The sequence below is a fragment of the Cynocephalus volans genome, chromosome 10 (assembly GCF_027409185.1).
Source record: "Cynocephalus volans isolate mCynVol1 chromosome 10, mCynVol1.pri, whole genome shotgun sequence".
NCBI lineage: Eukaryota > Metazoa > Chordata > Mammalia > Dermoptera > Cynocephalidae > Cynocephalus > Cynocephalus volans.
Window position 1 is genome coordinate 90,428,885 of NC_084469.1, and position 68,570 is coordinate 90,497,454.

The 68,570-nt window shown below is 50.3% G+C and overlaps 5 protein-coding genes across 10 annotated transcripts in view; all 5 read left to right on the forward strand.

The window, feature by feature from the left end:
• Positions 1-5,171: 5,171 nt before the first annotated feature.
• Positions 5,172-20,365, forward strand: LSR (lipolysis stimulated lipoprotein receptor). 4 transcript variants are annotated; one of them, XM_063110787.1, is made up of 9 exons: positions 5,172-5,259; positions 7,252-7,596; positions 12,649-12,768; positions 16,222-16,368; positions 18,695-18,856; positions 18,995-19,054; positions 19,146-19,277; positions 19,506-20,134; positions 20,241-20,365. In XM_063110787.1, the coding sequence occupies exons 2-9, from the start codon at positions 7,341-7,343 to the stop codon at positions 20,274-20,276; spliced, it is 1,542 nt and encodes a 513-aa protein (XP_062966857.1). In that variant the 5' UTR covers positions 5,172-5,259; positions 7,252-7,340; the 3' UTR covers positions 20,277-20,365. The 4 variants fall into 4 exon arrangements, with proteins under 4 accessions (XP_062966857.1, XP_062966858.1, XP_062966859.1 ...); XM_063110788.1 differs by having other exon boundaries at positions 5,173-5,259; positions 7,314-7,596; XM_063110789.1 differs by lacking the exon at positions 5,172-5,259 and adding an exon at positions 5,930-6,053.
• A 625-nt stretch (positions 20,366-20,990) lies between these two features.
• USF2 (upstream transcription factor 2, c-fos interacting) lies at positions 20,991-31,436 on the forward strand. Of its 2 annotated transcripts, XM_063109847.1 has the most exons (10): positions 20,995-21,602; positions 21,873-21,919; positions 22,032-22,150; positions 22,268-22,468; positions 22,902-23,052; positions 23,173-23,260; positions 23,551-23,609; positions 30,290-30,384; positions 30,553-30,681; positions 30,778-31,436. In XM_063109847.1, exons 1-10 carry the CDS (start codon positions 21,541-21,543, stop codon positions 30,865-30,867), a joined length of 1,041 nt encoding a protein of 346 aa, XP_062965917.1. In that variant the 5' UTR covers positions 20,995-21,540; the 3' UTR covers positions 30,868-31,436. The 2 variants fall into 2 exon arrangements, with proteins under 2 accessions (XP_062965919.1, XP_062965917.1); XM_063109849.1 differs by lacking the exon at positions 23,173-23,260 and having other exon boundaries at positions 20,991-21,602.
• Positions 31,437-33,698: 2,262 nt separating this feature from the next.
• Positions 33,699-35,058, forward strand: HAMP (hepcidin antimicrobial peptide). Its single transcript, XM_063109042.1, has 3 exons — positions 33,699-33,790; positions 34,802-34,861; positions 34,954-35,058. Exons 1-3 carry the CDS (start codon positions 33,704-33,706, stop codon positions 35,056-35,058), a joined length of 252 nt encoding a protein of 83 aa, XP_062965112.1. The 5' UTR covers positions 33,699-33,703.
• Positions 35,059-42,324: 7,266 nt separating this feature from the next.
• MAG (myelin associated glycoprotein) lies at positions 42,325-53,909 on the forward strand. 2 transcript variants are annotated; one of them, XM_063112313.1, is made up of 9 exons: positions 42,325-42,373; positions 42,539-42,907; positions 44,837-45,133; positions 45,277-45,534; positions 46,669-46,929; positions 51,107-51,394; positions 51,759-51,855; positions 52,623-52,722; positions 53,745-53,909. In XM_063112313.1, exons 1-9 carry the CDS (start codon positions 42,328-42,330, stop codon positions 53,907-53,909), a joined length of 1,881 nt encoding a protein of 626 aa, XP_062968383.1. In that variant the 5' UTR covers positions 42,325-42,327. The 2 variants fall into 2 exon arrangements, with proteins under 2 accessions (XP_062968383.1, XP_062968382.1); XM_063112312.1 differs by lacking the exon at positions 53,745-53,909 and adding an exon at positions 52,992-53,024 and having other exon boundaries at positions 42,328-42,373.
• Positions 53,910-67,603: 13,694 nt separating this feature from the next.
• The window catches only part of CD22 (CD22 molecule), a 9,369-nt gene continuing 8,402 nt past the window's right edge, over positions 67,604-68,570 (forward strand). Inside the window, exons 1-2 of the mRNA XM_063109938.1 lie at positions 67,604-67,637; positions 67,911-68,282. Of these exons, the coding sequence (XP_062966008.1) occupies positions 67,604-67,637; positions 67,911-68,282 (406 nt within the window). The remainder of the gene's footprint in view (positions 67,638-67,910; positions 68,283-68,570) is intronic.

A 68,570-nucleotide genomic window follows, 5' to 3' on the forward strand; every position in this document is an offset into this window, starting at 1 on the left:
TATTATAACCTTAGGATATTATCTGTATTGTAATCCCCGTGGTAACCAAAAAGGAAAACATGATATGTAGAATATACACAATTGTAAATGAGAAGAGAATCAACACATTTTACTACAAAAAAAAATTTAACTAAACACAAAAGACGGCATTAAAGAATAAAATGAGAGACAAAAAGCTATAAGGCATATGAAAAACAAGTAGCAAAATAAGTCCAACCTTCTAGTAATTTCTTTAGATCAAAAAACAGAGATTGGCAGAAAAGATTTTTTAAAAAGATCCAACTTGTTATACACTGTATGCAAGAGTTTCACTTTAGATCCAAATAAACAAATAGGTTGAAAGTGAAAGTGACAGAAAAGGATATTTCCTGTAAATAGTAACAAAAAGAGAGCTGGACCTGGCTATGAAAATATCAGACAAAGAGAACTTTAAATCAAAAAAGTTTATAAGAGATGAAGAAGGATATTATATATTAATAAGAGTTCAATACAGCAAAAAGATGTAACAATTATAAACATTTACATACCTAATAACAGTTCTCAAAATATGAAGCAAAAATTGAAGATTCAAAAGGAGAAATAGACAGTTACGACATAATAGTTGGAGATTTCGATATTCCACTTCCAAAAAGGCATAGAACCCACAGACAGAAGATGAGTAAGGATATAAATGACTTGAAAAACATAATAAACCAACTAGAACTAATAGATACATACAGAACACTGCTCAACAACAAAAATAAAAATGCACATGGGGCATTCTCTAGGATAGGCCACATGTTAGGCCACAAATTAAGTCTCAATAGATTTAAAAAGATAGATATCATACAAGGTATCTTCTCTGACCACAACAAGATGAAGTTAGAATTCAAACAGAAAGAAAACTGGAAAATTAACCAATATGTGGAAATTAAACAATGCTCTTGTAAACAACCAATAGGTCAAAGAAGAAATCAAAAAAGAAATTAGAATATACTTAGAGACAAATGAAAGTGAAAACACAATATATCAAAACTTAATGGAATGCAGCAAATGCAGTACTCAGAGGGAAATTTATAGCTATTATGCCTATGGTTAAAAAGGAGAAATATCTCAAATTAATAATCTTAAGGAACTAGAAAAAATAGAGAAAACAAAACCCAAAGTTAGCAGAAAAAAGGCCACAACAGAGATAAGAGCAGAGACAAATGAAATAGAGAAAAAGGGGCTGGCGGGTTAGCTCAGTTGGTTAGAGCATGGTGCTGATAACACCAAGGTCAAGGGTTCAGATCCCTGTACTAAGTAGCTGCCAAAAATAAATAAATAAATAAATAAAATAATAAATAAATAAATAAATAGATAAACAGATAAATAGATAAATAAATGAGAAAAAGAATAGAAAAAAAAAAAAAGCCATAAAACCAAAAGTCAGTTTTTTGAAAAGATAAACAAAATCTTTTCAGATACAAACCTCTGGCAAGGCTAACAAAAAACAAAAGAGAGAAGACACAACTAAATTAGAAATGAAACTGGCAACATTACTACCCATGATACCAAAACAAACAGGGTTATAAGAGAATACAATGAGCAACCAAATAGCAACAAATCAGATAATATAGAATGGACAAATTCTTTAAACACATATTTACCTAAACTGACTCAAGAAGAAATAGAAAATCTCAACAGATCTACAATAAGTAAAGATATTGAATTGGTAATTTAAAATCTCCCAGCAAAGAAAAGTTCTGGACCAACATGGCTTCACAAGTCAGTTCAACCAAACATTTAAAGAAGTACTAACACAAATCCTTCTCAAACTCTTCCAAAGATTAAAGAGAAGGAAACACTTCCTAACTCATTCTGTGCAGCCAGCATTACCCTAATACCCAAACCAGATAAAGACATCACAAGAAAAGAAAATAACAGACTAGTGTCCCTTATGAATATAGAAACAAAAATCCTCAACAAAATATTAGCAAATAGAATCCAACAGCATATTAAAAGGATTATTTACCATGATTAAGAGGGATTTGTGCAGGAATGCAAGGGTGGTTCAACATAAAATCAATCAATGTAATACATACATTAATAGAATAAAGAGAAAAAAACCACATGTAATCATCTCAATTGATGCAGAAAAAGGCATTTGACAAAATCCAACAATCTTTTATGATTAAAAATCCTTAGAAAACTAAGAATAGAAAATTTCTCAACATGATAAAGGATGTTTACGAAAAACTCACAGCTAACATGGTACTCAATAGTGAAAGATTTTTTTTCTTTAGTCATTATTCTTTTGTGCTGTTGTTTGTATTTTTTTTCTTTCTCAATGGTGGAAGCTTTCCCTCTAAGATCAGGAATAAGACAAGGATGCCCACTTTCACCATTGCTACTCAACACTGTACTGAGAGTTCTACCCAGAGCTACCAGAGAAGAAAAGGAAGTAAAATTCATCCAGATTGGAAAGGAAGAGGTAAAACTATCTCTATTCACAGATGACATGGTCCTATATATAGAAAATCCAAAAGAATAGACAAGATACCAGAGTTAATAAATGAATTTAGCAAAGTTTCAAGGTACAAGATCAACACACAAAACTCAGTTGTGTTTCTATAAGCCAGCACTGAACAATCTGAAGAGGAAATTAAGAAAACAATCCCATTTACAATAACATCTAAAAGAATTAAATAATTAGGATTAAATCTAACCAAGGAGGTGGAAGACTTGTACACTGACAACTACAAAAGGTTGCTAAAAGAGGTTAAAGAATACCTGAATAAATGGAAAGACATTCTGTGTTCATGGATAGGACGACTTTACATTGTTAAGATGTCAGTACCACCTAAAATGATCTACAGATTTAACACAATGTATATCAAAATTCCAACATCATTTTTTGAAGAAATGGAAGCAGATCCTCAAATTCGCTTGGAATTGCAAGGGGCCCCCAACAGCCAAAACCATCTTGAAAAAGAAAAATAAATTTGGAGGACTTAAACTTTCCAACTTTGAATTTACTACAAAGCTATAGTAATTAAAACAGTATGGTACTGGCATAAGGGCAGACATATAGAACAATGAAATAGAATAGAGAACCCAGAAATAAACCCTCAAATATATAGTCAATTGATTTATGGCAAGGGAGCCAAGACCATTTAATGGGGAAGGGACAGTCTTTTCCACAAGTGGTGAAGGGAAAACAAGATATCCACATGGAAAAGAATAAAGTTGAACCCTTATCTTATACCATATACAAAAATTTAAATGGCTCAGAGATCTAAATTAAAAGCTAAAACTAAAACAGAAGAAAACATTGGGGGAAATCCTTATAACATTGGAATTGGTATCGATTGCATAGATATGACACCAAAAGCACAGACAATAACAACAAAATAGATAAATTGAACTTCACCAAATTAAGAACTTTTGTTCATCAAAGAACTATCAAGAAAGTGAAAAAACCTAGAGATAGAGAATGGGAGAAAACATTTGCAAATCATATATCTGACAATGAATTAATATTCAGAATATATAAAGAACTCCTACAACTTGATAACAAAAAACAAACAACCAAACTCAAAAATGGGCAAAGGACTTGAATAGACATTTCTTCAAAGAAGATATACAGGTGGACAATAAGTACATGAAAAGATGCTCACCATCATTAGTCATTAGAGAAATGCAAGTTAAAATCACAATGAGATGCAACTTCACACCAATTAGGATGGCTATAATCAAGAAAATAGATAATAATAAGTGTTGGTGGGGATGTGGAGAAATTGGAACCCTCATGCATTGCTGGTGGGAATGTAAAATAGTGCAGCCACTGTGGAAAACAGTTTGGCAGTTCCTTACATAATTAAAAATAGAACTACCTTATCACCTAGCAATTCCATTCCTAAGTACACATGTAAAAAAAAAATCGAAAGCAGATATCTGTACACCAATGTTCACAGCTGCACTATTTACAAAACCCAGAGGTGTAAACTACCCAAGTGTCTATCAACAGATGAATGAATAAATGTGGTATATACATTCAATGAAATACTACTCAGCCATAAAAAGGAACGAAATTTTGATTTTGATATATAGATGGACCTTGAACACATTATACTTAGTGAAATAAGCCAGACACAGAAAGACAAATGTTATATGATTCCACCTTATATGAGGCACCTAGAATGGGCATTCGATAGAGACGAAATCGAATGGAGGTTGCCAGGGACTGAGTCAGGGTGGTTTGGGGAGTTATTGTTTAATTGGTACACTTAATATTGGGGCTGATGAACAAGTTTTGGGTATAGATAGCAGTGATGGGTACATAGCACTGTGAATGTAATTAATGCCACTGAATTTTACACTTACAAATGGTTAAAACGATAAATATTATAGTGTGTATATTTTACCATAATAAAAAATATTTTAAGTGGGGAAAGGATGTAAACGGGTTGAAGTTTTATAAAAAGTGGTCAAGGAAGGTGTCAGTCCAAAAGTGACCTTTAAGTAAAACCCTAAAGGAGGTGGAGGGCCATGTGGGCATCTGCGGGAAGGGCGTTCTGGTAGAAGGAAGAGCACGGACAATGGCTCTACCAGGAGTGTGAGAGGCATATTCGGAAACAGGGAGGGGGCCAGTTGGCTGAAGCTGAGCAAGCCAGAGGGACTGGGAGGAGGTGAGGGAAGATCAGGCCATTGTAAGGACTTTGGTTTCTGCTGGGAGTAAGCAGGAGCCATAGGAGGGTTTTGAGCAGAAAGACGTGATCTGACTTGAGATTTAACAGGATCCAGTAGAACAAAGAATGCCTGGGTACCGAACTCACCAGCCAGATTGCAACCTAGAGGAGGAAGCCCCCGGGGTTACCCAGGATGCGCTTCCCCAGCCACCACCGGGGGGCAGCAGAGTCTAGCCGAGTAGGCTGCTTGGGGCGCCCCGCCCGGCCCCGCCCTCGGGCGCAGGTGGCTAGTCCCCAGGAATCCTTAGGCGGAAACTGGTCCCAGGCCCCGCGCCTCCGTTCGGCCCCTTTAAGAGCCAGTTTCCGGAGGCCTGACCTGGGGGGCTCCAAGGATGCCCAGGGGCCGAACCACAAGTTGGGAACGTAGAGGGGAGGTGGCGAAATCTTCCGACGTAGAATTCCAACATTTCTTGGGCCTGATACCCCTCGGGCGTCCCCAAAGGAGCAGAGCTTTTCTTCTAGGGACTTCACTTGGTTCTTTAAGTCGTCTAAGTAGCAGGCACAAGAGGACCGCAGCGCCTCCCTCCACCCAGACCAGAGGAACCCCAGTGTGAGTGGAAAAGCCAGGCCCTACCGACGAGCTTCTCCCAGCCAGGACCTTGCTGAGGGCTCGCCCCTCCCCGCAGGGAGCACCTAGGCGGGTCCACCGGCAGCCCGGAGGGGGGGGCCGGGAGGGAAAAGGTGACAGCAGGGCCCGCCCCCTCTCAACAGGTGAATCACCCCAAGTAGGTCTCTGTTCTCATGGATTTCGGTCCGCTCGGCTTGGCCGAGCACGAGGGGGCCGCACGGGACCCAGGGTTTGCGGGGGCCCTCCCGACGGGCCGGTCACTTGGTTCCAGCCCTGGGGGCCGGAACGCACCTGGGCCATCCCACTTCCGGGGAGGGAGGCGGAGGAGCCCCTCCCCGCAGCCCACCCCTAAGCCCAGCCCTCGGCTCCCACCCTTGTGTACCTGGGCCGATCCATTCCTCAGAGCGCACAGGGGGAGGAGTGGCTTGGAGAACCTCGGTGGGTCCAGCAAGTTTCTCCCCGAAAGCTGAAAGCGTGCACTTCATCCACGTTGTTTCCGTTCACTAAAACTCCTAGGACGCGGCAGGGTGGCCTTGGAATAGGGACAAGGAACGGAAGCGGGAAGGGGAGGAGCGTTCACCCCTCCCGGTCTTGGTGCGCGCCGCGCCCCCTACCCTCCTGGTACTTGGCAAAGGACGCGCGGGCTCGGCGCGCCCAGACGGCCGTGATGGCGCTGGTAGCCCGCGGCCTGTCCTGTGGGCTGGCTTCCCACCCGGCCGCCGCAGGCCGGGGCGCGGTAGTCTTCGTGTGGCTCTTGCTCAGCACCTGGTGCACAGGTAGGGGTGTGGGGCTCCTGGTGCTGCGGAACGGCGGGAAGGCACTCTAGAAGGGGCAAGGACAGAGTTGTACGCGACCGAGGAGGCGGTAGAGCGAGGGAGGGGGGCGCACCCAAACTGGGACCTCCCGATCCTCTGGGTCTTAGGAGATCGCTGTGTGCCGGAGTGAGGGGAATTCCCCATCCATGTCGGGGAGTGCTTCCCCCACCCTTGTATGGAGAATGCAGGAAGTGAAACTCCGGAGCGGCAGGGAGAAAGGGACCCTTTGTGGGGCAGGCGCGAAGGACCGCCAGATCACTGGGAAAGGCTGGGGTCTTGGGCGCACTCCGAGATTTCTAAGTGTTAGGGTAACGGGGAAAGGACACGCTAGGGAGGGCTGGATCAGACTCTTCCTGGAGGGAGAGATCAAGAAACAGTGCCCAGGCCTCCGGTGGGTGTGGAATTGGAGACACCTCACCCGCCTCCATCGGGCTCTGGAGTATCTGTACGTGAGAGTCTGGTAGGACGGACTTATGCAGTTGAAACCATCTTCTGCTGGCAAGCTTTTACCTGGAAGGGATGTTTGTTTGGGTGGGGGTGGGGGGCTCTATCTTTCAGCAAGCACTTTTGGCGCATTCATTTGAGGTGGCTTTGCGTAGAGGAGGTGGGAGGCTGATGGAGATATTGTGGGGACTTTGGGGACAACGTTGGCAAAGCAGTTCAGTCAGACAACTCCAACCCCCTCCCCCACCCACTTCACAAACCCCCGGGGAACTTGGAACCTTTAGAAATTTGTTTTGAAGTGGGGCCTTGCAGGGGTGGGGGGTGGGGAGACAGGGGGCATCGCTCTGGCCATTTGGGCTTGCCTGTACAAGCCACAGAGAGATGTCCCTTTCTGTGAGAGTGGCAAAGGGAAGAGGGGACTGGGATGGTTCAGAGGCCACCGTCTGGAAAGAAGGATGGAGAGGACATTCCAAAGAATCTGGCCATGTGACCTTATACCTGCCACTTCAGCCCCATGGGTCTATAAAATGGGCATGATTATCGTAGCTAGTAGCTACCTCACCCGTCCTGGGGATTAAGGAACAATGTGTGCCAGGCGTTCCGTGAAACCATACTCTTGTGAGCGTCAAGCTAGATGACAAGTGATGTTGCTCATTCCTGTTGAAGCACCTCCCTGACCTCACAGTGATATCTGCTGACTCTCCTTTTGCCTCAGCCCCTGCCAGCGCCATCCAGGTGACTGTGTCAAACCCCTACCACGTGGTGATCCTATTCCAGCCCGTGACCCTGCCCTGCACCTACCAGATGACCACGACCCCCACAGTACCCATTGTGATCTGGAAGTACAAGTCCTTCTGCCGGGACCGCATCGCTGATGCCTTCTCCCCAGCCAGTGTTGACAACCAGCTCAATGCCCAGCTGGCGGCTAGTAACCCAGGCTATAACCCCTATGTGGAGTGCCAGGACAGCGTACGCACCGTCAGGGTTGTGGCCACGAAGCAGGGCAATGCTGTGACCCTGGGAGACTATTATCAGGGCCGGAGGATCACCATCACAGGAGGTACGTTGGGCGGGACGGGGGAGGAGGCAGGGGGTGAGGCTGGGCTTGGATGGTGGGGCTGGCTTCCTCCTGCCCAACCTGGATTCCTCACCTGGAAGCTCTTGAGCGCCAGTATCTGAAAGGACCGATGAAAGAAAGGATCCTTCTATCCATCCATCCATTCCTTTAACAGCAAAATTTATCGAGCACCTAACATGTACTGTTCTAAGCCCTGGGAATGCAGCATTTGACAAAATCATCAAATCACTTCCCCCATGGAGCTCACACTGCAGTGAGAGAGACAAACACAACATATACTGTCAAGTGCTTGTAGATAAAACTGGGCGATGGAGAGAGATAGGCAGGGGGTTCTGTAATAATACTAATAATATCAGCAATCAGAAGTAAAATTTATATGTGACAATTTATAAAGGGCCCCGTGTTTGCCAGGCTCTAATCCAGGTTTACATGGATTAGCGCATTCAGACCACACAGTAATTTAATGAATATATTATATTACTGTCATTTTACAGAGGCCCAGAGAGAGGAAGTGACTTGCATAGGGGCACACAGCTAGTAACAGAGCTGGGATTCTAACTCAGCCACTGTGGGTCTAGTCTCCAAGCTCTTAACCCCTTTGCTTGCCCAGGATGGTCAGCAAAGGGCTTACAGAGGAGGTGGCATGAGTAAACTGGAGGGACAAGAGATTTCAGTGGAGAAAGCCTACAACTTGCCAGGCACTTTACACATTCTCCCATGGAGTCCTCTCTGCCACATTTTACACTCGCAACAGCCGAGGCACAGAAAGGTTAAGTAGCTCATCTAGGCACACAGGAAAGGGCTGGAGTTGGGATTGGAACACAGGCAGCCCTGACAGCCCTTGCTCTTAACGATAATGGTGTCTACTGGTAGGAAGTGCCTGTTGAGCCTAAGAAAGGAGCAGTGGGGAAGTCATTCATTCATTTATTCATCCATTCATTTGGTATTTATCGAGTATCTACTATGTGCCACGAGCTGTTATAGGTGCTGGGGATAGTGTGGTGATCAGGATGGTTGAGGTCCCTGCCCTCAAGGAGATGACATTCTAGTGGGGTGAGCCTGGCAGTTAACAGGCAAACAAAGAGAGAGGAAGAGAATTTCAGACAGTACTAAGTGCTACAAAGAAAATAGCACCAGGTGATGTGCTATGTGGAATGACTTAGACACACCCACCTTAAGACCTCTGCGAGTGTGATTTGAGGAGGGCCTGGGACTGGGCCCTAAAGGATGTGAAAGGCAGAGAGGAAGGCAAGGGGTCGCAGGGAAGAAGTCTCCCCCATTAATGGACATATTCTCTTACTGTCTTAAACAAGGATTAGAGTTTTAATCTTGGGCATGGACAGGGGCAGAGGGGGAAGGGAGTATCCCTTTGCAGACCCCTAGAGACCAGGCTATGGAGCACACTCCTTCTTTCACTTATAGACCGTGTATAAAAGGCAAGCTTCCAGGGACTGATCCTGCCAATCCTGTTTCAGAGCAGGAACCAGACTTGTCCTAAATTTTCATGGGCAGCTCAGATCTCAGCATCCTGCTGTTCTTGAGGTTGGAGGGCCTCTTGGGGGCTCAACCCATACAGGTCCCATCCCCTCTAACCCAGAGACAGCTCCAGCCTGGACCAGGCATGACTGCATATCCCCCATCAGGACAACCCAAGTACTGAGGCAGCCCTTGAAGGCTGGCTGGAATCATGCCTCCTCTGCTCAGCCTAGAACTCCAGAATGACCCTGATGCCATATGGGTGGGGGCGGGGTGGGGGGGTACTTCATGCTCCACAGCCCTCACAGGCCCAGTCTTTCAAGCCTCCTTGATCTGAGCCACTGTTTGCCATGATTGGTAAATACCCATTGTGTGTCTGTTCTTTCAGGAAACCTAGTAGCCATGAGCACTTCCTCCATTTCAGCTTTGAGGATGGGGAAAATGGACTTCCTGGGGTCTTCCTAGGTTCACCAACTGAACTGGTTTTAAAAGTGAAAGTAAGCTTGGGCAAACCAGAAGGTTGTTTGCCCTGGGTGTCCCTCAGCTCAAGATGGATCCTGCCCCCCACCATCCTTCCCTGTTTGGGTGATGTGGGGTGCCTGCATAGGAGGACTTGTTTCTACTTCCTCAGGCTGCTTGGGCCGCATGTGCCCCCCACTCTCTGCAGCACTAGGGCACAGAGCCCTTGGGACCTTGGAAATCATGAGGGCCACCTCTTATCATGTGTTGATAAGGAACAGAGGCCAGAAATGTGGAGGCAGCCCAGCTTCTGTTCCCATTGGAGACCTGGCATCTTCTCCCAGCATCTGAAACGATGAAGCAGTGCCCAGCCCATGTGATCCCAGGGCCAGATGGGGACCAGGAACTGGGTGCGCCTTGCAGGAAGGGGGTGGACTCATGCCTTAGGATTGATCAAAAGAAGCCGGAAAGCTGTATTTTTTGTAGGTTTTGAAAACATCACACAGGCCAAACAAAATGCATTGAGGCCTAGATCCGGCCCATGAGACCCCACATTTCAATTCCTGACCTATATAATCCTTTGCCGTGGCAGGGGGTTCCTGTCTACCTCTTTCGCTTTGGTCAGGGACCAGCTCTTGAGCTCCAGTGTTGGAGAGGCATGGTCACAGTCTGACTTAAAGATACAGGTGGAAAAATGATGGGCCAGGAAGGCACTGCAGAAAATCTAGAGGACTTGGGAGAATGTAGTTTAGAGTTTTATGAGGATTCAGTGAAAGAAGATATGCAAAGGGCCCAGCACATAGTAAGAGCTCAATAAACAGTGGCTAGACGCCTGACTGTGGAGGGGAGTCTTGTCCTCCACTCCCTCATGCCTTCTCTGAAGGTCACCTTATCTGAAGGTCTTCCCTGCCTCCTTACTTACAATTGCATAACCCCCACCTCCATGCCTGGTACTTCTGTCTGCCTTGCCTGACTAATTCTCCATACTGCTTATCATCATCTGATACACAATGTAGTTCAACTTTTTATTTGTCTCTCTTTCCCAGTTATAATATGAGCTCTATAAGGGCAAGGATTTATATCTGTTCTCTGTAGCAGTGGTTCTCAAACATTGTGGTCTTAGGGCCTCTTTACACTTTATTATTGAGGTCTTCAAAGAGCTTTTGTTTTTATAGCTGGCAAACTGAGAAGAGTTTAAAAGTATTTTAAATGATAATAAACTCATTATATGTTAACATAAATAACATACTTGTTATGAAAAAAATAACCATGTTGCTGAAACCAAACAAAAAAATTTTTAATGAGAAGAGTGACACTTTTATATTTTTGCAAATCTCTTTAAAGTCTGGCTGAATTGAAGAAGCTGGATTCTCAAATCTGCTTCAGTCTTTCGTGATATCTATCACACGTCGTGCAGCCTCTGGAAAACGCCATAGTACACTCATGAGAGATTAAGGGGAAAGAGCAAACAATGTCTTAGTATTATTATGAAAATAACTCTGACCTCATAGAGGCCCTGAAAAGGTCTTGGGGAATGCAGGGTCCATAGATATGCCTTGAGAACCACTGCTCTCTAGTATACCAGATGCCTCAAATACTGCTGGAACATAGGCTGCACTCAATAATTAATTTGTTGAATGAATGAATCAAGTGCCCACTTGAATATTGCCATGTGCCCAGGATGGTGGAACTAACAACAAAAGCTAAGAAAGGTCAGCACGAGGAGAGAGGGAATTCCTTTCTGCTCCTGGCCAGGCACTGGGGACGCAGCAGTGACTGGGACCACGTTCTCACAGGGGCCATGGATGGTCAGTTCCTAGGGTGGCGGATATAGTTCATCAGCTGGTCAGGAGAGCCAGGCGAGCTAGGATGGCCAGGGAACACTCCTCTAAGCCAAGGCTTGAGTAACAAGAAGGAACCAGCTCTGAGCATGTCTGAAAGAACACAGTGCTGGGAAGACAGAATAACACTGGCACAAGCCAGGCAGCCCAGCACAGGAGGGGACAGTGTAGAGGCCGGTGTGTCTTGAGGCTAGTGAGTGAAGGAGATGGAAGGGATGAGGGTGGTGTGGGAAGGGAACCAATGGCCAGATCATGCCAAGGGAAGGCCCATCATGTGGGCCCAGGGAAGTTGGAATGATTTAGACAGACATTGTTGAAAGGAGGGTCTTCCTGTGGATGTGCAGCCTCCCTTCTGAAGAAGGAAGAAGGCGTGGGTTCTTTCTTTCCTTAAGCAGTTGTTAGGTGATCCCAGTGGGTGCCACGTGCTGCTCCCACAGAGGGTAGCAGGTCTATGGCGCAAGGTGGTAGAGGTAGCCAGGTCTGTGGGAGCCGGAGTGGCTGGGAAGAAAGTGGCCAGAAGCCGAGGGGATTTCCTGGCTGGGGTGCCATCCTGTCCCGCACAGGCGAATGACTGAAGGGATTTCACTAATTAGGGCTTGCGGAGTAGAGAGGAAACCGGATGTGCCGAAAGACTTTGATTAGTGGCGTAATTATCAGGCTCCTTGCGTCCCCAAGCTCTGGGCCTGACCTGGAATGTGGGGATGGAAGGGTGGGGGATGGACTAGGGAACTGGGAAGGTCTCTTGCTCCCACATGTCCACACCTGCTCTCTATCAGTGCCTGGGCATCTCCTGACATCTGGAATCTGGCCTATTTATCTCTGCCTCCTTAACTCTGGGCCCATGCCCCTGGGTCCACACTGGGTCTGTGACAGTTCACATCAGAGGAGTTAGGATGATGGATCTAAGAGGTGGTCCAGAGGATGGTTAGAAGTTGAAGAGCACAGGCTCTGGAGTCAGACTGTCCTAGCTCCACCACTGATAGCTGTACACCTTTGTGCAGACTAGGTCATCTCCCCAGACCTTTTGTCTCATCTACAAAACAGGAATGATAGTGCTACCCACTGCACAGATGTCTTGAAATCTGTGTTGAGTGTCGAGAATAGTGCATAGAAGGAAGTGTGCCCTTGGTAAGAAGCATTTTCCACTTGACTTACTGGCAGCCCCTAACCTCTTGACCCCTCTCCTGAGGTGCTGGGCCTGCTGGGGTTGGGCGCCCCCTCTCCAGAGGTGCATTCACACCATCTCCTCCTGACCCAGATGCGGACCTGACCTTTGAGCAGACGGCGTGGGGGGACAGTGGTGTGTATTACTGCTCGGTGGTCTCAGCGCAGGACCTCCAGGGGAACAATGAGGCCTACGCAGAACTCATCGTCCTTGGTGAGTGGGGCTGAGCCCTGGGGGCCTGGTTAGGGGGGATGGGAAACAGCCCCTTCTGCTGTCCCCTTGTGTGTGTTCACCCTCCACCCTCTAGCTCACTCTCTGGCTTCTGTCGCCTGCTTTGCTCTCCCCTCGAGGCGCTGCCAGTCACTTGGGCTTATCTGTGCCCCACACCCCAGGCAGGGGCCCCTCCCCCAGCGATGTTTCAAATCAGCCAGAGCCAAACTAAGAGTGGAGAGAATTGGGGTCCCTATCTCTTCTCAGTCTCATTTTTTAAAAATACAGACAGGGGCAGGGTTGATTGGTAGTGACGGAGGAGGGCTGACTGTGTATATAATTGGAAGGAGGCTGGTCCACTTTCTGCCACACCCCCCAGGGCCACACCCCAGGTCCCTTGCTAAAGCCCAGGAACATTGCCCTGCTGGGTGGCACAGTGTGGCATAGACAGTGTGTGTAAGTTTGAGTGTGGCTAAAAGGAGGTCAATTCCAGGCACTGAAAAGTTTTATGTTGCTTATAACGGAATACCTGAAACTGGGCAATTTATAAGAAAATGAAATTTATTTCTTACAGTTTTGGAGGCTGGGAAGCCCAAGATAAAAGGGACACATCTGGTGAGGGCCTTCTTGGTGGGGACTTTCTAGAGTCCTGTGGCAACTCAGGGTATCACATAGTGAGGGCCAGGTGCCTTTCCACATTTTCTCTTCCTCTCCTTATAAAGCACCCTGATAACCCATTAAACCATTTATCCAAGCATGGATTAATCCATGCACAAGGGCATAGTCCTCATGATCCAATCACCTCTTAGAGGCCCCAGCTTTTAGATACCATACTCGGATTTCCCACCCTTTTAACACTGTTACAATGGGATAAAGCTTCACTGAGTTTTGGGGAGACTGAAACCACAGCAGTGGGGGATCCACCAGCACTCCTGTCTGGCTGTGAGGCCTCCCTTTCGTGTGGCATGTGCTGTATGTGAGAGACACTGCTGGGTTATCCATCGCCATCGTCACCCATGTGTGAACGAGCACATGATGGGGAGCACACTCCAGGACCTTGTGCCATGCACCCAAGTTCACATGTGGGTGATGGAACACATGCACTGGTAACCCAGCAACCTTCTTGTGTCGTTTGGTAAAACGTACAGTCTGCCCCAGTATTTCTCAGAATTTAGTCTCAAACCCGTTTACACTCTAAAAAATTATTGAGGATCTGGAAGAGTTTCTGTTTAAGTTTTTGGGGGTTCTACAAGGGTACTTGACAATGTTCTTGGAAATAGAATTAAAAGGTAATATGAATCTTTCCATGAAGTTTTCGAAGTATTCTCATATCTATAGTTGCTTAACATATAGAAATTAAAATTGGGAAATTTTTTTGGCAGCTGGTCAGTATAGGGATTGAACCCTGGACCTTGGTGTTATCAGCACCACGCTCTAACCAACTGAGCTAACCAGCTAGCCCCAAACTGGGAAACTTTAAAGCAAAGATGCACAAACACTGCTATGGGTCCAATGTGTCCCCCAAAAGTTCATATATTAGAAACTTAATTTGTACTATAACAGTGCTAAGAACGTGGGCAATCCAATTATGATATTTGAAAGGTGGGGCCTTTAAGAGGTGATCAGATTGTGAGGACTGTGTCCTTGTGAATGGATTGACGTCCATCCACGGAGTAATGGGTGCAGTTCTGATGGCTTTAAAAGGAGAGCAAGTGAGGAGGTGAGCTCTCTCACACTCACCCATTCTCACCACGTGGTACCCTGAGATGCTGTAGAAGGCGCTCACCAGATGCGTTCCTCGGACTTTGGACTTCCCAGCCTCTGAAACTGTAATAAATAAATTTCATTTCTTTATAAATTACCCAGTTTCAGGTATTCGAAGCAACAGAAACAGACTAATGCATGCACACAGGCCATTAGCCAGGACAATGATGTCACCATGCGTCACCAAGCCTCAGGAAAACTCCACTGTACACTCATGGGAGAATGAGAGTGAAAAAGGCAAATAACATTTTAGTTTTATTATGAAAGTGGTTTTGGCCTCGTGGATAAGACCACAGAGCTGCTGATTCACATGCTTATACCCCCTCATGAGGGCACATGAGGCCATGGGTGTGAGCTCTGGAGAGAGCTTCATTTGTGTGGAACTGTGTGTGTGCACGCAGGCCCCCAAGATATGCTTGTGGGGACAGAACTCTGGTGGCACCTGAGGTAAAGCAGAGAATGGGTATGGAAAGTGCACAAGTGACAGAATGCATGAACTGAGACTGAACTCTGTAGGTCACAGAACCAGGGCCACATGTGAGTTTTATGGCCGTAGGCACTTTTGCCTTCATGGGCCCCTTCCTCCATTTATAAAATTTATATTTGTGTTGTTATTAAAACAATTCATTATTATACATTCAGAGTTATATATTTTTTTCAGATTGTAAAATAAAATTAAAACGTTTATGAGGGCCCTTGGGAACTGGGCCTACTATGCCTAACGGAACAGAACCATCTCTATCACATGCGGTGGAACCCTCTGGAGTGATAGGACCCATGTATGAGGAAAAGATGGAGTGTCCAAGCTGCCATCGAACCTTCAGAACTCCATGGGATATGTGTTGGAACCCTCAGTGTCATGAGGGAGCGGGTGGATTTTGTGATGGAAGCCTTCTGGAAAACAGCACCCACATCTGGAAAGTGGTGGAGGGCAGGAGCCACCAGCCTCTCCCCCACTTTGGGGCATACCATCAACCTGACCAGCCTAGATCTGGGCATTAGGGGCAGGGGCGGCCTGGGCTGGCTCTGGCCAGCATAATCTGCTGTTTCTCTTTTGTCCCTCCAGGCAGGACCTCAGGGGTGGCTGAGCTCTTACCTGGTTTTCAGGCGGGGCCCATGGAAGGTACGGGGGGGTGGAGTGCTGAGCGGGGCTTCTCTCAGGAGTTCCCACACACCACTTACCGCTTCTGTCTCTGGTATTCTCTCCCCGACCCCACTAAACATCGCTCGCTGTGGACCCTCCACTAACCCCGCCTGACTCCGACTCTGTGGCATCTAGTGAACTGGCTCTGGGCTGGGGGTGAGGTGGGCTAGGCTGGCTGTGGAGGGGCCTGGGGTGTAGGCAGGGGCTCCTGTGACTGGCGCCTGCAGTGCTCCTCGGGTGGGGATCTGAGCTGCTGGCTCTCTCTCCCCTACCAGAGGCTTTAGTCTGTGTTGCTCTGGCTAGGTCGCCTCTTGTTTTCTGCCTTATCCATTTGAAACCAGGGGAGGTCCCTAATTTGGGACTGTCCTGGGTTTTAGAGGGATGGGCGGCCTTCTGCTGCTGCACCCCGGCTTCTGGCATGGAGAAGCCAGCAAGGGTTGCAGGTTCCCTGATGAACAGTGCAAATAGCTCTGTGCTGCTGCTGGGCCTGTCCGTCCCCACTCTCTCCCAGGCCCCCTAGCTCAGGGCCTGGTCCCATCTCTTTGCAGACTGGCTCTTCGTGGTCGTGGTCTGCCTGGCCGTCTTCCTTGTCTTCCTCCTCCTGAGCATCTGCTGGTGTCAGTGCTGCCCACATACCTGCTGCTGTTATGTCAGGTGCCCCTGCTGCCCGGACAAGTGCTGCTGCCCAGAGGCCCGTAAGTGCCCCTCGTGTGGCCACCCCCACTTGGTCTCTCTTGGGTCCGAGGGGAGGCGGTGGCCATCTGCCTGCCCCCCAGGACAGTGCCACTGGTCTGAAGGTTATGAGGGTAGCAGTTGGAGAGAAAGTAGGCCAAGGAGGATCTATTATTTTAGATGATCATTTATTTACATCAACATTTAATTTATTTTTAATTTTCATCTGAGTTTTTTCTTTTGAGAGTATAATCTATGCATATGGTAAAAAGAAAACGTCAAACAGTGGAAGATACTATTCACTGGAAAGTAAAGCTCCCTTTAAAAACAAAATCTTAAGTGAAAAAGGTAAGAAACCAAACAAGGTTGACAGCACCACATAATTTAAACAAATTTTGAAAAGCACACACCCACACAAAGACTACACATTTTACACAGATACTAGGTTTAAGGACATACCTAGCCCATCAGAGTAGGCACTGTGGAGGGTGGGAATGGGAGTGGGACCAGAGCTGAAGAGGGGAATGAAACAGACCAAGCAGGAGAAGGGAGAGAGGAGGAAGTGAGCTCCCTCCTGCTGCTGCACACATCCCCTTTTTAGGGATGGCTATTGACAGTTCCTCAGTTTCCTTCAGGAGAGTGTCTGGAGAGACCAGCACCTCTGCGGACGGTCCAAGGTGCATTAACAGTAAAATACTCGGCAGTTGTTGCAAGCATGGGCAGCCGGAGGTCTGAGGCCTGGCTCCAGACCTGACCTACTTGAGTCTTTCCCTCTCTGAGTCTCAGTTTCCTCCTCTGTAAAGTGGGGCTTATGGCAGAGCTCACTGTACAGGGTGAGTCTGGGCATTTGGTGAACTTGTGTGTACAGCAGTTAGCGTGGGGCCTATAGCGTTGGCCTATATAAAATGTTCCACACCCGCTAGCTGTTAGATATGGTCAGCCTCAGTAGGGACTGGAGGCCAGGGTGCAGATTAACCCTGTTGTTCTTACTAGGTGACCTCAGTCAGCGTTCCCTTTCTGAGCTGTGTTTCCTCCTCTGTAAGGTCCCAACCTCTTGGAGCATTGGGAGCATGAAGGGAAGGCTGTACCTAAGTGCCCAGGACTGGCCACAGCTCAATCCATGCTGGCCAATTTTATGGTCATTGAACTCAGGGGTGGGCAACCTGGTTCCTTGAAGCATTGCTCCCCTGATAAAGTTCCAGTGCTCTCTGGAGGCTTATGCTGGCCGTCCCATCCCCTCTGTCTTGTCATTTTTAGTTAAGAGCTTCTTGCTTATGCAGTGGGTTTTAGCCTGTTTCACACGTGGGGGAGGGAACCCCAAAGGCTGCAGCCAAGTTTGCAGTTAACTCACTAAGTATGCCTGGGGCTGATGCCAGCACAGCAAATGCTGGTCACAACACCCCATTTCCTCCAACCTGAGGCACTGTTGCTCCTGACGAAGGAAGGGAACAGCATCTCCCACTGCCAATTATAAAATGGGAGTCACCTGACTAATGAGGGTACTTCTCTAAGCAGGGTGCGCACTAGCCTTGTGCTTCCCAACCAATGTGGAGGTGAAGGGAGCCTTTCTGAGTCCCGGGGAGGATGCAACTTGCCTAGGACCCAGAGGCTTTGCCACAGAACCTCTTGCCTCTTTCTGCTGGGAGAAGGAAGAAGGGTTTGCCCTTGAACTGTCAATCCTAGAGCCAGGTGGGGGGTGGGGCAGGAGTGGGTGGGGCCCATGAATTAAAAACACTAGAGGAGATATTTTGCTGCTTGGCTGAGGCAGGCAAATTAACTCGAGGCTCCTGGCTCCTGCTTCAAACTGACAGCCATTGCATCTGGGTCTGGTAAGGGAGGACCCAGAAGGCGTGAGAGTGGAGTGGGCATGGGATGCCCCCAGGTGTGACTCATTTTTCTAGAGCAAGGGATCAGCCACCAAAGGGAATACTTGATTACATATAGCTTGTGGTGGACCCAGCATGTGGGCTTTAAAGCGACAGCTTTGCCACTGTCACCCTGTAAGCCCACAGGCCCAGGGTAGCCACATCTTCCAATAAGGTGGCTGGAGAGTTGGAAATTTATGCAAAACCTTTTGATTGTCAAATGTTGGCAAACCACCATACTATCTCAAAACATACTGAACTGCCAGATTGGGCCCATGGGCTACCAAGGTGTACCCCATATTCTAACCTGTAAGGAATCAACAGGAGGTCGGGACTCAGTGAAGCTGACGTCCCCTAGCCTCCGAGACACTGCAGAACGAGGAGGGGCAAGAACCCAAGTGCAGGCCCACAGCCCTCCATACCATAGTGTTGGGCAGTGCAGCCCCTGCCCACCTTCTCATGCCGACTGTGTGTGTCCTCGCAGTGTATGCTGCTGGCAAAGCAGCCACCTCAGGCGTCCCAAGCATCTATGCCCCCAGCACCTACGCCCACCTCTCCCCTGCCAAGACCCCACCCCCGCCAGCCATGATTCCCATGGGCCCTGTCTACAATGGGTACCCTGGAGACTTCGACAGAAATAGCTCAGGTGAGGCCTGGGGGACGCAGGAGCCGCTGGGGTGGGTTGGGTTGGGCATTTGGACACTAAGGGGGCTGGGGGGGGAAAGGGCTGGGAATGCGGGGCTTGGCTCCAGGTGGGCAGCCACTGACAGCCAATCTCCCCCAGTTGGCGGCCACAGCTCCCAGGTGCCCCTGCTTCGGGACACGGAGAGCAGCATGACCTCTGGTGAGAACCCATGATTCCCAGATTGGACCTGCCTGTAGGGGAGAGGGCAGTATCCATCCTCCCAAACTGACCACCTCCACCCCATCCCTAGAAGTCCGCAGTGGCTACAGGATTCAGGCCAGCCAGCAGGATGACTCCATGCGGGTCCTGTACTACATGGAGAAAGAGCTGGCCAACTTTGACCCTTCCCGACCTGGCCCCCCCAATGGCCGTGTGGAGCGTGGTGAGCAGCAGCTTTGGGGTCCAAGGGCTCCTTGAGGCGGGGAGAGGGAAGCACAACTCCCTAATACGTGTCCCAGGATGCCCACTGCAAATCCTGGACATAGACTCTCCTTCCCTACTATGGGCCCTAGAGAGTATATGAGCCAAGAGGGTGACACTGTTGGACCGCGGGCTCCTGACATTGTCCTGGCCTCCTCCCAGCAGTCAGTGACACTCCCCTTCCCTACAGCCATGAGTGAAGTCACCTCCCTCCATGAGGACGACTGGCGATCTCGACCTTCCAGGGGACCTGCCCTCACTCCAATCCGGGATGAGGAGTGGGATCGCTACTCCCCCCGGAGTCCCAGGAGATGGGAGCAGGACCCCCCTGCAGAGCAGGCAAGGGGTGGCTGGGGAGCCAGGCGGCCCCGGGCCCGCTCAGTGGATGCTCTGGATGACCTCACCCGGCCGGGCTCTGCTGAATCAGAGAGAAGGTCTCCCCCAAGTAGTGGGAGGAGAGGCCGGGCCTACGCACCCCCCCGAAGCCGCAGCCGTGATGATCTCTACAACCAAGACGACTCGAGGGACTTTCCACACTCCAAGGATCCCCACTACGATGACTTCAGGTCTAGGAACCGCCCTCATGCTGAACCCAGGTCCTACTACCACCGGTCCCGGGACCCTCAAGACAATGGCTCCAGGTCCGGGGACCCCCAATATGATGGGCGGCTACTAGAAGAGGCATTGAGGAAAAAGGGCCCAGGGGAGAGGAGGAGACCTTACAGAGAAGAAGAGGAAGAAGAGGCCTACTACCCTCTGGCGCCTCCCCCTTACTCTGAGACCGACTCCCAGGCATCACGTGAGCGGAGGCTTAAGAAGGTGAGAGAGCAGCCCCCCACCCTGACTTTCAGACCTTTCCCAGACCCCTCTCCTCCAGTCTCCCCCATTCCTCCAGTTCACACCCTTTTTTCTTTCTCCCTTGCAGAATTTGGCCCTGAGTCGGGAAAGTTTAGTCGTCTGATCTCACGTTTTGTATGTAGCTTTTGTACTTTTTTTAATTTGAAGGAATAATGATGAAGCAGTTCCCTAAGTCTAATAAAATTTGTAATCACAAGGCCTAAGTCTTCAGAAGAGTTTGTTTTGCTGTGCGAGGTGGCGGGCCGGGCGGCTGCCGTGTGCCTGGGTCTGCAAAACGCCTCGTCCCGTTTTCTCCCCGGGCTTTCGTCCTGGGTCAAGAACCCAACCCAGCCGGCCTTCGGCCTTCGGCCTTCTGCCTTCTCCCTTCTCCCTCTCCCCAATCCAAGAGTACGTGCCCCACGCAGCCTCCGCCCAGTCCCTGCGTGCGCGCCCCGGCCCCGCCCAGACGTGCGCATGCGCCCCGGGCCTCCACCTTCGCGCACGGCCGCCGGGAGCGCGCGCGCGCGCCCCTCTCCCCTTCCACTCCCTTTACCCCTCCCCCACGACCTACTTTACTGTCTCCAAACCCGGGCATCCTGCCTGGTCCCGGAGACCTGAGCCCCTTCTCCGGGTCTGCCGGTGTTCCATCAGGGTCCGCGTTCCACCCGGGCAGCGCGCGGCGGGCGCCGGCGGCCGCGAGAGACGGTAGCTGCGACCTCGCGCCCCGCCGAGACCCGAGCCCGCGCGCGCCCGCCACCATCGGAGACAGACCGCGCGCGCGCTCCCCGGGGGCTGCCCTCCCCCTGCGCGCGTCGGTCCGGGCTCGCGCCGTCGCCGTCGCGCGCGCGCAGCTCAAGTAAAGGAGGAAAAAAAAGGGGGGAAAATAGAAAGCGGCGGCGGCTGCAGCACGATCCGCCGCCGGACTGAGGCAGGCCGGGCGGCGGACGCGCGAGCCAGCGATCCAGGGGAGAGGCGGTGGCGGCCACCCAGAGCGGGCCGTGTTAAAAAAAAAAAGTCGCGGCGGCGGCGGCTGCTCAGGGAACGAGGGCCGCGTGCAGCGGGCGGGGGGCGGCCGCGCTGCGTCCTGGAGCTCAAGCCGCCGGGAGACGGCGGGCGGGCGGAGGCGGCAGCGGCAGGAGGAGGCGGCGGGTGCAGGAGCGGCGGCGGCTGCGGCGGCTGCGGCGGCGGCGGCATCTCCTCCTCACATGACCCCACTGTTTGTCCCCGTGATCAGCGCGAGCGGCTCCCGTGTCTCCTCCGTCCCCTCCTGCCGCGCGGCGTGAGCGCCGGGCTCGGGGCCCCCCCGGCCGCCCGCCCCCTCCCCTCCCCTCCCTCCCTCCCCTCCCCTCCCCCCCGGGCTACGCGCCCCCCCCACCCCCACCCCCCCCATGGACATGCTAGACCCGGGTCTGGATCCCGCTGCCTCGGCCACCGCTGCTGCCGCCTCCAGGTAAGAGCGCCCGGCCGGTCCGTGCCCCCGCGAGCCCCTACCCCGGCCTTTCGGCCTGGTGGCCGAGCCGCCATGATCCCGAGCGGCCGCCGGCCCAGCTCAAAATGGAGGCCGCGAGGGAGGGGGGACCCGGTGCCTAGTGCCCCCAGCTCCCGGCCCTAGCGGTGCCCCCAGCCCGGACCGGGCCAGGCGGGATGGGGGCCTGCACCTGGGCCAAGGGGCGGGGGTGCGAGCGGCTCTGACCCGCTCTTCTTCCTGTCCTCCTCGCAGCCACGACAAGGGACCTGAGGCAGAGGAGGGCGTCGAGCTGCAGGAAGGTGAGTGCTTGCGGGGACCACCGGGGCTGCGGCCCGCACCCGGGGAGGAAGCTGGGGGCGTCCTGGCCCGGCGCGACTGCTGACCATCCCCCCTACCCTCCTCCGACCGCAGGCGGGGACGGCCCTGGGGCGGAGGAGCAAACGGCGGTGGCCATCGCCAGCGTCCAGCAGGCGGCGTTCGGCGACCACAACATCCAGTACCAGTTCCGCACAGAGAATAATGGAGGACAGGTGAGGGAGCGAGTCCGGCATGTCAGCGGAGGGTTGAACGGAGGGTCGAGCGGGCGGGCTGGGAGAGGATCGGACCTGGCCCCAGCGCCGGTCTCGCCGCTCTGCCGCCCCCTGCAGGTGACATACCGCGTAGTCCAGGTGACTGATGGTCAGCTGGACGGCCAGGGCGACACGGCTGGCGCCGTCAGCGTCGTGTCTACAGCTGCCTTCGCGGGGGGGCAGCAGGCTGTGACCCAGGTGGGTGTGGACGGGGCAGCCCAGCGCCCGGGCCCCGCTGCTGCCTCTGTGCCCCCAGGTCCGGCAGCGCCCTTCCCGCTGGTAGGTGCCCAGCAACCCCTGGGGGGATGGAGAGGGGACACCGGTTTTGCTCTTGGGGAGCCCCGGGGGTGGAGCAGGTGGCACACAGATGGTGTCTTCAGGCCATCAGGCAGTATGGGATCAAATCTCTTGTGCACAGGAAAACCTTGGGTGAGATCTCTTGGAACACTTTTTTCTTTCTTTCTTTTCTTTTTTTTTTTTTTTTATAAAACGGGGATAATATCTCAAGAGGAAAGTCAGAGTTAGAGGTGGATTGGCTCAGAAAGTGATTGCAGAAAGTTCCTGAGCTGTTTGAGACACAGGACAGAATGCTACACATAGAGAGGTTCCTCACCCCCCACAGAGATGCAATAACGTCAAACATAGCCACAAGAGAATGGGATGGGGGGAACAGAGATGGCTAAGGGCGGACTCTGTGTCCTCCTACTCCCAGGCTGTAATCCAAAATCCCTTCAGCAATGGCGGCAGCCCGGCGGCCGAGGCTGTCAGTGGGGAGGCACGATTTGCCTATTTCCCAGCGTCCAGTGTGGGAGATACCACGGCTGTGTCAGTACAGACCACAGACCAGAGCTTGCAAGCAGGAGGTAAGAAGAGGAAGGGGCCAGGTGGAAGGCAGGAGCGGCAACAGGCCTAGCAGGGAGGGAAGCCCCCCAACCACTTCCGACTCTGCCCTGTTTTTGCATTGACCCCCACTTTCCCTGCAGGCCAGTTCTATGTTATGATGACACCCCAAGACGTGCTTCAGACAGGAACACAGAGGACAATTGCACCCCGGACACACCCCTACTCCCCGTACGTGCAGGAGACTTGGTCCCAGGAGCAGGGGACATGGGAGGGCCTGGTATTGGGGCCGAAGGAAAGTAGAGTTTTCTGGAATAGAAGCTGGGCAGTTCAGTACACAGTAGGCACTTGGTGTATTTTTTGGCTTGCTTCTGTTTCTCTAGTACAATTGAAGAAAGTACCATTTCCTCCCTTTTTCTGCACACGGATTTATCTTGCAAAGATAATTTTCCAGTCTGTTTAATGAGTATTTGGACAAATGGGCCTGAGATAACATGTGCCCATTTTTTTCCCTCCTCTAGGAAAATTGATGGAACCAGAACACCTAGAGATGAGAGAAGGAGAGCTCAGCACAATGAAGGTAAGGACAAGGTGGTACGTCTGGGCCAGCCTGGGCCACCATGGCCTCACAGGTTTAGCCAATCCTGGTGTTTGGAGTCACAGATGGGGAGGCTGCTCTAGCCCGTTATTGGGTATGCTTCAGGTGCTCAGGAGGTGTTGAATGCTGGAAAGGCAGAAACTGAAGAAGAGTACAGCATCAGGAACAGATAGGCAAGGGGCATGAACTGGAATCGGCCATGTGTTTTGTAGTGCCCGGCTAATGATTTTGAATTAATGGCCAGCTGAAGTAGCAGACTTCACATTCACATGTGTATTTCCTGCTCCTCTTGAAAACTTGGGTTGATCTGGCTGGCCTGGGTCAAACTTTCCACATGGCAGCTGTCACACTCACGTCTTTCATTTCCATGCCTACCTGTCCTCCAGAAGTAGTTCTGATCTGCTGGGGAGGCAACTGTAGGAAGCTGTGCCTCTGGCTATCTGAGGCTGTTTGCCCTTCCCAGAAACACCAAATCCCATCCAAAGGTCCTTTTGGCCCTTGATGCTGTCCCCTAGTCACACCGTCTCAATCAGTAGTCACCGTGGTGGACATAGCATCATGCAAGTGCTGGGGGAGCACTTACACCCAAACAACCATCACTCAACAAATATTTACTGACTGTGGATTCCCGGCTGAGCAGCATGGGCCCTGTGCCAGGTCTGGAGCCCGGGCTGGAGTGCCAGGGAGGCTCAGAGCAGAGAGAGCTCTTTGGGAGCTCCTGTCAGGGAGAAGGTAGCATAGGCTGGAGGGGGAGGCAGAGTGGGTCAGGTTGCTTTAGGGCATGCTGGTTTGGGAGTGGCAGAGGTTACATGTAGAGCACCTTGGGAGGGGAACTGGAAGGGCCCGGGAAGGCCTTGCATGTCAGGGTGAGACCCTGAGTCCTGAAGGTGTCTGATGGGGCTGGGGGATTGTGGCCTATGTAGTTGTGTTCTAAGCAGCTCACTGAATTCAGGCATTCATTCAACACATACACACTGTGTGCCAGCCCCTGTCTTAGGGCACATACAGCAGTACAGCAGATGATAGAACAGATGAGGTCTGAGCTCTCACAGAGTGGTCCCTCTGGTAGGAAAGAGAGAAATGACACATGGCTACAATAGGAAGTCAGATGGCATGAAAAGTCACATGAAGGAAAATAAAGCTGGGTAAGGAAATGGAGAGTGACGCTTGCGGTGTGCTCCAAAGGCCTCTCTGAGAGGTGACTTGTGAGCAGAGGCCTGAATGGACCTTAGGGAATGAGCCAGACAAGACTCTGGTGAAGAGTCCCAGGCAGAGGGAAGAGCAGGTGCAAACACCCGAGCTTGGAGCTGGAGCAGACTTGGCGCATTAGAAGAAGAGCAGAATTCGGGAAAGGAAAGAGGAAGTTGGTAGGGTTGATGTGGGGGTGCTTCCAGGGCCAGGTCACACAGGGCCTTAGAAGAAGCCCTCCCAAGGTGGATGTCCCTGCTTCTGGAGTTTTCAGTGTGATTGGAAGCCAGCAGAGGGGTTTGGGATGGGTTGCTGATGGTAATAGTGGTGGGAAACTAGAGGCTGGGCAAGCAGGAGGTGACTACAGGTGCTGGACCTGAAATACTGCAGGATGTGAAAGAGGGGAGTAGGGGAGAAGACTCCAGGGCTGAAGAACCACGGTGCATTAGCTTGTTTTCTCTTCCTAAGAACAGAATACCTGAAACTGGGTAATTTATGAGGAAATGAAATTAATTTCTTACAGTTTGGAGGCTGGAAAGTTCATGGTCAAGGGGGTACATCTGGTGAGGGCCTCCTTGATGGAACTCTCTGCAGTCCCTAGGAGATGCAGGTTATCAGATGGTGAGAATGGCAAGAGTGTTTTTTTACCTGCTTCCTTGTTCTCCTTATAAAACCACTAGTCTACTCCCGGCTACCCATTAAACTATTAACCCATTAATCCATGAGTGGATTAATCCATTCCTGAGGACAGAGTTCTCCCGATCTACTCACCTCTTAAAGGCCTCACCTTTCAAATACTGTGGTTGGCTTTCCGACCCTCTCACCGCTGTTGCAGTGGAGATCAAGCTCCAACATGAACTTGGGAGACATTCAAACCACAGCACAGGGTTTCATGCTGCAGTCCAGTGGCTTTGAAGGGCAAGGGTGAGTCTGAGCTTGGTTTCAGGGTGTGGTGAGTTTGAGGGGCCTGCAGTGGGGGCTACCCGGGTCGTCCTGGCTCGACCACTTTCCCGCCATATGGCTTCAGACTAGTTCTTCATCTCTGCCCTTGTGTCATCCTCTGTAAAATAGTGTTAACATGATTACCCCAAGTCTCCTAGTGAGGATTCAGCAAGTTGAGATGTGAGACGCCCCCCAGCAAAGTGCCACTCAGTAAGATTGAACTAAGTAACTCTTGCAAAGCCATCCGGCCACCTCCCCTCAGCCTCCCCTGCCTCTCCCTGGATTAATCCACCTCCACGCAGTCTTTCTCATCCTACAGAAAGCAGTCTTTCTAACCCTGCCCTTACACTCCAGCTCTATTCTACCCTCTCTCTCCTAACCTGCAAAATATTTGACCCCCATCTGCCCGTCCTCCCTGTACCCTTGGCAGTCTGGCTCATTTCTGTACCAAAACAGTTCCATTTAAGGTTACCCATGGTGACCTCATTGCCAAATCCACTGGCTTCCTTTCCTGTCAGAGTTCCAAGCATCTGACCCTGCCTATTCTCCTCCTTTTGGGAACGTTCCTTTCCGCTCTACGCTGTCTGGTTCTGTGCTCTGCTTCTCCTTCCCCACCTACTCCTGGAGCAAGGACCCCCTTCCCCCAAACTTTTACCGGGAAGCTTGTTAATTATCAACGTCTCCAGGGCTCTCCCAGGAGGTCCCAAGTGAATAGGTCAAGTTCCCCAGGTGATTTCCCACATTGGGCAAGTTTGGGAAACTGCTTTAGTTGATGGTGTTTCTTAAGGTATTGCCCTATCTTCCATTTGCCTCAAATATGACATGTGAGGCCCAAGGATGGCCCTTAGAAGCTCTCATTGGTCAGCATCCCCAAAACTCTATCCCCAGTTGTAGGTGTTCATCATTTCTCTATTCTCCGGAAACTTATGTAACTCACAAAAAGGTGAGAACTACTTTTTGCTGTCCTCCAGGGTTTCGCCACTACCTGGATCCTGGTAATGCTCAAAGCTGTGTTCTACTCTGTTCTTCTCTCTGAACTCAAGGCCCACATTTTGAACTGCCCATTCAAAATCTCCATCTCTGGATGTCCTTGAGGCACCTCAAACTCAACTTGTCCAAAGAGAACTTGCTGTCTCCCCTCCTCAAAGACTCCCATGCAGCATTTCTCTTTCATGAGCAGTGAAAAGCACACCTGTCAGTTACCCAAGCCAGAACCACTTTAGACTGCCCTCTTCTTCCTGCATGTCCATAAACCGTAAGATTCTGTATTGAAGTAGGATTCCAGTCAGCATCTTTTTCTCCTTTTTTCCTTTTTCCCGCCACTTCTTGGTACTGCAGGAACCCAGCCTGGAGTTACTAGCTCAAAATGCCTGCAGGGACCTGAGGGAGCGGTGTGTACTCGGTGTGTCAGAAAGGGGTGCCTTCCCCGTCTACCCCCAGCACTATGAACTGGGGCACCCCTTGCTCAGCACCAGCCCATTGCTGCTGGGTCAGAATTTTGGCCCACTTTTACCAGAACCTCTAAGAGGCCTGAAATCTAGATCTTTATATGAAATCTGATTTCAAAATGCTTGATTGAATTGCTTTTTCTATTTCATTGATCTCCAGTCTTAATGTTACTAATTCATGCCTTCTACTTACTTTGGGTTTAATTTGCTGGGTTTTGTTCTTTGTTTTTTATTCCCCCTGTAGCTTTTTGAGGTTACTTTAAACCTTTCTTTTTTCCTGATACAAGCCGTTACAGTTGCAAATTACACTCTAACACTGCTTTAGCTGCATTTGGATATATCATGTTTTTGTTATCTTTCAGTTCAAAATAGTTTCCAATTTTTCTTGTGATTTCTTCTTTGATCCTTGGGTTATGTAGAAGTATGTTGCTTAATGTACAAATATTTGTGGGTTTTTTGGATATCTTTTTGTTATTAAGTTTTAATTTAGTCTGTTGTGGTCAGAGAACATACTGTCTATAGTTTCAGTTCTTTGAAATGTATTGAGACTTATCTTATGGCCCTGAATATGGCCTAGCTTGGTGAAAATTCCAGGTGCAGTTGACAAGAAGGTATGTATATCTGTTGCTCTTGGATGAAGGGTTCTGTCGGTGTCCGTGAGGTCAAGTTGGTTGAGGGTGTTCAGGTTTTCAGATGGTTGATGCCTCCCACTGTATCTGTGGATTTGTTCATTTCTCAGATTTTGCTCCTAAATTGTGTTTTAAATGCCATGTGGGTGTAACTGAAGTGATTCTGTACTGTGGATGTGGCCTTGGTCTTAATGGGTCTTCTTCCATTTCAAATGTACTGTAATGGTCTTCCTAAGCCACAGGCCCAGCCGTGTCACCACCTGCTTAATGAAGGCCTTAGACTCAAGGGGCTAGACCTCTAGAGGAGGAGACAATGAGTTGCAGACCCATGAGCAGAACATTCAGGGCCTTGACAGCCTGTTTTTACAAACTTCTCCCCCTCCCCCATCCTTTCACTTCCCCCTCAATGTATTTTCATGTCACCATTTCTAGGATCTTGCCACCTGTCTGCCTGATGTTCCTTCTCTCAGGAACCAGCCCAAATGTTTCCTAAGTCTATCTCTGAGGGCTCATCCTACCCGCATCCCATGCAGAAACCATTGCGCCACCCCTGACATTCCCTAGGCTCTTTGTACAATCTTCAGTTGTGACACGTAGGTTGTGATGTCGGAATCACCTGTTCACATGCACTTCACAGTGGTGCCATGAGCACCAGCAGGACAGAGCCCGGGGTTGACTCCCCCGGACTCCTGCCTCATGGAGGACCCTGCACGTGATAGGGCAGGCAATAAGTTTTTAGGAATAAACGCAAACTTGAAAAGATGTGCCACGTCCTCCGTCCCTGCCCTGGTGTGGAAACCTTGTGAATGATGCATGCTGCCGAGGAGCACAGCAGGCAGTGCTGCCAGGCCTGGGCGGGACTCGCCTCTGCTGCTGCTTTTGGCCACAGAGTTCCCAAAGACTGAGATGTGGCTGTCCTTGGTGGCAGAGTTCAGCTCACCATCATGGTAATTGGGTTTTAAGCACTGGTGCTGGGCCCGGACAAACCTCAGTACCGGTCACCCTTCTTGTCATGGTACTGGGAAGGTTTCAGAAGCAAGGGTGGACAGCGAGAGAGGAAGAGGGGCCAGTGCATAGTGGTCGAAGAGGGAGGAGGAGAGTCCATGTCAGCGGGTCATGTCACTCAGGCCAAAGTGGGCGGCACTCGGAGGTGGAGAGGGGCTTGGTTTTGTCAGCAGTAATGGACAAAACCAAGGGAAGACAGTGGGGTTTGCCTGGTAGTGGGCAATGAGTGTTGTTTGAGGGGATGGCAGGGCCAGGGGAGGTAGTAATCTTGGGGTGTGAAGAGTAAGGGCCACACTCTTGCCCGCCCCTCCTTTCTCACTCTCCCCAGTACCCCCCTCCCACTTGCTGTCACCACAGTCTAACCCTTAGAAAATGTCCCCATGCCTTCCTTTCCTTCCACCTAGCTATAGGCCTAGTCTCCCTCCTCCACAAACACCACAGACATCTTGAGCTGTCCTGGCAGGGGGATGAGGGGATGTGAGGTAGGAGTTGGAGAGTAACTGGGCTTTCTTTTGTGTCCCCACAGCACCTAGTACTGTGCTTGGAAGGTAGTGAGAGCTGCCTTGGGAGAGCCTTGATTCAGTGGGCCTCCAACCAGGGCTCTCGGGGTTCGGTGCATAAAGACCCCAGGCTGGTGTCACAGGACATGATATGGCTAGAGAGAAGGCACATGCTCTTGTCCGCTGGGGGCAGCTGCCACTCAGCTGGCAGAGCTTATGTCAGATTGTGGAGTTTTCTGAAATAAAACCACAAATCTGGGTTTTTCAAGTGAAATCTTCCATTAGTTTGCCATCCCTGGCCTTCAAGGTAGGGTTCATGTTGCTCCTCAGTGAGCCGATGCCCTATGGGGCCAGGCACCTGAGCCACAAGTGCCAGTCTGGGCAGCTGGCACTTGCTGGCCGGGCCCCGGAGAAAGATTTTAAGCAGGGGAGACAGGATCAGACTTGGATTTTAAAGATGAGGAGAAAAAATGAAATCACAGGGCCCAGAGTCTCTGGGGGGCCAGGGGAATCAAATATAGGTGCTGTGGAGCTCGGGGAGATACTGAGTCCTATGTAGAAGGGCTCTGGCCTGTTCTTGTCTCACAAGAATATGTGCCCACTGTGGCCAGATTTCATTTTTCAAAAGAAGCCAAAGTTGCCAATTATGAGTGAAATTGCCTAATTTTTAAACGTTGACAAAATTTTAAAAATATACCAGGCAGGCCAACAAAACAAAGTCCCTAAGGGTGTGGGGCACCCGAGGGTCAGACTTTGTTCCTCTGGAGGAGCATTGTGACGGTGGTATGGGAGCTGGCTGCCTGGGTTCAAATGTGGCCCTGCACTTCCTAGCAGTGTGATCTTGGGTGGGGCCTGCACTGTGCCTCAGTTTCCTCAGGTCTAACAGCATCTGCCCCATGAGGTAAACTGCTTAGGCTGTAAACGTTGTTGTTGTTGCTATTGTCCTGCAGTGGAGCGGAGGCGAAGGGACAAGATCAACAACTGGATTGTCCAACTTTCAAAAATCATTCCAGACTGTAATGCAGACAATAGCAAGACGGGAGCGGTGAGTGTCCCCTGCCCCCTCTGGCCAGGAGGCCACCTGACCCTCAATTGCTGCAGTGGGCCAGTCCCCCAACCCCTTCCAAAAAGTCTGACTGATATTGGATACAGAAGTTGTCCTGGGGCAGGCCAGTGGGCAGTGCTCACTCCAATGCTTTTGCTCACCCCCCAGAGTAAAGGAGGGATCCTGTCAAAGGCCTGCGATTACATCCGGGAGCTACGCCAGACCAACCAGCGCATGCAGGAGACGTTCAAGGAGGCTGAGCGGTTGCAGATGGACAATGAGCTCCTCAGGCAACAGGTGGGTGCCAGGGCCTAGAGCTGGGTGGGGAGCCCAGGAACCCCAAGACATAAGGAGCCAGCCCCTGGCTCCCTTGTCCCCTGTCATGTCTGCCAGATCGAGGAGCTGAAGAATGAGAATGCCCTGCTTCGAGCCCAGCTGCAGCAGCACAACCTGGAGATGGTGGGCGAGAGCACCCGGCAGTGACGCCTGCCCCCACTGTGTAGCTGCCTCCGGCCTCTGCTGCCCCCTTCCCCAGCCCTTAGCACAGAGAGGGACACACGCCCCTCCCCCAGCTGCGTTTTTTATAGTAGATTTTTAACAAAAATGGGGAGAAATATTGCATTTCTGTGGATACAGCGCCCACCGCCCTCATCAACTTGGAAACGATATCCTCCTTCCCCATCTGTCTTTTTCCCTTCCCCTGGCCCTCATTTAGCCCCCGTACTTCTAGTGGTCTCACCAGGAGGCAAGAGGGAGGAGGACAGAAGCCCTCCCATGCTCCGCTGCCTCCTTGATCTCTAGAGGTACTGAGACAGGTGCTTATGGGAAGGAGGGGAGCCTTTGGGGGGGGGCAACCCCAGGGCCTGGACCTACGCAGGGAGGCCATGTCCCACCCACCCCTTGTTTCTGGATCCCTGCTCCCCTTTGGGGGTGTGTGTGTGTGTGTGTTTTAATTTTCTTTATGGAAAAATGGACAAAAAAAAAAAAAAATAGAGAGAGAGAGAGAGGTATTTAACTGCAATAAACTGGCCCCATGTGGCCCCCGCCTTGTCTGTTTGTGTCTGTTCATCTCAGGAGTAGGGATGGGTCCTGGGGTCTGTGCAGAACTCCATGAGGGCAGGCCTTCGGCTATTGTGTCAGTGGCTGTGTGCCAGTCCCTGCCACCCCACACCACCAGGTACCCAGTCTTTTGAGTGAATGGGTGGAGGAGTTAAGGAATCCATATCCTCTTCGAGGCCCTAGGCGTGTGGATGTGAGTTGGGGGGTGGTGGGAACTGGGGTCAAGGACACGTCCATGTTGGAAGAGAGGCTGGGGTCTTCCATGTCAGCAATTCCTGAAAACAGGACTGGCTCCTGGCCCTGCCCTTCTGGGCTGAAGCTGTCCCCTCTGCACCGGCCAATGGTGGGGCCTGGCCTTGAGCCCCCCACCCCCAGGGAGGGCAGATGGCCAGGAAGCTGGGCTTGGCCCGTCAGCCTGTCGCCTTGCACTGTGGCTCTGGCGCCTGTGCTGTGACCCCTGCCCCTGGCTGATGATGAAACCTTGGCCTGAGCTGAGATGCAGCGATCCCTGACAAGGCTGGGGGATGCTGCCGTACTCCGTGTGGGGGAACCTGCAGCCACTCACTGGACCGTGCCTCATCTGCAGCCTCTGCTCAGTCCCATCCACTTCCAGGGTCTAGGCCTGCCAGTCTGTCACTTTGCAGAGCTCTCTACCCTGCCCACATCCCAAATGCCCCAACTAGTCTTTTCCTTCTTGTCAAGGCCAACTTTGAGAGGAGCCTACCATGTGGAGTGAACGGGAGATAGGTAGTGGGGAGCAGTCCTCGCTCCCCACGGGCCTGTGCATTTGTGTAGTTTTGAGCAGGCCTTGACAGCGGTTCTGGAGCCAGGAGGCAGTGTTCACTCCTTGACAGTATCATCCCTAGGCTCTGGTGATAGGATTGACACCAGATGGCCCTGAAGTGAGTCAGGCAAAGTGGCATAACAACCAAGGGCACATCTCTAGAGTTAGGGTTTGTGGGCCCCCTAGGCTGTGTGCACCCCAAGGTGGTCCAGCCAGTGGCAAGGAATGAAGGCGCCCACAGTCAGATGGCCTTGGTTTATTCCCCTACTCTCATCCAGTGGTGTTTTGGAGAACCAGCTCCAGGAAAAAGAGAGCCCTTGTTTGCAGTGTTCGCCAATTTATGTGGTGTAAATACTCCCACCACTGCTTTCAAGGTACCGACACGGTGCCACTGAATGTGGAGTTGGGATTAGATGCAAACAGTCTGCTCTGTTGAGCCAGGTCTAGCACACCACTGCCCTGCTGTTTGGGGGTCAGGCAGGGAAGCCTGGTGATCATGATCACAGGCCTGGAGTTAGGCTGCCCAGGGCTGGAATCCCAGCTCTGACTGTGGCTGGGCAAGCTTGGGCAGTGCCCTAATCTCGGCCTTCAGTTTCTTTCCTGCAAAGGGAAGGAAACAAATCTCAGGGGCGGGGGAGACTCTAAGAGGGAGCAAGGTCTAGGAAGCCAGGCCCCTGGGGTTGGGTTGCTGAGAAGGCAGCGATGGCCCCTAAAGAGAGCGGAGCCCAGGATGGAGCAGGCAGGAGCTGCTTAGAGGGCAGTGGCACAGGCTGCTAACCCAAAAGTGAGTCAGTGCCGACGCTGGCATGTGAGATGCATTCATAGATGTTAGCTGTTAACTATTGTGCTATCTTTTATGGTCAAACATTCACTTGAACGTTCAGTTACCAGAGCACATCTCAAGGTTCTGACACTTGGAAAACACTACATGCATGTTGGGGGCTCATGCTGACACTTCCCATGCATCTAATGCACATGTGAAGACAACTAAATAATAGGACACCCCCAAACCACACCAGGCACTGCTGAGGACCCCAGTAAGTGATAGCCATGCTCCCTGTGAAAGCAGGCATCAGGGGAAGGGTGGGGAATGAGACAGGTACCTTGCTTCTGTTTACCAACCTGTCCAACTTCTGGGGCAAAATGGGGAATTTTTTCCGAGATCAACAGGGTGATGTCATGTTGGGGAAAGGGTTCCCCAGATGGCTGGCTAGAGGCGTCTGTGGCCCCGTCTGCCCCACCTCCTGGACACACCTCTGCTGGCCGAGGGTGACACAACCGTGTTCCCTGTCACTGTTCCCGCTTATCTCTCTCGCCTTTTCGGCGCCACCACCTTCTTGGAAATGAGTTAGGACAAAGGGGAGGGGGCTCAGACCACCACCTCCCCCACCAGGCCTCATAAAAGCAACCATAACTGGGTCCTGACATCAGAGCAAGTCCTACACCCAACAACAGGACAGCCAGCCGGACGGCACAATGGCACTGAACACTCAGATCCGGGCTGCCTGCCTCCTACTTCTCCTCCTCGCCAGCCTGACTGGTGGCTCCGTTTTACCGCAACAGGTGAGAACCCACAGGGCCTGCATCCTAGCAGGGCAGCAGGGATTGGAAAGCCAGACCCGTGGGCAGGGGCTGCTAAGAGCAGCTGGAGACCCCCTAGCACTGAGAGAGCTCAAGACAGCTCAGGAGGACTGGCAGCTGCTTAAAAGCACAGGGATGGAGTGGCAGGGACTGGGGGCCCCGATCTAATTACACAGGAACTTATTGAGACTCTGTCAATTCTCATTCTAGACAGTGGGGAGAAAGCAATGAACAAGGTAGAAGAGAGACAAGATTTTTGCTCTCATGGAGCTTACCTTCTGGTCAGTTAAGGAACAGTTAAAACATAAATAAATGTGTTTAGTAAATGCTATTCATGAATAACATAAGAAGCTGGTAGAGTGCCCATCAGGGCACTGTAGACAGGGTCAGTCCAGAGGGTTTGGTGAGGAAACAATGACCTGTGCTGTGGGGAAGAGACGGGGCAGCAAAGACCCTATGTTAAGGCAGGTGTGGTATACATACGAGGGTGCAGAGTTTAGAGGGTGCAGATTTTAATGAGTGCAGAGGGTGCTACTGGAGACGAGATTGACTGTGTGCAGGGTCCAGATCATGCAGTTTCATGAGCAAATGTAGAGATGCTGATTTTTCTTCTGAGTACAGGAGAACACTGCACCCTGTAAGTATTTACAACGGGGAAAGTCATCATCTGACGGGCAACAGCTAAAAGTCACTCCACTGTGTGGCGAACAGACAATGAGGGTCCAGATGCTGGGAGACTTGTTAGGAGGTTGGCACCGGCATCCAGGCAAGAGAGGGTGATGTCCCAAAGAAGAGAAGTAGCTGGCGAGAGAGGAGACAGATCTGGGATGTTTTGAGGAAAGAGAACTGCCCGTGGGAAGGTGAGAAAAAGCAAGAAAGTAAGGCCCCCTAGGAGTCCTATTGAGCAATGGGTGCCATCCCCTTCGGGAGAAGCAGGTTGGTAGGGCACGTCGGAGAGCTCTGCTTGCCTCAACACCCCTTCTGCTTTCACAGACAGGACAAGTTGCAGACCCCCAGCCACAGGACACAGCTGGAGCCAAGGCTGGCTTGACGGTGAGAACGCCTGGTACTCCCTCCCGGGCTACCCACACCTTCCTTCCCAAGCCCAGGCCCACTCCCTGCTCACTCTCCCTTCCTCCCCACAGCCCATGCTCCAGAGGCTAAGGAGGAGAGACGCCCACTTCCCCATCTGCATGTTCTGCTGTGGCTGCTGTCAGAAATCAAAGTGTGGGTTATGCTGCAAGACATAGAGCCTCCAGTCCTGCCCCCAGACTCCCCTCCCTTCCTTATTTATTCCTGTCACCTTCCAACACTGGTCTGGGAATAAAGTGACTGAGTCTATATTTTACTTTCCAAAACCGGAGTGTGTGTTGTCCTTTTTCCCTGCCGAGGAACTATGCTGGGGCTTGTTCTGGCCCCTGCCTTGCCAGGGCCAGTGATAGGTGGGACATGTGGTACAGGCTTGGTGTGTACGGGAGGTTGTCAGGAAGCCTGATGGAGCAAAGTTGTTTTCTATTCTTCACCTTCTTTCCCCACTTCAAAAGACCTGGAATTTATGTTGCAACAGCAGGGCATGAAAGTTAAATAAAATTTCTTCTCCTGAAATCTTTTTTTTTTTTTTTAAAGATGACCAGTAAAGGGTTCTTAAACCTTGATTTGGTGTTGTCAGCACCACACTCTCTGAAGTGAGCTAACCGGCCATCCCTATATAGGGATCCAAACCCGTGACCTTGGTGTTATCAGCACGACACTCTCCCAAGCGAGCCATGGGCCGGCCCTACTCAAAATCTTTTCTGTGACATGTGATAACATCATCGCCCTGATGGCTAATGGACTGTATCTTGTGTATTGGACTGTGCTTATGTATCTTGTGATTTAAATGTTCCCAGTTTCAATTCCTAACACATTGAGCAACTATAAACATAACCCACCAAAACTTAAACAAAAACTCTTTGAGTTCCTCAATAATTTTCAGAGTGAGGGCCGGCCCCGTGGCGCACTTGGGAGAGTGCAGTGCTGGGAGCGCAGCGCCGCTCCCACCGCAGGTTCGGATCCTATATAGGACTGGCCCGTGCCCTCACTGGCTGAGTGCGGTGCGAGCGACACCACACCAAGGGTTGCGATCCCCTTACTGGTCACGAAAAAGACAAAAAAATAATAATAATAATTTTCAGAGTGTAAAGGGGTCCTGAGACCAAAACGTCTGAGAACCACTGGCCATCAGGGACCAGACATGTACAGTAAATGGGTGAGGTGTGCTGGATTTGTTTTATGGGAGCATCTTGAGTTGTATTCTCTCAAAAAGGACAAACTTTGCACACAAAGCGTATAGGAATCCTGTTCACCCCCACAGGGAATTAAGTTCCCTCCCATTCTGATTGCCCCACTTTTGGTAGAAAAAGAGATACAAGATGTATTTCACTATCTTCTTTGCTCATGAAAAAACACCACCACCCACGTGATGATAAAGGGCATTGGCCTTTTGGCCTCAGTGTTGAGCATGGATAGGGACTGGGGAGGCCTGGGGGCCATCTGAAGAGGGCTCCAAGAGATGGCTGCCAGGCCCAGAGGCAGTCCAGTCATGGCTAGAGCTTCTGATTTTGTCAAGCTTAGATGGAATTCCTTATTTTTAGATAAAATTTCCTGATCATTAGAATATTGGCAGCTGATTAAACAAATTTGTTTTTTTAAACCAACATTCTGTGAGCCAAACTACAGCCAATTGGGAGCCAGGTCAGCCCTGCACACCACCAACTTTTGTCTTCAGCCTTAGAAGTCGGCAGAGGCTTGCGGTCTGGGAGTCTGGGAGGAGAGGTCTCCCGAAGGGACACTGAAAGGGAAGGGAGGGGATCGTGGGTGGAGAACCTGACCTCCTTTCATCTTGCCTGCATCTTCTCCTCATCTGAAACTCACCTCCTCATCTATAAAGGAGAGAAGCGCTTCCATAGTACTTTGTTCATCTGGCTCTTGAGCTTCTCCACCAACGAGAGGAGTGTGAAATTGTTTTGGAAACTTTCAAAGGCCCCCTAAATGTAAAGGATTAGTTGGGGTTTTTTTGTTTGTTTGTTTGTTTTCTGCAGCTAGCCAGTGCCAGAAAACCCCCATTTATTTATTATTTTTGGTGGCTGGCCAGTACGGGGATCCAAACCCGTGACCTTGGTGTCATAAGGCTGTGCTCTAACCAACTGAGCTAACCAGCCAGCCCAAGGATTAGTATTGACTCAGAGAGTGGAAGCCTCTCTGACCCTCTTGATATAAGTCTGGAAGAAGGGAAACCTGAAATTGCTAATTACATTTAAGGACTCCAGGTGCTCTTCTCCCATTTTAGCAAGAAGTTCCCCAGGGTAGTCCTAGAGATGTGAGAAGATGTGAAGCAAAGGTACTCAAATTGTAGTGTGCCTCAGACTCTCCTGGAGGGACTGTTTAAATGCAGATTGCTAAGCCTCACCGCCAGACTTCCTGATTCTGCAGGTGTGCTGTGGGGTCCTAGAACTTGCATTTCTAACAAGGTCCTAGGCGGTGCTGATGCTGCCAGCCCCGGGGGCCACACTTTGAGGACCAGTGGTGTGCAGCTGCCAACACTGACTGAGGGCAGCAAGTGCCTTTGGGAGGATCAAGCCCCAACTCCCACTCAAGACAGCTTGATTCTGCCTGGAGACGTGTTTTGTTTGGTTTGCATAACATTTTAGATAAAATTGGACTAATACCTAAAAATCAGGACAATTCACATAAAAATCTAAGTACCTGCTGTTATGGGTTGAACTGTGTTTACACCCAAATTCATATGTTGGAGTCCTAATCCCTGAGTACCTCAGAATGTGACCTTAGTTAAAGATAGAGACTTTACAGAAGTAATCAAGTTGAAATGAGGTCATTACATTGGGTCCTAATCCATTATGACTGGTGTCCTTATAAAAAGGGGAAATTTGGACAGAGACACATACAGGTAGAATGCCACGTGAAGATGGAGACAGCCACTTACAAGCCAAGGAGAGAGGTCTGGAACAGGTCCTTCCCTCACAGCCCTCAGAAGGACCAACTCTGCTGACACCTTGGTTTTTGGAATGCAAGCTCCTAGAACTGTGAGACAATAAACTATGATTTTTAAGCCACCCAGTGTGGTACTTTGTTATGGTATCCCTAGCAAACTAATACACCTGCTTTCTCCTGACCTGGCAGCACTGGCAGCTGGATCTGCATGGCGGCCGGCCCCTGTAGACAGGGCACCTGCCGTCCAGTTCCACTGTCCTCTCACCCAGCCCCTCACCACACCTGCCTCACCCTGTGGGCTGGAGACCGGAGATTGCAGGTTTCAGCAGTAGTTGCCAGTGCTCTCTGCAGGATGCACACGCCTGTGCATCCTTCTCCCAGGAACAGCCTTCAGTTCACACCCAGAGAGGAAATGGAGCCCCAAACTATACAGGCACACGACCCAATGGGGTTGGTGTTGACGCTGAAGGTTGTGACATATGAGCACCCCAGGATCTCAGTGTCCTCCCGCAAAGCCCAGGCACCAGGCCCCTCTCTTCTCCAGGACCAGGCATTCAAGCCCCACCCCACTCTCAATAGGCCTTTGTCCCTGACTGCGAAAGGCACAGACAGAGTCTGACATCACGAAGCCTGAGGTGGGGGTGGGACTCCTCCACCCACTCCAGCTTTCCCCTGCTCCTAGCTCCTGGTCTGAGGGATTTCCCTGGCCCTCACCCCTGGGTTCTCCCTTGGGAGAAAGGACCCTCCCTCCCCACTGCCGTGAAATGAAGGAGGACAGATGTCCCAGTGTGGTCAAACAGCTCATGGTCAAACCACTGCTACACTTAATCATAACACCTCCTCCAGCTCCCCCACCCCCTGCCCATGCCCACCTTGCAAAGATCATGACTAATGGGAGGGGCTGAGGTAGTATCAGGACCACCGTGGAAACTGCACCCGGAGGATCTGCACCCAAGCTAGAGTCAGCATGGCTCTGCGTGCACCAAGCACTGTTCTAGGGGACACAGGGCAACACAAGACAGACAGGGTTCTGCCAAAACCCTGCCCTTCAAGAGCTCCCGGACTAGCAGGGAAGCCAAGGACAAGGCAGCACATCGGGAGTGCAAATGGGCAAGTGTGCTGAGGGCTATGGAAGGAAAGGATGGCATTTAAATAGAGGGGCTGGGCTTGGCTTGGCAAGGGGGTAAGGAAGTGGCATCCAATCTGCTGAGCCTAAAGGACGAGCAGGCTGTGACCAGTGGTGCAGTGGGGAGTGGAACAGAGTAGGGACAGCTTTCCAGGAAGGAGCAGTAAGTGCAAAGGCCCTGAGTCTGAACACATGTAAACACCCATTCTATGTTTATTGAGCTTAACTCCATGCCAGGGGCTGGTCTATAAGTAGGGATAGATTGAGAATAACACTGACAGAGCCCTGCCTCACGGAGGTCACGTTCTTCAAGAGGAGACAGTTAACACATAAGGTCATTCTGGATGACAAGAAGAGCCAAGAAGAAAATAGACCAGGATGACCAAGGAGAAGTGACTCTAGAGAAGTTGGAGGTGACACCTGAAGATGGGGGTGGGAAAGAACTGTCTCCTCCTGCTGCCCGCACTGGACACTACTGGCCTCTCACGACTGAAATTACACCTAACATTGCCAAGCCAGATTACCTAAGGACAATGCCTTCTGTCCCTCAGCCTGGGACTTCCAGAGAGATTAGACCACACCCCCGCAGGGATCCAGAATCAGGGTGCACAGTGATAGACAAGGGGGAACAAATGAGGCAGCCACCTCCCCCCACCCCAATCCCTTCCAGGAAGGAGCTAGTAGAACCCAGGCGTCAGGCTGCCCAGTCTGAGCCCCGTGGTGACAAGGGCCCCTTTGTGCCCCCCTCCCCCAGGGGCAGGGAGGAGCTGGGCCCTGGAGGCAGGCGGCCCCTGGCACCCAGGGGGAGGGGAGGGGCCAGCAAGTGGGGACCTAGACCCTGGGAGGCCAGGGGACTGCGAGCTGGGCCGGTGGAGCAGAGAGTGCAGAAGCCAGAGCATCCAAGTGAGTATTGCAGCGAGAGGTCCAGCACATGGGGGAGAGGATGGGCAGCGGCACCCAGAGCATGTGCAAGGTGAAGCGCTCTGGGCGAGGGAGGGTCACTGTGAATGGCCACTAATTTAGTACGGGGGAGGGCATTGCTTGGCACTGCTTTGAGAATTGACTGGGCCCATGGTGGGAACAGAAACAGGGCTTTGGAAAGAAGCCACAGAGAGAAAAAACAACAGGCTCTCCTCGGCACCCCTTGTGGCTGGAGGTTATGTAGGAGCGGCTCCCCTGGACCTCCCAAGTTTGCAGCAGGTGGGGTGGAAGTGGTCCGGGGCTGGGTGAAGAGCGGAAGGATGCCCAGGTGATCAGACACCTGCATCCTGCAATCTGGGAGGAGATGGGGGCAGTGAGCTGTGAGCCAGCAAGTTCTAGCACCTGGCACACAACAGGTGCATGTGCGTGTGCATACATGCACACCCGTGCACCTCCCTTGTGTGTCTCAGCCTGCTTCAACGTTTCTCAACTTCTTTTCATTATGCCCCACTAAGGAAACTTTTTAGATACATTTTACCTAATCCCATTCCTCCCTTGAAATTTCAACTGTATGTTTATTTATTTTTTATTTATTTTTATTTATTTTTATTTTTATTTTTATTTTTTTTAAAGATGACCAGTAAGGGGATCTTAACCCTTGACTTGGTGTTGTCAGCACCACTCTCTCCCTAGTGAGCCATGGGCCGGCCCTGTATGTTTAATTTATTGTGTATATATGTTTATGTATTGTGGCCCTTTAGAGAACCATTGTAATAATTAACATTGTTTTGGCCCCTACTTCAAGAACCTGTTTCTGCCTGTTCGAAAGTTTTTTCTACATGCTTGTTTCACGTATCTGCCCAGGCCACATGGCTGGTCCTCACCTGTGTCTGTCTCCTGTACCTTCCCATGGCAGGTGCAAGGGTGGCATCTGCCATGCGTTCATTGGTGTGTACTGGGTCGACCTGTCTATAGTTACACCTCGGTGTGTGTGTTCAGGTCCTTGTGTTTTTGTGAGCATGGCATGCATGTAGGGCAACGTGTATGTGCCTGAATGCCATGTCCATGTCTGTCCAGGTGTGTGGTGGACAGGAGGGAGTGCAGCCCAGGCGTGCCTTTGCGACTGTGTGAGTGCCAGCACATCTCTGCGGGCACAGGGGTCCCAGTGTCTGTACATGTGCACAGGGCCCTGCCTGAGTCTCTATTGTGCGAGCCAGCTCCTTCTGGCTGGGTCTAGATCTGTCACATTTCACAGCAGCATTTGCATGTGTCTGTGTCTGTGGGAAGAGGGCAGCAAAGACTGGGAAAAGCAGCCACTTGGAAATCCTGGCTCCAACCCTGAGGCGACCCACAGAGCAGCTGGGTGCCAGGAGCTCACTAACCCCCAACCCCAGTCCTTCCTGGCCCCACTCAGAGCCCAGCCAAGACTGCATGAGTCCTCTCTCACTCCTCACCTACCCCAGAAGCCCCCCAGGGTGAGGCACCCTCTCCCTTGGGGAAACAGGGCTCTTTTGTACTGGGCACTGGCCTCTGGTGAGGGTGGGGACATGAGGGGCCGTCTGTGGGGTGGGAGAGGGCGGCAGGAATTCACACGGCATGCTGGGAATGCTGATGCCGTGAAACCCAGTCATTGATGGGCTGGGTCCCTGCCTGCCACCCCCAGGCCTCAGCCGTGGGACATCTGCTCCCTCACCCCACTTGCCACACCCCCTGCTCACCCCCTACCCTGACGCTCCCATTACCCCTTCCCTCTCTGAGTTCTCCCACATCTTGGCTAGGTTGGGGGGTTGCTTTGGATTAACTTTGAGGTTGTGTAGGAGGGTTCCAAGTATTCATAGACAACAGAGACCACATGAGCAGCCTTGAAACAGGCCACAGCCCAGAGTGTACACTGATAGAGGGGGGTGGGTGCTCAGGCCCCCTCCCCTTGCACCTGACTGTCATTCCAGGTAGGCTGGCTGGCAGCTGCAAGCGGGACAAGAAGACATTCCCAACTCAGGGAGACTGAGGTGAGGGGCAGGGCACTAGCTTCACTTCCTCTTGGCTTCCCACGTCCTGCTGCTCCGGCCTGGGCTCTGTCCTTACTTTTTGGAGATGCCCAGGGGCACAATGGTGATGAAGATAATTATTAGCACATCACTGTCACATAGACACAGGACAGCCTGGTGGTTAAGGCTGCAGACCAGTTGTGTGGCCTTGGGCAAGTTACTTAACCTCTCTGGACCTCAGCTATAAAATGAGGATAATAATTACACGTACCTCAAAGAGATTAAATGACTTCATATAGCAGAATAAAGCACTGAGGCCTGGCACATGGCCAATGCCATATAATGCCAGTTTGTAATTATGAATAACAGCAGCAGCTAATATCAGAACAGGTCCTTTCCTGAAGCTTTGACAGAAGCACTCCCCCAACCCCGTTCACTTCCTCTGGCCTTTAACCTTCTCTCCTTCTCCAGCTACGGCTCACTTGCTGTACAAAATGATATTCCTCACGGCACTGCCCCTGTTTTGGATTATGATTTCAGGTAATGGCTGGGAGGTGCTGGGGATCCTGGGGCCTTGGACCCTGAGCAGACTGGGGGCATTTCTGTGGGTGCCTGGACCCCCAAGCCAGTGGAAGGTGATAGGAGCGGAGGGGGTGAACCAGGTGGGACATATTCCTCAGCCTCAGTGGTCCTGCTCACCCACAGCCTCTCGAGGGGGTCACTGGGGTGCCTGGATGCCCTCGTCCATCTCAGCATTTGAGGGCACGTGTGTCTCCATCCCCTGCCGCTTTGACTTCCCCGATGAGCTGCGGCCCGCTGTCGTGCATGGTGTCTGGTACTTCAACAGCCCCTACCCCAAGAACTACCCCCCAGTGGTCTTCAAGTCACGCACACAAGTCGTCCATGAGAGCTTCCAGGGCCGTAGCCGCCTCCTGGGGGACCTGGGACTGCGCAACTGCACTCTCCTGCTCAGCAATGTCAGCCCCGAGCTGGGCGGCAAGTACTACTTCCGTGGAGACCTGGGTGGCTACAACCAGTACACCTTCTCAGAGCACAGCGTCCTGGACATCATCAGTGAGTCCCCAGAGGTTGTGCAGGCACCGAGGGGCTGGGGGCAGTGCTAGGGCAGACAGGGGTGCAGCAAGAAGTCCTCCCAGCCCCTTCCCCAGGAGGTCTGAAGGGCAGATCCGGGAGGTGTCAACTTGGCAGCAGGGTGCAAACCTCAATGCCCTGTGGACCGCGCAGATGACAGAAATGAACAAAGCAGGGCCCAAAATAGTCTTGCTGCCCTGGGAGGAAAACGGTTGCTCTTACTCTTCTAGAAACACCTGGTGAGAGACAGTGGGGCCCAGGAGTTAGGGGAAAGGCCTCTGGGTCCCTGCTTCAGCTAGGTGACCTTGGGCAAGTTACTTAACTTCCCTGGGCCTTGCTTTCCTCTTCCGTAAAATGGGGATAAGAACAGCACGTAAAGCCAACGAGTGAATAGCTGTTAAGTGCTCAGAGCAGTGCCCAGCACACAGTACATGGCACCCGGCTCCAGATAACAGGATGCAGAGTCGTTGCTGTCAGCATTCTGGACTTTTAAGAGAAACCAGAATTGTAGATTTTTCAGTGTAATCTCCTAATTCTAAAATATTAGCTGCTGATTCAGATATCTTTTAAGAAATTCTTTAGGTCAAATAAAATGCAGCTGTGGCCAGATCTGGCAATCAGAATAGGGCCCACTGCCTGATTTCAGGCATCCCCACTGCCCAGTTTCTGAGAGGCCCTACTGCTTGCAGCCCTGAGATTCATGCTCCCATCAGCACCAAGTCTACATGAGGAGCCAGATTCCAGCCCTGGTGTAGAAAGAGACAGCACAGGTGTGACGCACACACATATGCCACACACCCTACACACACACACCACACTACACACATACCACACACACACTACACCACACACACACACCACACTACACACATACCACACACACACTACACTACACACACCACACTATGCACATACCACACACACCACACTATACACACACACACACACACATACCCCCTACATACCCCCCCACACCACACTACACACACCACACATACACCACACTATACACATACCACACACACACCATGCTACACACACACACCACACACACACACACACAGACCACACTACACATACACCACACCACACACACCACACACCGTACATACACCCTACATATACCACACACATACCACACTACACACACACTATGCACTACACACACACCACACTACACACACACCACACTACACACATCACACTACACTCACACATATCACACACACACACACCACACTACACACACACTATGCACTACACACACACCACACTACACTGACACATACACACCACTCTACACACACACTCTGCACACCACCACACACCATACTACACACACACAACACACTACACACGACATACTACACACACACAAACTGCACACATACCACACACACCACACACACACCATACACATACTCACATACTCACACACACATAGACCACACACACGCTCACATACACAGTTAGAAGGGTAAAACCAAAGCAAAGATGCGGGAGGAGAGAGCTTCTTAAGGAATACAACGTAGTGTCATGAGCACAGAGGCTGAAGCCAGAGAGACAAGATTTGAAGCCCAGTTTTATCCCATACTTGCTATGGCTTCAGTTCCCTCATCTGAAAAATGAACAAAATAACAGCGCCCACCTTCTAGCTTTGCTGGAAGGACTGGGCAATTTCAGCACTGTACAGTGCTCAGAGCACTGTATTGGTATTTTCATTATTGTTACACTCTGGTTAGATCCGTAGAGGGCTTCTGGGTGAAGGATAACCAGGAGGAGGGAAGGCTGAAGGGAATTCTGTATCCAGGGACAGAGAAGGGGACATACTAGGAATGGAGCTGGACAAAGTGGAGGTGACACAGAGCCCAGCGTTGCTCCCTCAACCCTCCTTTTCCCCACATCACCTAGACACCCCCAACATCGTGGTTCCCCCGGAGGTGGTGGCGGGCACAGAAGTGGAGGTCAGCTGCATGGTGCCGGACAACTGCCCAGAGCTGCACCCAGAGCTCAGCTGGCTGGGCCACGAGGGGCTGGGGGCGCCGGCCGTGCTGGGCCGGCTGCGCGAGGACGAGGGGACCTGGGTGCAGGTGTCTCTGCTACACTTCGTGCCCTCTCGGGAGGCCAACGGCCACCGGCTGGGCTGCCAGGCCTCCTTCCCCAACACCACCCTGCAGTTCGAGGGCTATGCCAGCCTGGACGTCAAGTGTGAGCCCGGGTGTGGGCGGGGTGGGGGGTGGGGTGGGGGGCCCGGGGCGGGGACTGGGACGGGGGCGGGCCGGGGCCAGGGCCGGGGCAGACGCAGGGTCTGCGTCAAGTGCCCGCTGACCCCGCCATGTCGCGGGCCTCAGACCCCCCGGTGATTGTGGAGATGAACTCCTCGGTGGAGGCCATCGAGGGCTCCCACGTCAGCCTGCTCTGTGGGGCTGACAGCAACCCGCTGCCGCTGCTGACCTGGATGCGGGACGGGACGGTGCTCCGCGAGGCCGTGGCCGAGAGCCTGTACCTGGAGCTGGAAGAGGTGACCCCCGGGGAGGACGGCGTCTACGCCTGTCTGGCAGAGAACGCCTACGGCCAGGACAACCGCACCGTGGGGCTCAGCGTCATGTGTGAGTCCCCGCCCTGTGCGTCCACGCGCCTCCCGCGGGACCTGCGGCGGAGAGATCAGGGGAAAGGGCCTCACCCAGGGCGGCGCGGGCTGGGCCCTGCCCGAGAGGAGGGTTGCAGGTGCAAGTGTTCTTTTATTCTTTCCACAAATATCTGGTGAACACCTGCCCTGCACCCCTCTTATGCCGAGGCAAGACACAGATTCATCCCTGCTACCTAGGAAAGACTGTTAAATACCCTTTCTTGGGGCTGCCCCTGCCTGGTCTGGAAGTGATCTGGACCAGGCCCCAGGAATCTGCGTTTTAAAATGAGCCCCGCAGCAGCTCTAAGGGGAGGGTTGAGGGGACCCCAGGTGTTACCCAGCCACTACGTGTGTGCATGCGTCTCTTATGGGGCCTGAGAGGGGGCTGGTCAGAACAGGATTCTTAGTTAGGATCCAAGGAGAGGCCATTCATTCATTCATTCATTCACAAATATTTATTGAGGCAAAGTGCCCAGGGCTGGGGATAATAACAGTGACAACCACAGCCAACATTTACTCAGCAGTTCCAGAGTGCTTTACACAAATGCTCTTCCCCCAGGCATCCCCACGGCTGCATCCTGCCCAACTCCTAGTCTCATTGAAGCCTTCCCTCACCATCCAATTTAAAACTGTAACGACCCTGATTTCCCATCTCCCTCTGCACCCCCCCCTTTATTTTTCTCCACAGCACTTATCTTCATCTTAGAAAGTATGTATTTTATTTACTTATATAGCATTTCTCCACATGGGCCTTGTTCAAGCTAGAACAGTGCCTGTCACTCAGCAGGTTCTCAGTGAATGTTGGATGATTACCTCTATGAGACTGAAATTATTATTAAGCCCATTTTCCAGATGAGAAAAGTAAGTCCAGGAGAAGTTAAGAAATGGGTCCACACACAGCTGGGAAGGGGTAGAGCTGGGATCCAAAGACAAGCACTCTGGCTGCAGAGCCGCTGTTGTTGTAAGCAAGACAGCAAGGACTGGAGTTATCTGAGCCATCCTGAACTGGTGTGCTAGGATTGGGGTGACTGGGGTCACATTTGGAGGTGGGAGTTGACTGGCAGAAGAAGCATCTCCAGGTTTCTGACCATTAACTCCCAGTGTTGCCCTCCAGATGCACCCTGGAAGCCGACGGTGAATGGGACAGTGGTAGCTGTGGAGGGGGAGACGGTTTCCATCTTGTGCTCCACACAGAGCAACCCGGACCCTATTCTCACCATCTTCAAGGAGAAGCAGGTCCTGGCCACAGTCATCTACGAGAGTGAGCTTCAGCTGGAGCTGCCAGCAGTCACACCTGAGGATGACGGAGAGTACTGGTGCGTGGCTGAGAACCAGTATGGCCAGAGGGCCACCGCCTTCAACCTGTCCGTGGAGTGTGAGTACCCCCTGCTTTCACCCCCCATTCCTGACCTGATAGTGAGTGGTTCAGTGGGAGACACTGGGGTTACTGGGAGGTGCCCACGCATTCCAACCAGGGCCTGTCCTCACCAGCAGACAAGGATGGGGAGGGCAGGGAAGTTGAACCCACAGCAAGAAGATAAAAACCCCATCTGAGAATACTGAGTTCCCACATCCTGGGGTGGGCTTTTGACCAAGGAGATTTCTGGATTCTGTAGCCACTACCCCTCTGCATCAACTAAAACAATACTCATGATTCTAACCCTTGTGGAGTGTGACTGTGTACCAGACACTGTTGGAAGTACTGTTCAGGGACCCATTTCATCCTCATGACATCCTTATGAGGGAGGTCCTTTTGCTGTCCCCAGTTTACAGAGAAGGAAACTGAGGCCCAGAGAGGTTATGCCACTTGCCCAAGGTTACCCAGCAAGGAAATGGCAGAATTTGAGGTTCAAATCCAGGCGGTTTGGTTCCACTCTTCTTTACTGCCCAAAGCTGACCTCATATTATGTCATTACATCAGAATACATTGATCAAGCAGTTGTTATGTGCAAAGGGCTGTGTGGATCTGTGGGAGGTGGGGGTAGGACCAAGAGGACACCAAGCTTATTAACAGAAACAGTATTAGCTAGAGGGATGAGACGGATGCACATAAAAAGCTACTGTCTTGGTAGTGAAACTCATCATTCCACTGCAAACCAGTGCCTCTCCTGACCTCCTCTCTATGGACAGCACTGCCAGCACCCCCACCCCCACCCCTGGCCATCACTCTGGGTCGAAGCAGCCAAGTCACAGTTTTGACTCCTCTTCCTCAAATAACTCCATCTGGAATATCACCTGCTTCCCCCTCAGCTCTGGCCCAGCCTCTGACGCTAATCTCCAAACTTCACCTCGAGGGCCTCAATTACTCCACCTACAATGGCCCCACTATACAAGTTTGCCAGAAGGTTCAATGAGATTCAACGTGGAGAACATTCAGTAGTGTCTGCTACACAGTACATGCTCAATAAGTCTGTACATAGCAATAATCAGTGCATGGTAGATACAGATTGTTCCTCGAGTGCCACCTTCCACAGCAAAGCTATGGCCACCCACTCCTCTGCTGACCTTCAGGCATGTTCCTTCCCAGTCTCTGCTCTCTCGCAGCATTAATGTGATCCTGGCATGTGGTTGTATGGCTCCCTGCTTTCTCTATACGTGCCATCCTGGACCAGCTTCCTCCTTCCACTGCATCTTTCCCCCATACAACCCAAGTGGTTCTTAAGCTTAAGAGTCCGAGAACCCTCTGAGAATCTGCCAGAAGCACCTGAACATGTACACACCACCGCCTTACATACATTTTCAGGGGAGTCGCAGGACCCTCCTACCTAATTAGAGCAGCAGCAGCAAACATTCACAAAGGGCCTTCTCTGGACCAGGCATTGAATCCTTTACAAGCATGAGCTTGCTGAGCCCTGGGGTGCCCTGTGCAGCAGGTATGCATTATCATCCTCTTCCTTCACTGGGGAGAAAACTAAAGGTCAGAATTTCCTGAGGTCCTGCTGCTAGGAAGGTTGGTCAGGGCCAGGATTTTTCCAGACTCCTGCCTGGTCCAGCCCAGCACAGGGTATGCAGAAGGCGTTTTGTTTTCACAGCCACGTGACTGGGGAAAGGGGACTGATCTTCACCCCAGTTTAATAGAAGGAAACTGAAATTTTACTGACATCCAGTACCCAACAGGGCTGAATGCACCTGAGTCAGAATCCCAGCTCTGTCTCCATCATCTTGGGCAGGTGACTTCATCTTGGCTGATCCTCAGCTCCCTCCTCTGAAAAAGGGATTGATAACAGTTGCTTACCTCAGAGATGGCTGTGAGGACTAAGGGAATTATGCTGAGTGCCCACAGCACCTGACACGTCCTACATACCCTATAAATCTGAGATATCGTCATTGTCCCCACTGATCTTTCTGTTGGGCCCCAGGTTGGCTACTTGTCATGTGTTCTGCCACCAAGGCTTTGTTCACGTGATCCCCTTGCTGGAATGATTCTGCTGATTAACCTTAAGTACTGGGTGGGATGGTAAGCATTTACAGCACACTCAACGTGCCTATTTTTGGAGTCCTGTAGCCCCTTGAGAGTTAAGGACCATGACCCCCGTTTTGCAGATGAGAACTCCATCCTGAAGGCCCAGGGGCACTGAGTGGCCTCACCCAGCCAGTAGATGGCAGAGCTAGGATTCAAGCCAAAGCCCTCCCACCGCAAAATCCCCACTTGAGCTTTGTCTGGTGTTGCACAGGTTTTCTCAGGTCGCCCAGGTTGGCCGCGAGCCCACGCATGGGCAGGATGTCAGCATTCCCCCAGCATCCAGGGCAGACACTTTGTCACTGGAGCACCAGCAGTGCCATCTTGAGTGGAAGGGTTTTGAAAAAGTGTAATCTCTGTCAGTTCAGGTTTGTCGCTATTCATTTACTCTGTGCTGTGTTAATTGGTTAACACTACAGCAAGCATCACGCGTGTCTGCCTACACAGAATTTGGGGCCTATCATCTTTTACTTAGTAGACTTAGAGATGTACATGTTGTGGTTCCAGTTGGAATCTGCTCAGGTGACTGACTCCCTGGTCTGTCACTGTTGTAGGCACATTCTTTTTGGTGGGGTAGATGGGCCAAGGGTCTCTTGCTCGTGTGTAAGTAGGTTTTGGTCAGAACAAACTGAAAACCAGTGCTCAACCTAGAGCAAGCAGAGGACATGCTGGTCTCTCCAGGAGTGAACATTAATTGAAAAAGTAACATTCAATGTCCTAATATAATTTCATATTTTGGAAAATGAAAGAAAAAATTACCAGTACTGGTTTTGTAATCAATGGCAGCAACGCAAAATTCAACAAAATTATGTTGGGTGGCAGGTAATGTTTTGTGCTCCTGGCAATGGGGCGTCCTGTGAGAAGGGAGAGCCAGGATTCAGGGGGTTCAGGGGAGGCAGTGGGGGCATCTGCAAGAAGGGGGAGAGCAGAGGCTGGAGGCCAGAAAAGAGGTGACAGTCTGAGTCTGTGTGTGAGACCCTGAGGGCCTGACAAGGCAGGGGCTGGAAGAATTCAGAGTTCATCCCTTCTGATGTGCGGGACAGAGTAGAAACAAAGCAAGACACTGTGCTGATGGAAATAAGAGACTCACTATATCAGTATATACCATGGGTATATAAGTGATAAGTGCCTGGTAGAAAACCGAGCAAGACAGGGAGTGAATGACAGGCACAGCAAGGTGCTGTTCCTGTGGGCGGTCAGAGGAGACAGCATGTGGGGAGAGACGGTATGGAGTGAGGACGTGAGCTGGCAGGTATCTGAAGGAAGTGTTCCAGGTTGAAGGAGAAACACACAGACCCTGGGATGCGACAGCTCCATGAGTTTGAGAAAGAGGAAGGAGGCCAGCATGACAGGAAAGGAATGGGCCAGGGTGACAGAAGGAAAGACTGTGGCTAGGGCTAGGGCCAAGGGTGGGGGGGGGGAGTGCCGTGATCTGATTTATGTTTTACAAGGTGACCGAAGTTAGAGAGAGTGCAAGAGATACTGCAGAGGGAGAAGTGCAACTCATCTCTGAGCCATAGTCATCCAGACCAAACCCACAGCTGGAATCACCCCAAAAGTGACTAGGGAGTTCCCACAAGGGAGTGCCCCAAACCATCCTGAGATGGGGCCATTAGGATTCCAAAGAAAGAAGCACTAAATGCCAGGGTGATCAGTCCAAAACATTTATTAGGGGAACTTACAGAGTGCGCTGCAGCACCTTCCAGACAGACAGTGAGAAAAAGATGTTCTACCTGGGTATGTCTGCAGCAAGGGGGTCAGGGTATGGAGTTTATATGAGGGTTTAAGGAATTTGTCTCAGGGCTGGGGCCAGTTTCTGTCAGTGTTTTGGGCAACAACCTAGATACCTTTATCAGTGCCTGGGAATGTTGAAGGCGGGGAAACCTGCAGCTCTCTGGGTCAGAGAGCAGTCAGGCATTCTGTGTTTCTCGGTCAGGATAGAGAAAAAAGTGGGAGAAACTGGGGATCCTGCACATAGCTACCACCCTCACGCTTGGCCACCCCGGCCTTGCCCTCAGCTGAGTCCCCCTGAGGCCGGCCTTGGGCAGGCTCCAGCCCACTCTCCCTCTTGGTCTTGGCCTTGGCCCTGCAGTCGCCCCTGTGATCCTCCTGGAGTCGCACTGTGCAGCGGCCCGTGACATGGTGCAGTGCCTGTGTGTGGTGAAATCCAACCCGGAGCCATCTGTGGCCTTCGAGCTGCCATCGCGCAATGTGACTGTGAACGAGACCGAGCGGGAGTTTGTGTACTCAGAGCGCAGTGGCCTCCTGCTCACCAACATTCTCACGCTGCGGGGGCAGGCCCAGGCCCCACCCCAGGTCATCTGTATGGCGAGGAACCTCTATGGCACCAAGAGCCTGGAGCTGCCCTTCCAGGGAGCCCGTGAGTGCTGTGGCCTTGGGATGGGAGCCACAGGAGGGAGGGGGCTCCTCTGGGATCCAAGCTCCCCCCACCCCCCAAGGCTGGCGATCAGCCACTGAGCTGGGTCAGGCTATGCAGATTGATAAAGTGGTAGAGGATTCCCACCCTGGCTGGTGAGGTGCGGCCACCCTGAGTTTGCCCACACTTTATGAGCTCCTCCCCTTGGCCCTCTAGCAACTAATGGGGCCTCCAGCTAGTCAGTCAGTGCAAAGATGTGCCAGCTGTGTAAATATTTTGACTATCACCCCAGTATGTCTCCTAAGAACCCAGGTGTCCTCATTACCACCAGCAGCCCTGAGGGCGCCTGGGTCTTCTCCGTCCTCAGACCGACTGATGTGGGCCAAGATCGGGCCGGTAGGAGCTGTGGTTGCCTTTGCCATCCTAATTGCCATCGTCTGCTACATTACCCAGACACGCAGAAAGTGAGTGCCTGGAGGGCAGCCCTGCGTGTGGGCACAGCGGGTTCTATTCAGGGAATGCTCAGCTGGACAGCTGAGAGAGGGCTCCTGTGAATTTGAGCCTCTGTTGGTCGGAGGTATGCCAGTAGCTGGGCTGAGCGCTTTACACGAATCGTTCATTATCTGTTACCCTACGTTCTGCGCTGTAGCCTCCCTGTCCCCAGGAACTGTCCCCAACACACTCCAGCATGATGGGGAAAGCCCAGGTACCCCTGGCTGCAGCCACAGCATCAGTCCTAGCTGGTTCCAGAAGCCCTAAAGAATACACACACCTGTGGCAACAAAAATACTCCCCAGCCCCAAACCACACCCACCTGGCGCAACTGAGCTGCTGTTATTTTTCTTCCTTGCAGCACAACATACATATCAGCTGTCCTGAAAATGAATTAATCTCCCTGCTCCACATCTAGGCAGCAAGAGGGACAGACAGACCCAGAGCATATGAGGGAACCCAGAGAATCCAGACTGGGAGCCTGGAAATTGGCAGTGACCAGGGGCCAGGTGGCTCATCCTCATACAGGATAGGAGCTGCAGAGGCAGGGGAGGGATGGGCCATGGTGGACAGAGAGAGGCTGGTTGTTTTGAAGAGGCTGTTTGCCCCATCGTAGAGAGATGTGTGAGGGCGACTCCGCGGTCTCTTGAGCCAACCTGTGAGGTAGATAGGGGTGCAGGAAGGGAGGGGAGAGGGAGGCCTGGGAATCCCCCTGGGGCTGATGTGTCCTGCCCCGCAGAAAGAACGTGACAGAGAGCCCCAGCTTCTCCGCAGGGGACAACCCCCCGGTCTTGTTCAGCAGTGACTTCCGCATCTCTGGGGCGCCGGAGAAGTACGAGGTGAGGGCCAGAGCCCCATGGCTCCAGGCTAGCTGGGGACCCTGGATGCCAGGGACACCGAAGGCCTGGGCAGGACCCGTGAGGCCAATGGGCTGAGGGGGAGGCCAGGCCTTAAGGGGGAGAGGAAGGAAGTATGGAGGCCTAGGTTGGACCTGGAGGCCGGGGAGCAGGTTCCCGGGCTGAGGCTGTGAAGGGCTATGGGGTGTGGGGCCCAAGGCAGCCCTCATCCTCCCGGCCTGTGTCTGTGACTGCATTTCCTTCTCCAATAGTCCAGAGAGGTCTCTAGCCTGGAATGTCACTGAGCGCCCCAGGAGGTAGGTTCCGGGGGCCTCCGTGTGCCTGCCTCCGGGCCCTTGTTGGGCCTTGGGGCTGGCGTGCATGTATGTGCGTCCCTGTCAGGCTTCCAAGACGGTCTCTGGTTAAGTCTGGCCCTGCCTGGCAGTCCTGGCCTTGTCTCTTCTGTCTCATTGCTGCTCCTTTTTGTCTGTGGCCACCGTCCTGTGTGTGTGTCCAAATACCCGTGGCGGGGACAGGAGGTGGGGGGAACGGGGATGGAAAGCGTGACTGGGAAGCCGAAGTCCTATCTGTAGGATCTCCCAGACTGAGGAGGGAGGCCATGCCAGATCCAAATAGGGGAAGGATTTAGAGAATCAGGCATTTCCAAAAATTTGGAAAAGTGAGATCCTGATTTGGTGGCTTTAATCTGGGAAGGTGTTTATGGGTTGAATTGTATGCCCCCAAATTCCTGTGTTGGAGAAGCCTTCCTGGAAACATCAATTTTGTAGGCAAATTACAATGTCAGCAATGAGGAGGTCATTGTGTGTAGATGTGTCAGCACTGGCACAGGCCCCAGAGGATGACTTGAAGAGTATGGGGCTCGCTGGCCTGGTGTTCCTTGAGAAAGGAGGTTCACACGGGGCTTTGGGACTGAACTTAGGAGCTATAGGGGTGTGAACACACCAGCCTTTGCATCAGGAAAAGGTGGGGACAGGACCCTGCTAATGGGTTGTTTCTCCTCATAGAGAGAGAGGCGCTTGGGATCTGAGAGGAGGCTGCTGGGCCTGCGGGGGGAGCCCCCAGAGCTGGACCTGAGCTATTCCCACTCGGACCTGGGAAAACGACCCACCAAGGACAGCTACACCCTGACGGAGGAGCTGGCTGAGTATGCTGAAATCCGCGTCAAGTGAAGGGGCTGGGGACAGCCCATGTGGACGACCCCTGCCCCCAGGACCCTTGCGGGCCCCCACTGGCTGTGGGCTCCCTTCCTTCCAAAAGTAGCCGGGGTTGGGGCAGCAAGTGGATGAGGCAGGTGACAGTGAGGTCCTGGGGGCCTGGCCTCCCCCTCCTTCTCAGCTGCTCCCTCCCTGCAGCACCCCCATTCCCACATTACAACTCCGCTCTAACCTCCTTTAACCTCATCTGTCTGGAGGGGAGCTCTGTCTGTCTGTGTTATTTATTGCTACCCCCTGCCTGGTCTCCCCACCCTCCACCTGCCCATCCCCCACCTGGCCCCGGGACCTGTACAAAAGGTACATGAAATAAATGCCTCAAAGCCAAATACCAGTGTAGAGCCTGATGATTTCTGACCTGTGCTTGGGGAGCCTGCCATCCCACTGTCTACAGAATGATCACAGAGTTTCTTCTTGCCCTCTGTTGGGTCTTCGGGGGGAGGGCAAGGACCCAGGGATTCTAGCCTTGAGCCTGGGCCAAATGCCATTAAATTGCTTCCAGCTGGTGCTGTGGGCTGGGTCTGGTTTGACTTCTGGGTGACTTCACATAACAACCCTCATTCCTGCTTCCGCTGCGGTGGGATCAATTGACAGCACTGGGCTCACACTGGCACATGGCCATGACTTGATGGAAGGGCGGTGGCTGCCCCTTCCGAAGGGCATGAGCTCCCCGTCTGCCACAGTCCCCACCATGTCCTGTTGTCCCACACCTGGCTGGCTCACTCACTGACATTGCCTTCTAGTCCCTGCAGGCCAGGGGTGGGAACCCCACATCTAGGTGTCATGAGTCTGTGTTGGTTTGGCACCACCCCTCCCATTCATGCTGCACTCTGCAGCTTCAGCCTGTCAAACGTCATTATACGTGGTTCAAGAAATGTCAATTGGGCACCAGCTGTGTACCGAGCCTCTTGAGGAAGCTCAGGCTATCTTGGGTAGGGATCCCCAGGACAACCCCATGAAGATGAGAATAGTGGGCCTCAGAGAAACTAGGTGATTTTCCCAGGGTCCCAGAGCTAGGAAATGGTGAGGCCAGACCTTGGACTCAGTTCTTTTGATTAGAAATGCACTTTTTCTATAATACTTGTCAGGAATTTAAAGATGGCTAGACTCTTTGATACAAATGATATTAATAACTAACATTTGTTGGCTCTTACTACATGCCACACGATTCTACTCAATTTACGTGGATTAATCTCCATTTACCTTCCCTAGCAACTATGACAATGGTTCTCAAAATATGGTCCCTAGCCAGCAGCAGCAGCATTACCTGGGAACTTGTTAGAAAGGCAAATTCTCAGGTCCCACCCAAGGCTGCAGGAGTCGAAAACTCTGGGTGGGGCCCAGTCATCTGTATTTTGCACTCCAGGTGATTCTGGTGCACAATGACATTTGACAACCTGGAGTTTGTGAGGCACAGAGAGGTTTTAAGTCACTTCCTTGAGGTCCCCCAGCTGGTAATAGTGGATTGCAGATTTGAGCCTCGACTCCTGGCTCCAGAGGCCGCGCTCTGACCATTGTGCTGCACTACCAGACTGGTAAGACTCAATAGCCATGCACAGGGCCCTGCAGGTTCTCAGGGAGCAGTAAGAATAAAGCTGTGGGTCTGCAGGCAGTTAGGGCAGGGTTTCCTAAGACGACTGTTCTCCCCTGGTTTTTGAAGAAAGCAGAGGATACAAGACAGAGACCAAAGTCAAGCCCTAGAGGCAGGAATAAACAAACCATGTTGGGAGAGCAAGGTGATGAGACCACTTGAGCTGGAATGGAAAATCCATATGCAGGAGAAAGGAAGAGAGGCTGTGGTGGCCGGGGCTGTGAGCCATGGGGAAGGGACCTCAATGGGGCCTGCCCAAGCCTGGTCAACTGTTTGCCCTTCTTCACAGAGCTCGCAGTCTCGTAGGGAGAAGGCCATGAAACAATCTTGCATGTGATGCCAAACCGCAACTTAAACACCTGCTCCCCACGGAGAAGCTCAGGGCTTTCAGAGCACAGAATCTAAGTGTTACTTATGGTCTCAGGGGTCAGGGGAGGCTTCCCTATGGAAGGAAAGTCACGCAGATGTGAAAGCCCCAAGTGGGAACATGTTTAGTGAAATTTCAGGAGCTTAAGCAAGGACAGAGAGGCTGGAAGGGTGGTGTGACATGAAGCAGAGAATAGGTAAGGGCCTGTCGACGGCCAGGATGGAAGTTTCTTCCAGACCTCCTGCACACACGCTCATGGGCCCCACCCTTACACACCCATGTCCTGACAACAGACCCTGGCTCCAGTGGGTCTGCCCTGGTAGGAATTCTGCTGAGGACTTTGCCCTGAGGCAGAGCAGTGTCAATAAACAACGATGGGGAGTAACCCTGTGCTGCCCAAGCTCAGCCTGAACGCCATGCTGGTGGGCTAGATGATCGCAGGAGGGGCGTGGAACAACTTTAACCTTACTCTTTCTGTTTCATTCAGTATGTGCCAGAACAAAAGGAAACCGCTATACAGAACAGGCATTTTTTTTTTTTTTTTTTTTTTTATCAAAGCTTAGGATGAGGCTAAGTTTAAAAAGTGTTTTAAATCAATCAAGAGAATTGACTTAAAATAGAGTATTATATAAAAATGTTTTAGGTGGTTCACGGACCAGGCAAAAGTCCTGAAGGTTGTAGGCAAATCTCTAAAGTCTGGGAGGTAGTTTGAAGTAATTTGACCATCCATTAGGAGTGACTAACACTCAGTGATGACACACAAGTAGGACATGAGTTCAGGATCAGGCTGTCTGTTTATTGAGCATCTCTGTGTGCCAGGACTATGCTGGGCCCTAGGGGTACAGCTGTGCCCCAAAGAACCACTCTCTGACTTCCTGGAACTAACATTCTGTGGAAGAGACGGATGACAATCCTGTAGGTCAGACAGTGAGCAAGCTAAGAAGGAACCCTAAGCAAGATAGAGATCAGCACGTGCTGAGCAAGCCTGCTGTGTTAGAAAGAGAGGTCATTTGAGCAGAGACCAAAGAAGTGAAGGAGGGAGCTCTGTGGGTTTCTGGGGAATGAGGGTCCTGGGAAAGCCAAAATCAGGTGCAAAGGCCCAAGGCAAGAATATACTTATTATGCTCATGGAACCCGAAGGAACCCAGCATGCCCAGGTGGAGTGAGGGAGCCGGAGTGGTCACCAGGGGAGACCCATTCCAGAAGGCCTTCTAGGCCACGGGCAGGATCGGGCTTTTACTCTGAGTGAGTAGGAAGCCACTGGGGAATTACATTCAGAGGAGTGTTATGGAGGGGCTTGGGGTTTCACAGGGCACCTTTGTGCTCTGTGAGCACAGGGGAGCAGTAAAGCAGGAAGAGTGCTTGAAGGCGGGCGGTTGTCTAAGAGAGAGGGCATGGAGGTGGAGAGAGGGGCAGGGCGGGACCTACTTTGGAGGAGGAATTGATGGGTCTCACTAATGCTGGAGGTGAGGGAAGAGAGGAGTCAAAGACGACTCTGGCTGCTTCCTTAGATGCTGAAGAAAGCGGAAGGAACAGAACATGGGAGTGATCTACTCTGGCTGTGTTCAGGCCCAGAGGGACAGGAAAAGCAGATGGCACCCCTCTCTTGAGAAATGCCATGCTGAGGTAGAGTTAGGACCCATGACACAGTGACTCACACCTGTTGACTCAGAGAGACGGGGACAGACGTGGGAGATGAGGTCTGGTTGGGCTGAAAGAGAGGCGAGCAGGTGTCATGGTCTCAGATGCCGGGAGGGGTGAGCCGCCTCATGCAAGAGGAAGGACATCCAGGCACCAGACCATGATGATAATGCAGGTCTCTCTGTCCCTTCTCTCTTGCCAACCTTCTCATCTCAGTCGCTCCTGGCAGAGATGACCTGTCCGTCCCTGGCTCATCCCTCACCCTGTCCCTAAGACCATGCCTGGAGTGGGCAGCTCCATTGTCTTCATCAATGGAAGGGCTCCAGGCCTGTGCTGGCTACTGCAAAGCCTCCTCCCTGCTCATCCGCCCCAGGGCTGGGGACTCCCCCCACTGCTGAGGAGGAGCCAAGCCTCCTTCTATCTCCACCCTCCTCATTCTCAACAGGAGGTGACAAGCTCGCCTCAAAGGCAGGGCAGCAGCCAAGCAGAAGACCCTTTCCTGCCCCAAAGCTTGGTCTGCCAGGAATATTTCTCTGGGGAGTGGGAGGGAAAACAACACATTGGTTTCAAAGGGCCTGTCAGGCTCATGCAAGAGCTGAGCAGCCGGAGGTGTGTGAACCAATGTCACTGCAGAGTGCTGGTCAGCAGAGTAAGTGACAATGTCTATAATAACGACACCCCACTCTTGGGAGTGCTCATTCCATGACAGCCACTGTGCAAAGTGCTTCACATGCTCACGATCTCTCCCAGCACACTTGTGAAGTTTGTAACACCAATCTCATTATCACCCTTAGAGGGGAAACTGAGGGCGTGTCACAGCTGACAAGTGACAACTGGGATTCGAGCCCAGGTCTGTTTACAGCACGTTTGTCATGAGCTGTGTGTGCTGCTGAGGGTGTCATGCATGTGATCTCACTAACCCTGTGAGGAAGGCACTATCATTATCCCCATCTTACAGTCCTGGGCAGGGGGCAGGGGCATACAGCCAGCAGGGAGTGGCAGCCCAGGGATCACAGGGCCCCTTTAGTTGCCTGGCCTCACTGCTTCCCTGGTGAGGAGGTGACAGTGAAGTCACCCAAAACCGAAACCTCTTTGGAGGGAAAGATGGAAGAGTGAAGGCACCGAAGCTACTGTTCCCAGGAGTCCTTTTCCCCCACCCTTGTCTTTTCCACAGAGCCCTTTGCCTCCAGAAATCAATTCATGTCCAGGAAGCTGTTGCTCCATTTCCTTCTATTACAAACTATGAGTAATGCCTGGCGCTGTGGCTGGAAAAGGGCTCAGAGACTCACAGGTGACGAGCAGGGATTCAAGTCCCCACGGGCCCCTACCAGAGACTTTTGGGAACTGGTCCCTTGCCCTGGAGTCCCCTACTGAGATCACTGAATTTTTTAAAGCTTTTTATTTTGAAATAATTATAAATTCACAGGAAGTTGCAAAGATAGAACAGAGAGGTCTGGTGTGCTCTTCACTTAGTTTCTCCCGATGGTTACTTCTCACATAATTATAGTACAGATCAAAACCAGGACTTTGACGTATGATGTGTGTGTGCAGTTCTGGGTCATTTTGTCCCATGTCTAGATGTATATAACCACCATGGCAATCAAGATACAGAACTATTCCATTGCCACGAAGATCTCCCTATGCTACTCCCTTTATTGTCACACCCACTCCCCTTCCCCACCATCCCTAACCCCTACAACCAGTAATCTGTTCTCTATCTCCATGATTTTGTCATTTCAAGAATGTGACACAGCATGTGACTTTTTGAGATTGGCTTTTATCACTTAATATAATGTTCTTCAGAATCACCCAAGTTGTTGCATGTATCAGTACCTCATTCCTTTTTATTGCTGCGTAGGACTCCATGGTATGGATATATCATGATTTGCTTAACCACTCATGTTGGCTGTTTCCAGTTTTTGATTATTAGAAATAAAGCTGCTATGAATAGTTGTGTACAGGTTTTTGTGTAAACATAAATTTTCATTTCTTGAGACTAAAATGTCCAGAAGTGCAATTGCTGGGTTACATGATAGGTATATATTTTGTTTCGTTTTTCAAGAAACGGACAAACTGTTTTGCAGAGAGGCTGTATCATTTTACATTCACACCAGCAAAGTATGAGTTATCCAGGTTCACTGCATCCTCACCAGCATTTGGTAGTGTCATTATTTTTTATTTTAGCTGTTCTAATAGGTGTGTAGTGATATGTTTTACAGTCATAATTTGCATTTCACTAATGGCTAGTGATGTGAAACATCTTTTCATCATGTGCGTAGTTGCCATCTGTATATCCTCTTCCGTGAAATGTCTCTTCATGTCTTTTGCCCATCTTCTAATTGGATTTTTCGTTGTTGTTGAGTTTATGTTGAACTTTGAGAGTTCTGTATATATTCATTATAGATGTAAATCCTTTGTCAGATATATGGTTTGCAAATATTTTCTCCCAGTCTGTAATTTGTCTTTTCATTCTCTTAACAGGGTCTTTCAGAGTAAAAACATTTTAATTTTGATGAAGTCCAAGTTATTGATTTTTAGGGATCATGCTTTTGGTGTCATATCTAAGAACATTTCATTGAGCCCTAGGTACCAAAGATTTTCTCCTATGCTAACTTCTGAAAGTTTTATAGTAATGTTTTATGTGTAAATCTATGATCCACTTTGAATTAATTTTTGCATAAGGTATCAGGTTTAGGTTGAGGTTCATGTCTTTACCTACATATATCCAATTGCTCTACCACTATTTGTTGAAAAAACTATCTTTCCTCCATTAAATTGCTTTTGCTCCTTTATAAAAAATCAGTCATGGAACTATAAGTTCTGTGGGGCTCTTTCTGGGTTTCTAGTCTGTTCAATTAACCTATGTGTCTACATCTTCACCAATACCACACAATTTTGATTACTATATATTAGTTTATTTATTTATTTATTTTTGGTAGCTGGTTGGTATGGGATCCGTGACCTTGGTGTTATAACACCACACTCTAACCAACTGAGCTAACTGGCAAGCCCTGTATATTACTTTATAAAAAAATCAGATAGCGTCATTCCTCTCCCTTTTATTCTTCTTTTTTGGAAATGTTTTATATTCTACTTTTGTCTTTCCATGTAAATTTTAGAATAATCTTATCTATATCTATAAAAAATCTTCCTAGGATTTTGATAGTAATTGCATCAAATCTCCACATGTATCCATTTGGGGAGAATTGACATCTTTACTATGTTTTGTCTTCCAGTCCATGAATATGGTATGTCTCTCCTTTTATTTAGGTCTTCTTTGAGTTTTTTTTTTTTTTTTTTTTTAAGTTTTATTTTGTCGATATACATTGTGGCTGATTATTGCTCCCCATCACCAAAACCTCCCTTCCTTCTCCCTCCCCCCTCCCCCCCAACAATGTCCTTTCTGTTTGCTCGTCGTATCAACTTCAAGTAGTTGTGGTTGTTATATCTTCTTCCCCCCCCCCCGGTTTTGTGTGTGTGTGTGTGTGTGTGTGTGTGTGTGTGTGTGTGTGTGTGTGAATTTATATATTAATTTTTGGCTCCCACCAATAAGTGAGAACATGTGGTATTTCTCTTTCTGTGCCTGACTTGTTTCACTTAATATAATTCTCTCAAGGTCCATCCATGTTGTTGCAAATGGCAGTATTTCATTCGTTTTTATAGCTGAGTAGTATTCCATTGTGTAGATGTACCACATTTTCCGTATCCACTCATCTGATGATGGACATTTGGGCTGGTTCCAGCTCTTGGCTATCGTAAAGAGTGCTGCGGTGAACATTGGGGAACAGGTATACCTTCGACTTGATGATTTCCATTCCTCTGGGTATATTCCCAACAGTGGGATAACTGGGTCGTATGGTAGATCTATCTGCAATTGTTTGAGGAACCTCCATACCATTTTCCATAGTGGCTGCACCATTTTGCAGTCCCATCAACAATGTATGAGAGTTCCTTTTTCTCCGCAACCTCGCCAGCATCTTCTTTGAGTTTTGTCAGCAGTGTTTTGTAGGTTTCAGTGTGCACGTCTTATATATGTTTTGTTAGATTTACATATAAGTATGTTGGGGGGGACCATTGTAAATTTTAAACACCTATGGAGCATATATCAAGGTAAGCCACATGCAGGGCTATAAATTTCCCTCTTGCGCTTTAGTTGTGCTCCACAAAATCTGATAAGTTCTATTTTCATTTTCACTCAGTTCAATGTATTTTTAAATTTCCCTTGAGACTTCCTCTTTGACCCATGGATTACTTATAAACATGTTGTTTAGTTTCCAACTGTTTGAAGATTTTTCTGTTATCTTTTTTTTTATTGATATCTAGCTTGATTCCATTGTGGTTAGAGAACATACTCTGTATGATTTTGATTATTTCAAATTTTTTGAAGCTTGTTTTATGTCCTTGCATGTGGTTTAGATTGGTATATGTTCTATAGGTGTTTTTTAAAAATGTGTATTATACTGTTGTTGGGTGGATAGTTCTATTAAAATGTCAATTAGATCCTGTTGGTTGATGGTGTTTTTGAGTTCTTATATATCCTTGCTAATTTTCTGCCTAGTTGTTATTTCAGTTATTGAGAGAGGGATGTTGAAATTTCTAACTAAAAATCTGAATTGGTCTAGTTCTCATTTCTATTGGTTTTTGCTTCACGTATTTTTTAACTCTGTTATTTGGTTCATACATAGCTAGGACTATTATGTCTTCTTGGTAAATTGACCCTTTCCACATTATATAATGTCACTCTCTAGCCTTTCTTTGCTTTAATTCTACTTTACCTGTTACTAATATAGGCACTTCTACTTTCTTTTGACTAATGTTTACATGGTAAATCCTTTTCTGTTATTTTGCTTTCAACTTACCTATATCACTATATTTAAAGTTATTTTCTTATAGACAGCATATAGTTGGGTCATGTTTTTTTAATCTACTCTGTCAGTCTGTCATTAAATTTGTGTATTTAGACTGTTTATATATAATGTAATTACTTACATGCTAAGGCTTAAGTCTGCCATTTCTTTTTTTTGTTTTCTCTTTATTCTCTCTGATTTTAATTTCTGTTTTCTTTTTCCTACACTTCTGTGGGTTCTTGAACAGATTTTTAGAATTACATTTTGATTTATCTATAGTGTTTTTGAGTATATCTTTGTATAGCTTTTTTACTGGTTTCTCTAGGTATTACATTATACATAACTTATCAAAGTCTACTGGTTTTATCATTTTAACAGTTCAAGTGAAGTATAGAAACCTTACCTCTCTTTAAATCTCTTTATCCTCTACCATTTATACTATAATTGCCTTAAATATTTCCTCTACATACATTAAGAACAGAATTAGGACAGTGTCATAGTTTTTGCTTTGACTGTCAAACATAATTTATAAAATTCAAGAGAAGAAAAAAAGTCTATTGTATTTACCCATTGGTTTGCTCTTTCAGGGTTCTTTCTTCCTTCCTGATGTTCCAAGTTTCCTTTAGAAAAAATCATTTTCTTTATATTTATAAAATTCCCTTTAGCTCTTCTTTTAGGGTAAGTCTCTGTTGGATAAAAATTCTCTTAGTTTTCCTTCATCTGAGAATGTCTTTATTTCCCCTTCACTCCTGAAGGATATTTTCACTAGATAAAAAGGATTTTAGGTTGATGGTTCTTTCCTTTCAGCACCTGAAAAATACTGTGTCGCCTCCTGATGGCGTCCATGGTTTCTGATGAGAAATTCATTGTCATTTGAATGGTTTTCTCCCTGTAGGTAATGTGTTATTTCTCAGTGGTTGCTTTCATTTTTTCTTTGTCTTTAGTTTTCAGAAGTTTGACTATGATGTAACTTGGCATGGATTTCTTTGGATTTATCCTGTATGGGGTTCACTCAGCTTCTTGAATATGTAGGTAGACGTGTGTGTGTGTGTGTGTGTGTGTGTGTTGTTAAATTAAGAAAATTTGCAGCCACTATTTCTTCAACTACTTTATTAGCCCCACCCTCTTTCTCCTCTCCTTCTGAGACATTAATGACATGAAAATTAGATCTTTTATTATAGTTACACGTTTTTGAGTCTCTGTTCATTTTTTTCAGCATATTTCCTCTCTGTTGTTCAGAATGGGTAATTTCTACTATTCCATGTTCCATTTCACTGATTCTTTCTTCTATACTTGCATTCTTCTGTTTAGCTCATCCATTAAGATTTTATTTCAGTTACTGCATTTTTTAATTCTCAAATTTCCATTCGTTTCTTCTTTATATTTTCTATTTCTTTTCTGAGATGTTCTATTTTTCCATTTTTTCCAAGTGTTTTTATAATTGCTCATCAAAGCATATTTATAATGGCTGCTTTAAAATCTTTGTCAGATAATTCTAGTGTCTGTGTCACCTTGGTGTTTGTGTCTGTTGATTACTTTTTCCCATTCAATCTGACAAATTCCTGGTTTTTAGCATAAGTGATTTTCATTTGAAACCTGGACACTTTGGGTATTATGTTAGAAGACTCTGGATTTTATTTAAATCTTGTTTTAGCAGGCCCCCCCTGACACTACTCCAGTGAAATGAAGTGGGGTGGGAGGTACTGCCTCATTACTTTCAGATGAGGGTGTAAGTCCAGGTTCTCTGCTCAGCCTCTTTGGACAGTTGTAGGGTAAGAACTCTTTGTTACTGCTGGGCAGAGGTGGGAGTTCAGGTTCCCCACTAGGTAGCCACTAATATCACTCTAACTGGGATGGGGGTACCTCATTACTGCTCCCCACATGGTTTCCTCTGACACTGTGTGTGGATGGAGGATGGGGGAGCTGCTGCTGAGTAGTGGTGAAAGTTGCTGGAATATTTTTGTCTCTTTCTAGTTGTTGGCTTCTCCAGTATCCAGTCTGGGATATATGAAGCAAAGAGAAAACCCAGGAAATTCACCACCATATCATTCTTTGGGTCCCAAGGTCCCTAACCAGTCTGCCTTTCCTCCACCTTTAGGAGTCTTCTTATGCTTGTTTAATAATGTCCAGGATGTTTAGTTGTAATTAGAAGAAGAAATAGGGAAAAGTACATCTACTTTATCTTCCCAGTGTATTACGGCTTTTTGAAAAATTTATTCTTCACTCTCTCTGTTTCCCTGTGGGTCAGCTGCCCCTAGAGTGTGGTGGTGTCAGAGTAAAGACTTCTTAGAAGCTTCCCTCATCATCTGTAGGATTTACATGGCTTTGACTGCTGTCTGCTTCTGCTTCTGAGACACTCACTGAGTAGAAGACTGATAAAAGTGGTGACTGATAAAAGTAGAAGACTGATAAAATCAGTCTCAAGACTTTCCCATTCAATACCACTTTGCACAAGATATGTTTTTCCTTCCTGATATCTGTGTACTCTTCCCTCAGCCCTTGGGGTCTGCCATCAGTGTAAGTGGTCAGATTCTTCACCATTCATGCCTGTGAGAGAAAGCAGTGGAAACGATAATAACTAGATGGTGTCAGTAAATGATGAATACTTTCAACTTGACCTATGCATTTTTCAGCAGGCTGGCAGTTCTAATTTGCTTGGCTTGAGTCATTAACATTTTCTGAGAGCCAGGTAAAGGAGAAGTTGTGGAGAAGCCTGTTCTGAAACTGATCTGATATAGAAAATTCATACGCTGAAACTAAGAACTGACCACAGATATTCCAGTGTCCCTTCCAATCTGACTCCAAGCCCACATCCCCTCCATTGTCCCCTTTCCCCACTCTCCAGACCATGTGCCTCTTGATCAGCCTCAGAACCATGGAGAATCAGGGGGTGTGGCCAAGGAGGGTGAAATCGGTCACTGGAGACTTCACTGTGCTTCCCCTTTCACTCTCAGATGCTGCCAGGGTCCCCGAAGAGGGAAGACACAAGGAAACAGGTAAAAACCCCATTTTGTTCTTTTTTTGCATTCAGCAAGCAAGTATGGCGTAGCTGCTATGTGCTGTCACAACCCCCAGGGCTGGGAACACAAAGGGGACCCTCCTTTTCTATCTTTTGCCTGTGCGACAGTTGTAGACAGACCCGGCCTTTGAGCACCCCCCCTTGCCAGGCTTCGTGAGTCTTCTGAGAGTAAGACAGATCACTGGATGCCCAGGAGGGAAGGATGGAGTTAGGGAGACTGACTCCAAGGTCCTGTGAGGCCCCAAACAGGCCTGTATTGAGCAAGCCACAGGTCTGGAGAGCATGGCCTTGCCCTGAGCCTTTGTGCCTAATGACTGTCACCCCTAGCCTCCACATTCCACCCTGCCTCCTTAGCCTTCCAATTCCCAGGCCTGGAGCCCCACTTCTTAGACTCCAGAGACTGCCTAGAGCTCCTTGGGGAGCTTGGCTGTAAGCATGCAGCCCGCTCTGGCAGTGTCCCTCTCCCACTCATGCCGGGGTTCTCAAGCCAGGTCCTGGTGAGGGTGTGGCTGGTGGATGCTGGCAGAGGGGGCACAATTGTCTAGCAACTGGAGGCTAGTCTTTGCCTCAGAGAATGGAATCTAGTACTTGCCACAGCCCATGTAGAAACCCTAAGGGGACCTCAAACTGTGTCCCTCAGAACACTTAACCTACAACCCTGCATATTTCTTGTGGAAAATGTAAAATATATCCCATGACCAAAGAAGTATGGGAAATGTACTATACCCTAGCCCCTAAGTTAGAAGATTTATGATGTATACAGAGCTTATTAAAAGGTTTGAAAGTCCCGCAGTAAAAGATCTTGCATTTAGCCCAGCTTTTCTTAGGTGGATGTGACCTTGAAGACTTTCTGTGTGTAACACTGTTAACAACTATTACCATCTGCAAAGCTGATGTCAGCTCTGCCTGGAGAATCTGCCCCAGCTTCAGACCCTCGTCCCGGCTCCATGCCCAGGCCTGGCCTGCCCAGCCCCTATGCCTGGGGACAGCACCCCCTTCCTGCTTTCGGCAAGCAGCTTAGCTTTTCCTACACCTGGTACTGGATGCCCACCAGCCCTTGGCATGAACCATGCAGCCTGAGAAGATAAACAGCCAGAGAGGGAGGCGTTGATGCATGGGAAATGTTTCAGGGTGGGTGGGAGGGGCTCAGGTCTGTAATGAGACCGGAGACACACTCTATTGGCATATCCTGCTGGCTCCCCGGGGACCAGCATGGAGGTCACAGCTATGTAAATTGGGACTTAAATTTAACTCTATGTAAATGTAACTCCATATAAACGTCTAGGATGGTGGAGGGCAAGCTCACTGCACACACACACACACACACACACACACACACACACACACACACACACATACACACACACACAGAGATGGGCAGTGGTTGCAAATTGGCAGTCCTTGGGCTGCCTCCAGCCCACAATAGTTATGTTTGACCAGCACTGTGTATTTTTTTTTTTTTAAAGCAGGACCTTTCATACGAAAATCTGGCTTCTTACTTTTCTTAAAACAGTGGAAGATCAGACAGTGTTGAGCCCATGTTCCTGCTTGGCAACAATTGGCTGGAACTGTGATGGCCACCACTTTTAGACAAAGCATAACCTTTGTCCCCATTTGACTGATTTGTGTGTCCTATCCAGCCCCTTGGGGCACCTAAGTGGGACCACATTCTCCTAAGACCTTCCAGACCCTTCTAAATGCTCTCCTGGCATCATACTTCATGACTGGCTTTAGAATTACCTTTTGGGGGTCTTTCAAATCAAGGTTTGACCATGTCTCTTCCCTGTGTAAAGTCCTTCATTAGTCATTAGTATCCCCAGGGAGAGCTCCAAGTTACCCAGTGTCTGGCATTTGAGGTGCTCACTGGTCTGATGCCACTCAAAGCCAGAGAGCTGCATGAGAAATTTATAAAATTATAGATGCATAAATGGATGGATGGAAGGAAGGAAAGGAAAAAGAGAGATGCTGCCCTATGGGGCTTTCAGGATGAAGGAGAGGCACGCCATACCCAGAAAAGACTCCCAAACGCTACATCCCCACGATGCAATCAGACATGGTCCTCTGGGGATCAGGGAAAAGGGGTGAGAGTTCAGTGAGTGGGCAAGGAAGCCATCTGGAAGATGTAAGCGACCAGATGTCTCAAAGACAAACTCTTCCCAGCTCAGGCTCCCTCCTAGAAACGACACCATGCATCTCCTCAGCGCCTGGCTACTGCTCGTGGGTAAGATCTGTGGCCTACACTGGTACTTGGGTTCTGGGATGTTAGTGGGCACTGGAGAAGGAGGAATGATCTGGGCCAGAGAAGAGTAAATGTGGGGTAGGGTGGGGGCAGGCAGTGTGTCTATATAGCTATGTGCAGTATACATGCCTCTCTCTGTGTCTTGCTCTCTGTGCATCTCCCTATCTCTCCCTATCTTCAGAAGGGATTCTTTATTCCTTGAAAGCTCTCCATGCCCCCTCAATAATGCTTTCTGATCACTGTGGTGGGTTGCAGAATACCTGGCTTTCTTGGACTCTAAGTGGGAGTTTCAGCACCCCAAAACCCTCTACACTTGGAAGGGGGCCTGCGTCTGGATTCCCTGCAGATACACAGCCCCAGAGCAAGAGCAACTGATAAAGTTCACCCTGTACCACAATTCTGAGTATGATGGCATCTCCAAGGTCTACAAGGGGCTCATCCTCTATGAAAACAAAGTGCCTGGAGAGTTCCTTCCTCAGCAGGGAAGGGTACGATTCCTGGGAGACAAAATACACAACTGCTCCCTGAGCATCAACCCGGTGCAGGTAAATGACAGCGGTCACCTGGGGCTGAGGATGATGTCGATGAATGACAAATGGTTGGAGAAAATATACCTCAATGTCTCCGGTAAGACCTTGGGGGAAGGGATCTTCTACTTTGGGAAGGGACAAGGAGGGAGGTGGGAAATACCTGACTGCTGGGACAGCAGTCACAAACTGAGTTGCCTGCAGTGGTCAGGCAGGGCTGCCAGCAGGTGATGTGGGCAAACTGCAGCATGAGCACTTGTCCCACCTCAGGAGCCCCACCTGCCCCTCAGCTCTGCCTACTTGAGCATCTGGGTTCCAGGTTGCCAGATCTTCTGATTTTTCAAGAGAAGATAGAAATCTGGATTTTCAAGTGAAATTTTCCACATGT

What these genes read in the sequence shown, in the direction of transcription:
- LSR (XM_063110789.1), top strand. Translation starts at nt 5,945, where the DNA reads ATGGCGCTGGTAGCCCGCGGCCTGTCCTGTGGGCTGGCTTCCCACCCG. An exon ending in GTGCTGCTGCCCAGAGGCCC is followed by an intron (nt 16,369 to 18,694) that starts GTAAGTGCCCCT and finishes GTGTCCTCGCAG; the next exon opens with TGTATGCTGCTGGCAAAGCA. An exon ending in GGAGAGCAGCATGACCTCTG is followed by an intron (nt 19,055 to 19,145) that starts GTGAGAACCCAT and finishes CCCCATCCCTAG; the next exon opens with AAGTCCGCAGTGGCTACAGG.
- USF2 (XM_063109847.1), top strand. Translation starts at nt 21,541, where the DNA reads ATGGACATGCTAGACCCGGGTCTGGATCCCGCTGCCTCGGCCACCGCT. An exon ending in CGGCAGCGCCCTTCCCGCTG is followed by an intron (nt 22,469 to 22,901) that starts GTAGGTGCCCAG and finishes TCCTACTCCCAG; the next exon opens with GCTGTAATCCAAAATCCCTT. An exon ending in ATGAGCTCCTCAGGCAACAG is followed by an intron (nt 30,682 to 30,777) that starts GTGGGTGCCAGG and finishes CATGTCTGCCAG; the next exon opens with ATCGAGGAGCTGAAGAATGA.
- HAMP (XM_063109042.1), top strand. Translation starts at nt 33,704, where the DNA reads ATGGCACTGAACACTCAGATCCGGGCTGCCTGCCTCCTACTTCTCCTC. An exon ending in GCTCCGTTTTACCGCAACAG is followed by an intron (nt 33,791 to 34,801) that starts GTGAGAACCCAC and finishes CTGCTTTCACAG; the next exon opens with ACAGGACAAGTTGCAGACCC. An exon ending in GAGCCAAGGCTGGCTTGACG is followed by an intron (nt 34,862 to 34,953) that starts GTGAGAACGCCT and finishes TCCTCCCCACAG; the next exon opens with CCCATGCTCCAGAGGCTAAG.
- MAG (XM_063112313.1), top strand. Translation starts at nt 42,328, where the DNA reads ATGATATTCCTCACGGCACTGCCCCTGTTTTGGATTATGATTTCAG. An exon ending in TGCCAGCCTGGACGTCAAGT is followed by an intron (nt 45,134 to 45,276) that starts GTGAGCCCGGGT and finishes CGCGGGCCTCAG; the next exon opens with ACCCCCCGGTGATTGTGGAG. An exon ending in GGGCGCCGGAGAAGTACGAG is followed by an intron (nt 52,723 to 53,744) that starts GTGAGGGCCAGA and finishes TTCTCCTCATAG; the next exon opens with AGAGAGAGGCGCTTGGGATC.